The 72,089-nt window shown below is 46.2% G+C and overlaps 1 protein-coding gene and 1 long non-coding RNA gene across 13 annotated transcripts; one reads left to right on the forward strand and one right to left on the reverse strand.

The window, feature by feature from the left end:
• Nucleotides 1–39,074: 39,074 nt before the first annotated feature.
• On the forward strand, nt 39,075–39,698 carry LOC123399486. The gene is made up of 2 exons (XR_006610380.1): nt 39,075–39,155; nt 39,235–39,698. It is a non-coding gene; the product is annotated as an uncharacterized LOC123399486 (long non-coding RNA).
• Nucleotides 39,699–46,535: 6,837 nt separating this feature from the next.
• LOC123395028 lies at nt 46,536–50,119 on the reverse strand. 12 transcript variants are annotated; one of them, XR_006609647.1, is made up of 4 exons: nt 48,907–50,119; nt 48,080–48,444; nt 46,995–47,646; nt 46,536–46,904 (listed from the first exon to the last, which is right to left on the reverse strand). XR_006609647.1 is itself a non-coding variant. In XM_045089942.1 (3 exons), the coding sequence occupies exons 1-3, from the start codon at nt 50,077–50,079 to the stop codon at nt 48,217–48,219; spliced, it is 1,326 nt and encodes a 441-aa protein (XP_044945877.1). In that variant the 5' UTR covers nt 50,080–50,119; the 3' UTR covers nt 47,866–48,216. The 12 variants fall into 12 exon arrangements, 3 of the variants coding, with proteins under 3 accessions (XP_044945877.1, XP_044945875.1, XP_044945878.1); XR_006609654.1 differs by lacking the exons at nt 46,536–46,904; nt 46,995–47,646 and adding an exon at nt 48,533–48,644 and having other exon boundaries at nt 48,352–48,444; nt 48,907–49,040; nt 49,120–50,119; XR_006609653.1 differs by lacking the exons at nt 46,536–46,904; nt 46,995–47,646 and adding an exon at nt 48,533–48,677 and having other exon boundaries at nt 48,352–48,444; nt 48,907–49,040; nt 49,120–50,119.
• Nucleotides 50,120–72,089: the final 21,970 nt, after the last annotated feature.

A 72,089-nucleotide genomic window follows, 5' to 3' on the forward strand; every position in this document is an offset into this window, starting at 1 on the left:
CTGCATTTTGCCTAGTGTCGTTAGAGCATATACAACCATAACTTACAAATCCGTCCCCTCAAACAGTCATGCCCACGGGCGCGTCCTCAGACAGTGACGGTCATGCCTCAAATAATGCAATCTATAATCGGACACCTTAAATTAAAAATATCAAATTCATACTATTAGATCCAACGTAAACTTAATACTAAACGGAGCTCGTCCGGCTCCGTCGTGCTCATGTCCTGTAATGCCCCAAGTGTAGGACTTTCCCTTTTTGTAACCTTCCATGTGGGGCCACCTTGTCAGAGATTGTGATGATATCATTTGTGCCATGATTTCATGGGTGTTCCTTAGTACTTACTTCCCTTGCATGCATGCATAACATATCATACCTTGCCATACCTTATGATTGCATGTCATGATCATGTTGCATATGTTCTTACTAGGAGTAGTGTTGTGGTGTTGTGAGTGCATGTGATCTTGCTAGGGTTATGAGGTGGTATTGCACTATCTTGTGATGCATGTGATAATGGAGTGTGTAATGTAGGAGTGAGTGCTAGTCATTTTAAGCTCTTGCTTTTTAAACTCCTTTTCCCTCCTATTATTCCATGTCAAAATTCCTTCTTCCCAAAAATGATTCTAAATTGTCTGGTGGTTAGTTAAAAATGTGTTTATGAGGAGGTGCAATTTTTCTGGCTTGTTCTTTAATTTTGAGAGGTGCAAATAAACTCAAAACAGTAAATTAATTACTGTTTTGCATTTATTTCAAACAGCTCCAAATATTGCTTTCCTATTTTTCCGTATTGGGCCATAATACCTTATGTCCAGCAGGTATTTTCTTTTGAATTTTTGCCACAGTAGATTATATGTGGGTTATTTTTTCTGTGTGAGTGTTTAAAACTAAATAGGAATTCCCTCCCCAGCATTTTTTCTTTTTCCTGGAAAGCATGGGCCTCCTTCCTTTCTTCTGGCCCAACTGCTCCCTCCAGAGAGAGCCCACGCGAGAGCCCCCTCCTTTCCTTTCTTTCCTGACGGCGTCCTTCTCCTTCCCCCGCTTTCTTCTTTCCGTCAGCACGTGTGAGAGAGAGAGAACTGACGGCGCCGTGAGCAGCACGTCGAGGACCCCTATAAGATGCGTTGGCGTCCGTGCCAGAAGCCTAGGGTTCCTCTTCTCCCCTCAGCCGCCGCCGCCACCTCTCCCAACCCCATCTCCATCTCTCCCTTCCTCCCCAGGTAACTTTTGTAGGAGGATCCGTAGAGAGGACTGCAGCTTCTCGCCGGCGTCCGCTGCGTCTCCATCGCCGTTCGTCGCCGTCGTCATGCCCGGGAGCTCGGGGTGGATCCCCGCGATCCATTCCCGGCGCTAGGGGCCCCGGAGGCCGACCACGTCGTCGGAACCGAGCTCGTCTAGGGCGTGCCCGCGGTGTCTTCCAGCTCTCCGTCGGGTCTGCAGTCGGAGGAACTTCTTCGGCGTCTTCTTCCCCGGTCCGGCGCTCCTCCTCCCCGTTCGGCGCCCCATCTTCCCCCAAGGTGAGGCAGCGCTTCCCCCTTCCTTCCTCCACCGCGGATCGGCTCGGACACGTCAGGTGCGTGCTTTCTCTGTTCTTGAGCAGCAGCATGGTGGTGCAGTAGTATCGGTTGTTCTGCGTAGTGTAGCGTTCATGGGGGTGCCGCGCAGAGGAGGGCTTCCTCCCCCCTCGCGACAGCAGCGCCGTGGTTATGGGAACCCCCTCGTCGCCGGTAGCTGTGGCTTCCTGTCGCCTCGTTCGCGGTAGAAGCAGAGCAACAGCGTAGAGTTTGTGCGGTTCCTCCGTCTGTCTAGGGCGCCATGCGGGCGTGCACTAGCAGCAGCGGGGATTCCTTCCCGCGCAGGTAGCTGTTCATCGGGTGCAGTTCCGCCTCGTCGCCGGTTGTGCATCGCAGCAACGCCGGCAAGCGAGTAGCCCGTCAGTCTTCTCTGTCGCTGGCGCTCCCAGTAGACAGACAGAGGATGTTTTCTGTTAGCTTTACCTGTATGGGGTTCCCCCTTTGTCAGATACCTCTTCGTAGCCCAGTGGTCGATCTCATGCGTGCCTGATGAGAGGTTCAGGGTTCGATCCCCCTCTCGGCCTTTTTTTTGGTTTTGCTATTCGGTGGCCAGTGAAGCATGTTATTTTGCTTCCTGCCTCTTTCCTGTCGACAGTAGTGCAGGTGGTGCAGTGGCTAGATGGAGTCTTGGGTACCAGGGGTGCTGGGTTCGATTCCCAGGAGCCCCATTTCTTTTTGCTGCTTCTTTTCTTTTTCTTCTTATTAATTTCTGTTTCCTAACTCCTACACAATTGGCTTGTCAGTTTTGCTATTTCTGTTGTTGATATTAACTCCTTCACACAGTGGTGTTTGTTCCTGTTCCTGCTAGCATAGTGGAGTAGATATAATGTGTGTGTGTTTGCACACAAGTGTTGTTATGTGATGCTAACCTTGAAATGCCTATGAAGATTACAACTAGTGGTGTGAAGAACACTTGGTAGAGGTGTGTGCTTGTGATGTGTTTTTCTTGTGAAGTGATGTTCTTAAGGGGTGATAGAAGCACTAGCTATACATGTTTGGCCACATCTATTGAGCTTAAGAGGGTCTAAGTTGTTGTTGTAGTTTCTTTTGTTTGCATGGATTTAGTGGGGTGTGGATGCCTCCCCCTCACCACATGTTTTGATGTGAAGTGATGCACAAGTTGGCCAACTATGATAGCATGTGAAGGTGGAGCTTACTAGTTAAGCTAGAGTAGAATGTTGTGGGGGTTGCTCTTTGAGGAAGGCATGATTCCTAGGAAGATCCTAGTAATGCATGTGAGAGTGTGTACCATCACATGCCCATATGTGGGGGGTGCATACTCTCTTGATGGCCTAGGGTCCCATTGTGATGTGCTTGATCTAATAATATTGTGATATGGGTGTGGGTGTTGTTGATGTGCATGACACAAACATGGGGTTCAAACCCCCATGTCACTTTGTCATTGTGCACATAAGAATCACCTATGTAATTGTCATCTTAGAAGCATACCTTGTGGAATTGCATTTGCACTTTGTTGAAAGTTTGAGCTTTGTTTCCATGGTTTAGATGGAGCCCAAGGGCATGGATTTTGTGTGTTAGTAGTAGGGGTTTGTGCTCAACACCATATTGGTGCCAATCACCTCTTGGTGACATGTGTGTGCAAACTATGCCTAGACAAAGTGGGCATGTGGCTGGAAAATTCCAGATTTTTGAACTCTGAAAATTTCACCAAGTCTGGAATGCTGGAAACATTTGCTTCCCCTGTAGATGAGGATGTGCTGGTCATTCTGTTGAGAACTGGACTTAGTTCAGTGCTAGTGTTTTGAACCTGGTATGTTTGTGAAGCTTCCTGTCAATTTTCAAGTCATTTGGAGTCCAGTAGCCTGTGTTTTGATTGCTGTCAAAAAGCTTCAGAACAGAAACAGAAACTCAGGTGCAGGAATTTTCACTAAGTCCCTGAGAACTGATGGTTTTGGGAAAGTTTGTGGCCTTGTATCTTCTAGAGTTTAATTCCTTTTGCTGTGATTCTTGCTGGAGCTTGTAGTGTTCTTGGTTGGAAACAGCCACATATATTATTTGTCATATTTGAAGACCTGTAGCTATGTTGCATGTTGCTCACAACCAGCTAAGATGCAAAAACTGGCAGATTATGTAGTTTTGCCATTTTGGTCAAAGTTGGTGTTTAATTGTTGCTGGGGTGTTCTACCTTGCTCCATTTCATTCATGTTGGGTTAATATATGTCTTGGCAACCTGGGAACACCAGATTTGTGCCAAATGTGTGTGAGGTGTTGAATCTTTCATGTAGGGCTTCGTAACGTGTTTCGTCGATTCCCGTTGATCCGTAGCTCCGTTTGCAAAGTTCTTTATATGGTTTTGCACCGTCTTTACGAGATGCAGCTGTTCATATCATTCCCATGCATGTCCAGATAGATAGTGCAAAGTTCTGTCCAGAAACTTGCTGTAGTTATTTTGCTTGTGTTAGTGATGGAAATAGTGGTGCATGCTCAAATTTCATCCCATGCATCATGTGATTGTTGCATTTTGTGGTGCTGCTATTCATTGGCTGTTATTCTTGTGTTGGGTAGCACCGGGAGCGGAGAACGAATACGTGGAGTCAGGAGAGTACGTGCAGGACGATCCAGAACCATTCCAAGCTGAGGACATCACAGGCAAGATGACATGACCTTGATCCCATATCTAGACTTGTTATGTTAGTTTCGATTCCATGTCAAATTGCTCACTGCCTACCACGGAAAATATATTGCCTCTTCATATGCCATGAGCCAAAACACCTTACTCTTTCCTAGCAAACTTGCATGGCTAGGTAGGCTTGCTCAGCTACTAATGTTAGCATTGTTAGTTGCAGGTGTTTATAACTCATGTGATGACATGAGCTTGATATCATTATATTAATTTCTGTTATTTAATTAATGTATCTATATACTTGGTAAATGACGGGAGGCCTAGCCTTTTGCCGGGTGTCTTGTTCCGTTATTGCCGCCTTAGTTACCGGTTACCGGTGTTTGATTCCATAATGATCGCTCCTAACACGTTCGGGGTTGTTATGGGGACCCCCTTGATAAATCGCGTAGTGTTAAGGCTTGTCCGGCAGGACCCAACATTGGTACTATTTGCTAATCACTTAATAATAAACTGCATAGGGAATAGCTACCCCGAGGATTCTAATCAACAACCCGGGCCAGTGCTCCTCATGAGTGTTGGTCCAAACTGGTCTGCCTGCGGGGCCACCACAAGGAAACTTGAGGTTTGGCACCTGTAGCTAGTTCCATCCGGCGTGTCCTGAGACTGAGATACGCGGCTCTTATCGGGGTCGTCGACACGTCGGGAGGTCCTGCTAGTCTTGTCTTGCCTTAGCGGTATATCTTGCGTATAGGAATCCCGGTGAAGCTTTGGTTTTCCCAGAGTCGAGGTTGTCCTCTAAGGAATCCGACGAGATCACGAGATTCGTGATAGAGGATGCCTTTGCGGCCTGTGTTCGTTTGTGATGGACTAGTTGGAGCACCCCTGCAGGGTTTAAATCTTTCGGAAAGCCGTGCCCGCGGTTATGTGGAAACTTGGAATATTTTGTTAACATCCGGTATTAGAGAACTTAAACATAAACTAAAAAAAAATGCCAACTGTGTGCGTAACCGTGACTGTCCCTTCGAAGACCTCTCTTCGATCGGGAACACGGTGGGGTTATGATTGCTGTAGGTAGGTGTTCAGGATCACTTTCTGATCAAGTATCCCCGATCGTTAGCGTAGACCACTCGCACTTCCTTCTCGCGTAAGTTAGCCACTTATTCAATCATAGGTTGCAGCAGCCTGATACACTTCACCCCTTCCTTACCCAAATAACGTGACTAGTTTTGGCACCAAGGTCTTAGATTGCTGAGTCCCCGTGGCTCACGGATTCCTCCGAAACTCCCAGCAGGTACAGGTACCCCAGAGACTGACGATCCCGACGGCACCCAGCTGGCGTGGCAGTACGACGAGGAGACAGATCGCCTTTACGTGAACTATCCAGAGGACTGAGCCGTGGTCGTGATCGTGGGCCTGCAGCGGGTAGCATAGCATTTAGTCCGTACCGGAACTACCTTGTTTGTATCTGCGTTGTACTCTGTATTATTAATAATAAGACAGTTGAATCCCAGATTGTCTACGGTATTTATTATTATGTGCTATGTTTACTTGCTTGCGAAACGCTTAGATGCGCTTCTTTCCTATTCGGGGGCCTCGACCCCCAGATCGGAAAGGACCGCATCTTGGTCGTTACATGTCCGGTGGCCGGCTGCGTCCCTCGTAGAGTGGGACCGGTCGCCGGCGTGGTAGAGTAGGACATGGAACACTAGCCGGCTCACGACGGTCGAGCTCCCGTCGTCTCCCATGCCCTACTCTCCCTCGTCGGAGCCAGTGACACAGATGGTGTTGGTGGACGTGAGGACGATGACGGATCCTTCCTGGGAGGAGAAGATGAGGACGCACGACGCGGTTGCAGCATGCACACCCGTGCATTATATGGGGCGCCGTAGAGTGGGACTTCTCCTATCTAACGTCCACCGCTGTTAGGGCCTCTGTCACCTCCCGTGCCTGCTGCCACGCACGCCGCGCCAACGTAAGAGGAAGCCCAAGGTGCATCCTCGGCATGCAAACAGTGGGGTTGCGCGTCCATCACGACGTTCGGACGCTAGAGGGACCACACCGCCTCCAGTGTCCAGGCATCGGCTGAGCTAGCGGAATGGATTCCCGATGCTGTGAGTCCTCGCGCTGCCGAAGGGCGCCCGCTTCCCAAGAGCGGTGGAGCGCATGCCGGACAGCCATCTCCTTCTCAGGGCGGCATGAGATGAGCTCGTGGTCGACAAATCTTGAGGTGGAGGTCAAATCCTCTGCCCGTCATGCCAGAGAAGGCCGGAGTCACCGGAGGTGAGCCTGGGTGGCGGATGGGAGTAGAAGGGAGTGGAGTGAAGTTGCTATGGTTTGGTCAGGCGAGCGGATGAAAACGAATATATGTGTGGTCGATGCGGGCCAGCGCAGGCTAGTGCGGGCCAGGCGGGCATGCCCGGGCTCGCCCGGGCTCCCTCATGTCCGCCCCATATTTGGGCTAGATATGAGTGATGTGCCCGTCAGCCAGGGTGTTTGAGGTCCGTTTGAGGGGTCCGGTTGGGTTTATTTTTTGAGACCGGCTAATGATCGGGCGGCCTTCCGGTTGGGTTTATTTTTTGAGACCGGCTAATGATCGGGCGGCCTGTCCGACGTTTGAGGCGGGTTTGAGTGACGTCTGGTTGTTGATGCTCTTATCTCGGTTATAGTCTGCACGTTTGTTGAGTTCTTTTTTTTTGACGATTATTCCTCTCAGTGACCCCCCTATAGCTAGGAGCTCACAGCTCATGCCACATGTGACCTTTGCCGAGTTCTTGCACTGTGAACTCGGCATAGCTGCTAGATTGCTCCAGTTCAAGAGTCTTTGCCGAGAGGTGTTCCGGGCATAGCTTTCTTCGTCGAGTGGTGCTCTCGGTAAATTTGTTTCTAGTAAGCTTCTTCATTCATTTTTCAATCATCCCTGCAACAACATATAGCAATAAAAAATATAGTACATCCCACACATATTGAAATTATAGCATATCCCACATATTAATCACAGGAGGCCAACATCATTGCTAAATCACCATTTCGCAACATAAATTCCATATATGTTTGACTTGGGATCGTTTTTAATATATGACCATATGCATCCCTCGATGCAGAGGCCGGGGGCTTCGCCCCCTTTTCTAAAAAAAACACACACAAGGAAGAGTAGAAACTTGGGAATTCAAAAAAAAAAATTCATCAACATAACTTGGTGTTCACATGTTTTGGATATCAGATTGGGAACATTAGGAAGGGTCATTTGGATATCCAAGTGGAGCTGCCGGCACATTGTTCGACCTTTGTGGTGGATTGAGACACAAACATTTGAGCCAATAAGATGAATGTGTATGATAATGATGAAAATGGTGATAAAAATAGTTCAAACAGAACTCTCAAAGCTCCCCTGTTGCCTTGTGGGTGTCTCACACTTGTTTGCCCTACAGAGGATAAATATTGGCCACCATCAGCTATAACGACTTCACTAGCTTATTTCCGCCTCCAACATAGCCCAGTCTTCTTCTCTCCGAATATACCACCGCAAATTTCATCACTGTTAAAATGCAAACATACAGGGCCATCAATAAACAAGCACTGGCCTGAATTTCCTCAAACATGGCCACGAAATGTGGTAAGTGAGGCTTTATTGTAGGACTAGAGCTAGTACTCATTGTCCGGATCATGGAGATTCTGAAAATGGTGGAGGTTATGACCAAATCGACGTGAATCCCCCTCCGGCCAACAGGCCTGCCGCCGTGCATCTCCTTACGGTCCCCGTGCATCTCCTTGAATTTAATGGTGTATTTGCCCATCTTAACTGCATGGTCTGGTAGCAGCACGCGACCGAGCCACCCAATTGGTATTGCATGCCGAGTCTGCTCATGAAGCTCAACCGCAGCAGTTGGGAAGAAACATAGCCCTCGAAGGGGACCCTTTACCACGAACCAGGATCTTGCGATGCTGAGACCGGAGAACACGACACGTCTTTTGGGTCAAGAAAATGAGGGCGCCAATGTAGTTTGCAACCTGATGCAAAAGTGATCCTGGTCATATCAGCATGTGCGAGCATCTAGAACCGTAGCTTTCATATCCGTTTCAAATATCCGGACAAGCCGTCTGATCAGTGACCGATCACAAAACTACGATTCAACTAGACCTCTCAAACCCATCTCACAACATATTCAATCCAAATCTAGGGCGGATATGGGGCGGCCCGGTCATGCCCCGGCACGTCCGCCACGTCCTAGTTGACAGGCCCGGCCCATCATCGACCCCACCATTATCCCACAAAAAACTCACTCTGGGGGCCTCACTCCGAACCGTAACTCATTCCCTCTCACTCTGTCCTCTACTCTCCCTCTCCGATTTCGATCCCATCCACTCCAATATCGAGCTCCACAACCGCTCTGGCTCCGACATCGAGTACGGCGAGGAGTTGGCCCTCCGCATTGCCTTCGAGCGGTCGAAGGTGCACACCAGCAAAAACTCTGGATCTGGAGCGTCGCCGCAGCTCATGCGCCGGCGCGGCGGCGGACGCCAGAGCAGTAGACTTCCGGTCCGCGTTAGCCCCGGCAAGACAATGCAGTCCGTACCGGCCTCGCGCCATCTCCTTCCTCCACAGCCCGCTCCTCCACGTGGACAATGATGGGTGCTAGTGCCTGCACCGTCGGCCTGCACACGCACTATGGAATCGGGGGTGCAGCCCGCCCGCCGCAAAGAGGTAGTAGGCAAGGGAGAGGGATGCAGCAGAGCAGTCCACGCGCTGTCAGTGGAGTCTGACGAGAACGAACGCCTCCTCGTGTGGGTGTACCACCGGTCCCTCACGACGGTGAAGACGGACGCTTGCCACCTCTGATCGGAGAACGCCAAGACGCTCTGACTTGCTATTGAGCGGTCGGAGCGCGAGGTGAAGGAGCCATCGACGAAGGCGGCTCGAGTCGCTAAGCTGAAGCGGGAGCAGGGCAGGGCAGTTCGTCAGATGAAGGGTCTCATCGTCCTATCTTACTCCGACGACCAAGACGGCGACAATTGTACCTTTTTGTTCGACGACCAAGACCCTCCCCCAACTGCGGACGGCTACGGCTGCGCTGGCGACCGGAAGGGCAAAGGCCCCGCAAGGAATTTGTGATCTCTTCCCTCCCCTCCTCCACATTGTGTATATCCTTTTTAGTTGTAGAAATTTCAGAACTATCTTCGGTGAACCTAGGATGATCTTTTGGATGATGTTTGGTGTCCGTTTGCAGCTGATTGTGTGTTCGCTTGCATTCAATTTTGTTGTTCAATATTTGATCACGTAGATTAGCTCAAGTTGCATGTGTAGTATGAATATAGGACGTCCGATATGAGATACCCGGATGTGAATAGGCAAATATGACGCATGCCCGTTCAGTGTTCATGGACGCATCCACGGACATTTGAGAGACCGAATTAGCCCATCGCGGCTGTAGATGCCCTAATATAGCTTATATTCCTGACTTGAAAAACTTTAGGTATCATTCATGCATCGGGTAGGAAGAGTTGCGAGACAATAAGTATGTCTACCACGCCAATCCAATGCTCCATTCGTCCATATGCCGCAACTAAGCAGTATCGTCCGCCGAGAAACCCAATCCGATGCCGCACATTGACACCTGGGCACATCAGAATCCCCTATTTAAAGTCGTCAACACTCGTCTAACTCCACAGCACAACTCAAGCCGCTATCTATGCTCCTCCCTTGCAACGCATCCTCCATGATTATAGGAGGCGAAGCTCTATGGAAGAGCATCTCCGAGGATATGAAGCATGAAGTGGCCTCCCTTACTGCCGCCTGGCAGAGCCGCCATGCTAGGAGGATCCAGGCAAGTTTGCCGGCAAGCTCGTCTGAGGTCTCCAACGATGAGGACGATACCTTGAAGGAGACATGCCCCGGCGTTCACGGTTGTGCACGGCGGGTTCACCATGCAGCAGGCACAGTTGAACTACAACACCACCATGGCGGAGGTGCAGCATGCCTACGTCGGCGTTAGAACGGGCATTGGAGCAGCACCGACTGACGTTGGGCCAGATCTATGGGTGAGCACGAACGAGTAGGCCTCGACGGTCATGTCTGCGATGAACCCGAACTTCGTTGCGGAACAGCGTGCACTCTATACGCCCTCTGCCCTCAAGTCGTCGCTCGTCAAGCAGCGGTTGCCGCGGAGGCGCATATTTAGGCGATCGCAAGCGAAAACAATGCTAGCGACACCTTCTGTGCCCCGTCGATGACCTATCGGGCATATTAGTTCGACGACGACAGCGTCAGCGTCACCATCTCCAATATGGGCCATACGTCCACCGATGAGGGACAAGACGTGGACTCGTGCGAGAATGAGTAGGCACGGGAGGCGGTAGTGCCTGGTGTTCCATGTCGGACATTCTGTCTCCCGTATTTTTCTCTTCCTCGCGAGAGACTGCACCATCAGTTCATTGATCTTATTGTCGGTGCTTGTGGAGGTGGTGAATGGAGGACGACAAGAGTTTGGACGTCGGGCGCTGCCGTAGGATAGGTTTAGGATTGGGTAGGAACAAATTTTTTTTAATCTAAATATTCGAAACCTAATGAAAATCGGTCATGTTTGCATGAATGTCGTCCGTTTTGCATGAAATCCAGCCGTGTTTGCACGATTTTTGTCCTGTTGGTTCACGAGGTGTTCAAAGCGTATGCGGACAGCGTTGGATGGTGGCCTTCCATATGCATGTCTGCGGACTAGTCTTTCCTATCCACGAACGGATGCTGGTGATTTTTTTTTTTTGAATAAAAGGGGTCTCGCCCTTGCTCCACCTTTATTAATGAAGCAAAGATAGACAAGGTTCAACAAAACAGATCCACAACGACATGCTAACAAATTATCACTAAGGAACCAGGCTAAAAAGAAGTCTGACAACACAATTCCACTTTTTTATTATAGGACCCCAACTGAAAATGAAAACAACAATAGACTGAAAGCAAAGTCTACTCGGCGCTCATTCCAGTTCTAGTTGGAGGAAGCTTCATCTGGAGGCAATGCGAAGTAGTTCCCCCCAACGTCGGTCTATTAAAAGAATGAATTGTCGAAGAAGAGCCGCGTGTGTGTCGTCGCAGAGAACCATCCATTGTTGTAGAAAGCCACATAGTTTGACAAAAACGCAATTCAAACTTTTCCATGTTCGACCCTGAAAATTAAATTCATTCCTTATGTTTTTTCTTATGAAACTGCCACATGGGTGGGCAGAGATGTCATCATATTAAATACATGTTTTTTCTTATGAAACTGCCACAAAGCAGAAACATCATCCTAGCAAGTAATTTGATTGACTTGGAAACCCTCAGCAACTAGTCTCCACACAAATCTCGTAACCATGCAATCAAAGAAAAGGTGTTGAACAAATTCCAATTTCGTTACAAAAAAGTCAAGTAAGATCATCTACAGTTCTTCGTCTCCCACGTTATCTCCAGTTATGTTATAAGCACAAAGCCAGAGAAAAACATGTATATTACGAGGGCACATTACTTTCCAAAGTTTCTCGCCGGTGGTAGAAACCACCCCTCCAAAATTTATAGCCTTATAAAAAGATTTGACCGAATAGACCCCATTAGCCTCCAGCATCCATATTGGAATATAAGGGTATTCAGACAAATGGAATTGCTTGTTTGTCTCGATCAACTGGTATCACCTAGCCATACCAAATCTATCCACACATCTTCTAAATGATAGTTTCAAAGTCTCCCATCCCAAACCTGAGCCACATAAGAGTCTGTTTGATTGCAAATATCAAACATATCCCAGAACTGTGTTTCGAGGAAACAATCCCTTGCCCATGTATCATGCCAGAATTTGATATTCATCCCATTCCTAATTTTCCATTGATGAAAGTTTCTAGAGGCGTTCATAGCCGAGGTAACACCCTTCCAAAAGGGAGAGTGAGCATCAGGTCTCGCCCAAAGAATATTGGAGAGTTGGTATTATATTTGAAATAAACGAACTTCTTACAATCCTTATCACTTTGATCAAAGTATCTCTTTTACCCCAAGATGCCAATAAGGTTGGGAACACCCAAACCCCCCCCCCCCCAAAGCATTTTTTCTGGGAAATAAGCCCCCGGTTAGACAGGTGATACTTATGTTGTTCATCTATACCCCCCCCCCCCCCAAGAAGAAATGAATCATCTGGCATTTATAGCCCATTTAGGAATTTTAGTAACATCCATCAAGTAGGTAGGAATACTTACAATGCAGGCACACAACAGAATTAATTAACCTATATATGATAATGGTCTCCCCAGCCACCCACATATGCCTTTAATAATTCTATCTATAATAGGTTATAGGTCCCGTCATTTTAAGTTCTCATAATGAAGGGGAACCCCTAAATACTTAATTGTGAAAGATCCAATTTCACAGCAAAAAAGTTGAGCAAAGGAGTTAGCTACCTCCTCCTCAATATTGATGGTCAACATATCACTTTTATGAAAGTTAATTCTCATTCCAGATAGATTTTCAAAACAGGAAAGAATCCACTTGAAGTTTCTAGCTTTCTCATAAGAATTATCAAGGAACAGGAGGGTGTTGTCCACATATTGCAGACTAGTGACCCCTCCTGGTATTAATGAGCATTTTAGAAAAAAAACATCCTCAACAAAATTGAACATCACATGGGAGCTCGGATCTCCCAGTTTAAGACCTTTTCCTCCCAAAAAGTATGGACCAATGGTATCATCAATTTTCACACTAAACGTACTTTGTTCAAGAATTTTCCTAACCCAAGAGATCCACTTGGTACCAAACCTCCTAGAAGCAAGCATTTCAAACAGAAAATCCCAACTAACTCTATCATACCCTTTCTCGTAATCCAGCCGTTGGGTATTGGATCACTTAATCTCATCGACAATCTCATGAGCTAAAACCATACTCTCAAGGATGAATCTCCCTTTAATAAAAGATGTCTGATTTGGAGAAATCAACCTGCCGCCAATAGGGTATACACTGTTAGTCATGGCTTTAGAAAAGATCTTAACTGCACAATTACTCAGACTGATTGGTCTGGATTTTTTCGTATCCTTAGCATCCACCCCTTTATGGATCATGACAATCAAGGAAAAGTTATGTCTATGGATATCTAATTTTCCTTCTTCAAAATCCCTCATCATTGCCACAAAATATTTCTCAATTAAATCCCATAAAGTTTGGTAAAACAGGAAAGAAAGTCCATGTAGACCAGGCGCTCCATGTGCGCATGAGCCAAAAATGGCTTCCTTAATTTCTTCTTCAGAAAAGCTTTTCTGGAGAATCTCATTTTCCTCGGGTGTGACCATTTCATCCATGCTCCAAAAGAAGGGCCCTAAATGAATATTGTGTTTATGTTCATGCCTAAATAGGTCCTCATAAAAGGTTGTGGCTACCTCTAGCATCTCTTTAGTAGTACAGACACTAGTGGAGAAACAGGCTGTAGTACCGGTTGGGAAGGGCCTTTAGTCCGGATTAACCAACCAGGACTAACAAATAGAGACTAAAGCCTCCCCTTTAGTCCCGGTTGGCCATGAACCGGGACTAAAAGTCCCACCACGTGGTAGCTAGTGCGCGTCGGGGGCTGGGGACCTTTAGTCTCGGTTGGCGACACCAACAGGGACTAGGTGTTTAGGGTTTAGGCGTTTAGGCTTTTGGGGTTTATGGTTTATTTTTTTCTTTGCATTTTATGTTTTTCATTTAGTTCTCTTTCATTTCAGACATATTTTACGCTACTACATACTATACACGTTATGCATATATAACAGAATTTCTCGTACGACCAATTATGCATATATATATCATAGAATTTCTCCTATGACCAGGCGCACACACACACACACTCATATATATATATATATATATATATATATATATATATATATATATATATATATATATATATATATATATATATATATATATATATATATATATATATAGTTTGTAATATACAATTTCTCCTGTAAGTTGCAGATCATTACATGCAGACATTAGGTGTAATGATATTCTTAATCGGGAGATATGACCTGCTGAACCAAAAATCTCGTAATTTCCTCTTGAAATGTGTGTATGCGGTCCTTTGATAGGAGCCTATCCCACATCTCCGTCATCTTTAAAAGAGAAGACCAATATGAATATATTAGTTGTGTGTATATATATTAGATCATGATAAAAAAAAAAAAGTGTTTACGTACCCAAAGATGCCTATTATCTCTATGCCGTTCGGTTACAAAACGAATGTTCTAGCAAACGTAGAATGCACATAAATTATTACTCTAGATCAAAAGAATGCCACTGTACCCAAAGTTGATCCAAACCAGGGGCACTTTTGGCAGTTCATTACTGTAGATCCCGCGGCTGCTTCCGCTGGATAGTCCACGCCCAGAATGCCGCACACGAGACGAGGCCGCCGGTTCTGCCATTCGTGCCGCTGGCAGGGTGCCGTGGGACCGCAGCAGATTGGGGATGACGCGGTGGGTGGGCTGCCTTGGGTGCGGGCCTACATTGGAGGGTGATGACCAAGGGCTTTGCCCAGAATACTTCCTTGGTGAACACAAAGTCTACATTGTGGCTGTGCCCTCACGGCCTCATCTTTTCATTCACTCAATTACTTATATACACACATGAGATAGAGGCACCCACTAACCCGGCCACCACGTCTGGCCACTAATCCACCTATTTCCATGCACTAACCCACTAAGCCACATGCACGTCCATGTACAGCCCCGCTTACAACGTTTCCTCAACAGTCGCACACCTGGTCATCAGCTAGCATGCAGCTAACAAACTAACTACCTTGACTAAATCAACTAACTCAGCTGACCCACTACTAGCTTACATGCACCCACAGATCTCATCTTATGTGCGCACACATGCTGCAGGTTAGTAAATGGACAAATCTACATGCATGACTCAACACAAAACAAATCAAACATGATGTAATCATCTATACAACAAGGTTAACTCTAACAGACTGGAGGGATCGGGAGAACACGTCGCTCTCCTTCGTTCGCGCAGTCGCGCGGCCGAGCACGTCACCACTACAGAGCCAGACAACATGGTGCTAGACTGCTAGTTACCGGCGAGCAGCGGCCAAAAATTTGGTCTACCTTCGTTTCGTCTACCTTCGTTGGCGGCTCAACGGGATGAGCGGGCCTGCCTGGGCTTGTCGGCAGCACAACTTGGGACTGTCCCAAGGGAGATTGGCATACAATGGACAGTGTCGTCGCCCTTAACAGATCATGTGCCGGCGAGAGTCTAAGCAGAGACAAACATTAACAAATAACCAAGCTGTCGTGGGACCAATCTTTGTGTCAAACAATATCAGTCGTTGGATCAACTTAATACCACCCCTTAAATTTGGTAGTAAGATGCACCGTAAAAAATCTCAAAACAAATAGAGATGGGTTGATAGTTTTTTCTAAAGAAGGTGGCTAAGATACATGGCGCAAGAAAAAGAAATGGACTTCTCTTAGCCTAGAAAAGAACCACAAATACGGCCAAAAATATATGTGGCACTGCGATGATCTTTAGCTGGTTCACCAACACCGTCAGTGGAACGAGGGGCACTGCCGGGAAACCAAGCCCAAGGAGTTGGATTACCGAATTCAACGCACACTTTGTATTCATGTCTCTTGTGTTATTTATATATCAGAGGTACAAGGGGGTGAGAGAAATAGCGACATATGTTGTCTTTTTTTTTATTAGAGCAGCAGGTCAAACCCTCGGCCTCTGCATCAATCGATGCATGCAGTCATTTTATTAATTATTCCACAAAGGTTTAACAAGAGTATACATCAATCCATCCAAAGCCACCACTCACATCTACAAACTCGATAATGTGGAGTGCTCTCACTCCACATATCTAAGACCGGTGTTGTTTCCAATCCATCCACATAACGTATCGAGAACAACAGCCGGTGCAGCACACCTAAAACGCACACCTCACGCACACGTTTTACCAGCCGTCATCATCCTCGAACCACTGACCCATCTTCAGGAAAGAGATCCGCATCATCCTTGTCAGTCCAATCATCCGTCGACGCCACCACAGCGCCCAACGGCGCCACCGCCCTGCACTCATCCGTCCAGATGCGAAGACTCCGGAAGATCTGTCGTGCGTAGCACCTGCCAACCAGGCATGACTCAGCGTAGCACCTGTTGACCAGGCATGACTTGACAGCTCCACCGAAATTCCATGCAAGACGAAGCCGCTCCACCTCCTGCCTCAGTCTGCCAGCGCTACTCCACAAACGATGCTCCCAAGAGAGAAACGGCACTGCGGTACCGTCATCGTCCGATCTGGAAGACCAGATCCTAGGGTTTCCCCCGAAGCAGTGCCCACCACCAGCGACCGTTCAGGACCCACACAGTGCCCACCACCACTCACCCCTCAAGGCGACGCCTTCAGGAAGGTCACGACGTCAAGGACGTCGCCGCCGCCCACCGGAGATAGGGTTTTCACCCGAGAGGCAAGGAAGGGGAGCAGAGGACCAAATGTATACCGACGTCTCCAAAAAGAATAACGACCACTAGTAGAAAACAGGGCATTGAGCCAACAACATTTGACCCGGATTGGATATAAACCGGTTCTAAAGGGTCTGTCCGCTGGGCCCCCTCCCTGCAGCAAATGGCCGCAAGGCCTTTAGGACCGGTTTGTAACACAAACCGGTCCTAAAGGTTTTTGGACCGTTTGCTGCAGGGAGGGGGCCCAGTGGACAGACCCTTTAGAACCGGTTTGTATCACAAACCGGTTCTAAAGGTTTTCTCATTTTTGCAGCAACTGCAGGGCCCCGCTGTCAGACCCTTTAGCACCGGTTTTTGACACAAACCGGTCCTAAAGCCCTCCTCTCCTTCCTCCCTGAGCACCCTATATTCCACCCCATTTTTTCTAGCTCGAGCTCAACTCCATTTTTGCTCTCTCCTTCCTCTTGGGAGCTCTAATCCATCCCCATTTTTCTCCACCATTTGTCAAGATTGTTGGCACCCATCGGTCCTACGGTTAGCATCAACATTCCCTCTTCCGGCATTGCAAGTTTTGCTCGTTTTCTTGCTCATTTCATTTTTGTTGTGCTAGCTAGGTGTTTGATGAAATGCCTAAGCCAGAGAGAGTTCATCATTTGTTATGTATACATATGCAATTTGAGCTCAAATTTAATTATGATTTGTGGTTTTTTTTAGTGTCGCGCGCCTTGTCCCCTTCCTCACCGCCGTCAATCGCCCCGTCACCGACACAACCTTGGTGAGCCTATTGTTTTTATTTACCAAAACAAATTTTGATTTGTATGATTTACATATTTACTTGTATATAATTTTCTTATCGTGTAAGATTTTTTTTATATGTATAGCGCCATGGTTTTGATATCCGTCCCCGTTGGCCCTCGTCCAGTCTATGATTCGGATGTGGTATATTATCTTTTATAACTACATATTTTCATTTTCTGATTATATGACAATTAATTACGCCGACCAACTTGACATAGATATTTTTATCTAGGAGGTAGTGGAACCGGAAATGCCAATCGACCCTATTGGTGAGAAGTTACACTTAGTTGAACAAGAAAATGTTGGCCTAAAAGAAAGATTGAAAAAAACTGAGGAAAGGCTGGAAAAAACTGAAAGAGAGAAGATGACCTTGGAAAAGGTTCTTGCCAGTGTCCTCGATGGTCACAAGAGCGAGATGGACGCAATGCGTCTGAAGATTAGAAAGATTAGAAAATATGCAATTAGTAAAGAGGCTTGGTATCATTATGCCGTCGGGTCAATTGTTACCTTTGTTGCGATTTTGATCGCATTTGTTGTTGTTTTTAAATGCATTAATTAGAGAGAGTTTTTATGGTTGGTTTCAGTGTGTGTTTTTATGAGAACTATATATGTATGGTCACTACGCTACTTTGGTTTTAACGTGTGATGAACTTTTTGTATTAATTAATTAATTTAGTCATGATGATTTAGCATAATGGTTTTTGATAAATTTATATAATGCAGATGAACCGGCAATGGATGTACAGTGATCGACGTCGTCCCGAATTCCTTAATGGCATGCATAGTTTTCTCAATGTGGCTGAGAAAAACAGGCAGAATGGATTTATTTTTTGTCCATGTAAAAAATGCCAGAATAAGAGGAATTTCCCTAACTCAAGAACCATACACACCCACCTATTGCAAGAAGGCTTCATGCCCAGTTATTTTTGTTGGACCAAGCACGGAGAAAGAGGGGTTGTAATGGAAGACAATGAAGAAGAAGAGGATAATGATAACTATCCTATGTTCGGTGAACACGGTGATACTGAAATGGGGGAAGACGAGCCTGAACTTGAGGACATTGTTGATGAGTCTGATGATGATCTTCGTCAGGTCATTCGTGAAGAACAGATAAACTGCGGAAGTGAAAACGATAGGTTGAAGTTGGAGCGCATGTTAGAAGATCACAAAAAATTGTTGTACCCAAATTGCGAAGATGGCCAGAAAAAGCTGGGCACCACCCTGGAATTGCTGCAATGGAAGGCAGAGAATGGAATATCTGACAAGGGATTTGAAAAGCTGCTGAAAATAATAAAGAAGATGCTTCCAAGAGATAACGTGCTGCCCTGCAGTACGTACGAAGCAAATAAGGTTTTCTGCCCTCTAGGATTGGAAGTGCATAAGATACATGCATGCATCAATGACTGCATCCTCTACCGCGGTCAGCACGAGAATTTAAATGCCTGCCCGGTATGCGGTGCATTTCGGTATAAGATCAGGCGAGATGACCCTGGTGATGTTGAGGGCGACGACCGCCCCAGGAAGAGGGTTCCTGCCAAGGTGATGTGGCATGCTCCTATAATACCACGGTTGAAACGTTTGTTCCGAAACAAAGAGCATTCCAAGTTGCTGCGATGGCACAAAGAAGACCGTAAGGAAGACGATATGCTGAGACAACCCGCTGATGGGTCGCAGTGGAGAAACATCGACGATAAGTACGAGGACTTTGCACGTGACCCAAGAAGCTTAAGGTTTGGTCTAAGTACAGATGGCCTGAATCCGTTTGGGGAGCAGAGTAGCAGTCATAGCACCTGGCCCGTGACTCTATGTATCTATAACCTTCCTCCTTGGTTATGCATGAAGCGTAAGTTCATTATGATGCCAGTGCTTATCCCAGGCCCGTCGCAACCCGGCAACAACATTGATGTGTACCTGAGGCCACTGGTTGATGAACTTTTAGAGTTATGGGCTGACGAAGGTGTACGTCTGTGGGACGAGTACAAACAGGAGGAATTTGACCTACGAGGGTTGCTGTTTGTAACCATCAATGATTGGCCCGCTCTTAGTAACATCTCAGGACAGTCAAACAAGGGATACAGCGCATGCACACACTGTTTAGGCGAGACTGAAAGTATACATATAGGCAAGAATGTGTACCCGGGGCATCGTCGATTTCTTCCAGACAGGCATCCCGTAAGAAAGAAAGGAAAGCATTTCAAAGGCGAGGCAGATACACGGAGGAAGCCAACCCTCCCTAAAGGTACTGATATATATGACATGGTCAAAGATATAAAAGTAATCTTTGGTAAGGGTCCTGGCGCACAATCTGTTCCGAATGACGCCGACAACCACGTAGCCATGTGGAAGAAGAAATCTCTATTCTGGGAAATACCCTATTGGAAATTCCTAGAGGTTCGCTCTGCGATCGACGTGATGCACGTGACGAAAAATATTTGCGTGAACCTGCTAAACTTATTGGGCGTGCATGGGAAGAAGTCGAGAGATACACCAAAAGCACGGTTGCACCACCAACGTATGCACGAACGAGACGACCTGATGAATCGAGAGAATTTCAAAGGTCCTGCCAGCTACGCTCTTACCAAGGAAGAGAAGGAGATCTTTTTCCAAGTCCTGAGCAGTATCAAGGTCCCGTCTGGCTACTCGTCGAACATAAAAGGAATACTAAACCTGGAAGAGAAAAAGTTTCAAAACCTAAAGTCTCATGACTGCCACGTGATCATGACCCAGTTACTTCCGATTGCATTGAGGGGGCTTCTGCCAGAAAACGTGCGAGTACCCATTGTGAAGCTATGTGCATTCCTCAATGCAATTTCTCAGAAGGCAATCGATCCAGCAACTCTACCAAGTTTACAGAAGGACGTGGTCCAATGTCTTGTCAGCTTCGAGTTGGTGTTCCCACCAACCTTCTTCAATATTATGACGCACCTCATAGTTCACCTAGTCCAAGAGATTTCCGTTCTCGGTCCTGTATTCTTACACAATATGTTCCCCTTTGAGAGGTTCATGGGAGTCTTGAAGAATTATGTTAAAAACCGTGCTAGGCCAGAAGGAAGCATGGTCAAGGGCTATGGAACAGAGGAGGTCATTGAGTTTTGTGTTGACTTTATTCCTGACCTGAACCCGATCGGTGTTCCTCAGTCGCGCCATGAGGGGAGACTGCGTGGAAAAGGCACGCTAGGAAAGAAATCAACAACATGTATGGACGAGCAATCTTTCACTCAAGCACACTACACAGTTCTAGTTAATTCCAGCTTGGCGGCTCCATATATCCAGGAACACAAGGATATTTTACGCTCGGAATACCCGGAGCAACCTGAAGATTTCATTGCTAAAGAACACGCGAAGACTTTCGGCGGTTGGTTGCAAAGACGTCTCATTAATGACAACATTGTTGAAGATGAGCTATACTTGTTGGCCAAGCAACCATCTTCGACTGTATTGACCTTTAAAGGGTACGAGATAAAGGGTAACACATTTTACACGGCAGACCAAGATAAAAAGAGCACCAACCAAAACAGTGGCGTCCGGTTTGATGCAAAAGACGACAACGGGCAAAGGGTCACATACTATGGTTACATAGAGCAGATATGGGAACTTGACTACGGACCTTCCTTTAAGGTCCCTTTGTTCTGGTGCAAATGGTTCAACCTGTCAGGCGTGAAGGTAGACCCGAAGTACGGAATGACAACAGTGGATCAGAAGAATCTTGGGTACGGCAATGATCAATTCGTCCTAGCCAATGATGTGGCTCAGGTTTTCTATGTGAAGGACATGTCTAGCAGACCGAGAAAAAGAAAAGATAAGGAAGCGAATACATCAGACGATGAGCCAAGGCGCCACATAGTTCTTTCAGGGAAAAGAAACATCGTGGGAGTCGAGGACAAGACAGACATGTCAGAAGATTACAATAAATTTGATGAAATTCCTCCCTTCAAAGTCAAAGATGATCCAAGCATCCCGTTAAATGATGAAGATAGTCCATGGTTACGGCGCAATCAGAAGAAAGGCAAGAAGAAAAATAGATAGGGGGTGTTGTTGGTGATAAATATTAAAAATTTGACCAGTTTTCACTAAATTTGATCATTTTGATAAATATCATTTTTTATTTTTTAAGTGTAAAAATGACATTTTAACAATTTGTAAATAAATGTAAAAAAACAGAAAAGGAAAACAAAAAAATAAAATAAAAGAAGAAACAGAAAAAAGAAAAAGGAAACAAAAAGAAAAAGAAAACAGGAAACAGAAAAAAGGAAAAAAGAAAAATAAAAGAAGAAACAGGAAAAAGAAAACAGGAAACAAAAATAAAAAGAAAACAGGAAACAGAAAAAAGGAAAAAAGAAAAATAAAAGAAGAAACAGGAAAAAGAAAAAGGAAACAAAAAGAAAAAGAAAACAGGAAGCAGAAAAAAGGAAAAAAGAAAAAGGAAAAAAACCTTTAGGACCGGTCTGTAACAACAACCGGTCCTAAAGGTGACCTTTAGGACCGGTCTGTAACAACAATCGGTCCTAAAGGTGGGTTCGGTTCGCGCCCGAATTTGGACCCTTTAGCACCGGTCTGTGTTAACAACCGGTGCTAAAGGGTCTTTAGCACCGGTTGTTAACACGGACCGGTGCTAAAGGCCCTATACCTCTCCGGGGTCGCCAACTTCTCGCCTTCCCACGCGTGCCTTCTCTCCTTCTCTCGCCTCCTCGCCGCCTCGATCTCTCCTCGCCGCCTCGCCGCGCCGTCGCCTCCTCGCCGCGCCGCCGCCTCCTCGCGCCGCCGCCTCCTCGCGCGCCGCCGCCGCCTCCTCGCCGCGCCGGCCGCCTCCTCGCGCCGCCTCGCCGGCCGACGATCCTCGCCGCGCCGTCGCCTCCTCGCCGCGCCGGTCGCCGCCTCCTCGCCGATCCTCGCCGCCTCCTCGCGCGCGGCCTCCTCGCGCCACCTCCTCGCCGATCCTCGCGCCGCCTCCTCGCCGCAACGTCGCCTCCTCGCCGCCTCTTCGCCGCACCGTCGTCAAAGGTATATCCATATTTTCGTATATCCATATTTTCGTATATTCACGTAAGGACATCCTATAAAAAAAGTTACGTGAAGCCGCCTTCATCATATTCCGACGATTCCGTAAAACACTAAACCGACGATTCCTACGATTCCGACGATTCATAGTTTACCCTAAACCGACGATTCCGTAAAACCCTAAACCGACGATTCCGACGATTCCGACGATTCATAGTTTACCCTAAACCGACGATTCCGACGATTCCGTAAAACCCTAAACCGACGATTCCGACGATTCCGACGATTCATAGTTTACCCTAAACCGACGATTCCGACGATTCCGTAAAACCCTAAACCGACGATTCCGACGATTCATAGTTTACCCTAAACCGACGATTCCGTAAAACCCTAAATCGACGATTCCGACGATTTCGTAAAACTTTCCGACGATTACAATTCCGTAAAACTTTCCTACGATTCCGACGATTCCATAACTGCGGGGAAAGTTTCCGACGATTCCGACGATTCCGTAAAACTTTCCGACGATTACAATTCTGTAAAACTTTCCTACGATTCCGACGATTAATTCCATAACTGCGGGGAAAGTTTCCGACGATTCCGTAAAACTTTCCGACGATTCCGTAAAACTTTGCGATGATTACGACTCCGACGATTCCGTAAAAATTTCCGGTTCCGTAAAACTTTTCCGTAAATAATTTTGCTAAGTTAAATTCTTGTTACTAGCAGGTGTTGAGCTATGGATCCCCAAGAACCACATGATCAGCACGCCGATCAGCTCGCGGAAATGGGTGAGGCGGAGAAGGAAAGATACATGTGCCAGATGATTTTTGAAGATGCAACGGCCATATATCATGATGACGACGGTGGGCATGCGTTTAGCAATCAATTTTTGAACGACTCCGGTGACGGAGCTGAGAATATAGAAGATGTAGTAGATGAAGAAGTGCCCTCCGGAACAAACTCTGCCAATGTATATCTCAAGTCACTGTTGACGCAACAATTAATTTGTATTGCACTTACTAACGAATCATTATTTTCCCGTTTAGGTGCCCTCCGGAACACCTAGCGCAAGTACTGAGACAAAGTCGAAACGAGGCCCGGCCGCAAGGTTGAAAGATACTGCAAGGTACTCGATCGATAAAGTTGCTGCTGATGGCAAACCACTGGAACCCCCAGAAACTTATCGCAAATTTGTAAATCAGTGCGGAGTTGTTGTAAGAGACCTGGTCCCGATCAACTTAATAGAATGGGATAAGCCGAAGACCGGCGCCAACGTTGGAGCTACTTATGTCGATGACAGATTGAAAAGAGTGCTTTGCGACACGGTCTGGCTAAATTTCAGCGTAGCGGAAGATAAGAAGAAGAAAGTCGAGGAGTGGGCTTTGAAGAAGATGGCCACACAATTCCAGAGGTGGAAGAAAGACTTGTGGAAGAAATATAAGGACGAAGATCCAGTTTTCACTGGGCACCTAGTGAAGATAAGAGACGTTTGGCCTGATTTTAAGGCGTACAAGAAATCGGGTGTCTTTACATCCCGATCAGCCACAAATACGGAGAATGCGAAGAAGAAGAAATATCACCATATTTTGGGGTCAGGTGGCTACATGACTGCCCTGCCTAGGTGGCGACGCTATGAAGATGCGCTTCTGAAAAGAAATATCATTCCACAGACACATGACTGGCCCGATAGGTCCAAGTTCTGGTTGTTCGCGCATGGGGCAACGTTGGACGCTGAGACTGGGATGATTGTTGCGGAGGGACCATGGTCGGAAAAAATAAGACAAGTCGTATCAGATCTAGAGAAGGCAATAGAAGCTGTTCGAAAAGGAACTTTTGTTCCCGATAGAGAGAACGACGAGTTGACGAAGGCACTCGGGAACCCCGAAAAGTGGGGACGAACACGAGGCTTTGGAGCCACTACCCCGTGGAACCAAGGGTTTCCGGCGGACCTTGGCACTTACAGAAGCCGTGGTAGAAGCAAGAGGAAGGCGCTGGAACGGATAGCGACATTAGAAGAAAAGGTGTCGTTTCTCTTGAAGAAAGGGGGACACCCTGTACCTGACACTGAAGAGGAGGAAGAAGATCCTGCACCTGACGCTGATAGGCAGCAATTAGAAGACGATCCTGTAGCAGATGCCGTCCCATCTCAGCATAGAAGCAGCGTGGGTTCCACGCAGCTGTAGCTAGAAGACGGTCCTGCAGTCGAACCGTCGGCGCCTCACTACCCCGTGGATGATGTCACGGAGAAGACAAACTGTGAGATACATATGCCAATGGGGAACATATCCTTCATGGTGGCGTCAGGCTATGCTTTACCGAATCAACCTGGAGCAACCTACCATGGTGGTCAGATTCCAGCATCCCATGCTCGTGTCGGGTTGTCAACAATTACGCCGGGATGCCAGTCAATTGAGCTTGATATTCCTGGAGGTGAAGGTGAGAAGACACTGGGAGAAATGGAGCTTGGTATCATCTTGTGGAAGAAGAAACACATCGTGTTTCCTAACGCGGCGCCAAGGCCACCGACTCCTCCAGGTACAATTATGCACCACCTCCAACAATTACTGAATGTTGCACCACATGTAAGCCTATTTTTAATAGTTTTTTCACTTTCGTACAGAGAATGCACGACCTCCAAGTCCACCCCCCAACGCACCTCCAAGTCCACCCCCCAACGCACCTCCAAGTCCACCCCACAACGAAGATAGGGAGCCCGAGGCCGAGTGTCCATCGCCCGTGCACTCGAGTGAGCCGACGGATGCGCGCACTACGGGTACGGCAAAGCGGAAGCTGCAGTTCAGAAGAAACGGGAGTCCTCCCAAGAAGAGAGAAAGGAAACCCAATAAAGTCAAGACTCCCCCGAAGTTACCAGGCCTGATGACTCCGGAGGAACTAGACGAGGCCGTGAAAGCCAAAAACAAAGCATGGTTCGCACGGTTTCCCCTGAAGCCCCCTCCAGACATCTGGAAGGAAACTCTAAAGAACGTACCAAAGTGGAAAATTGAGTGCACCATCGACAACTTATATTATCCTGAACCGCCGCCACCGCCGCCCCTTTCAGACTATGAACGGTTCATTGAAAAGATGCACACCGCACAGATGAAGCAGGCGGAGCAGATGAAGCAGGCGGAGCAGACGAAATGCGGGAAACAAGTTCCCCAGCTCGGACAACAAGAAGCACAGTCAATTGCCCCGCTCAAGGTGTTATCTGACCAGGCTTCAGTGTCCGGTCCACGCATGGGCGACGTAGGTTACGCTATTGCTGATGTGGTATATAAATATAAGCCCGAGCAGCCTCTGGTCGAAAATCCTAGTGCTCTAACAACCCAACTATGGAATTTACATGGTTGGTACTTGGAGGCCGCAAGGCAAAAGAGAGACTGTATCATGGCGGCAGTTCAGGATCAACACTACTTCGGAGAGTACGGTGTGGAGGTTGGGTTCGATGATTTTTTCCAGATGTACAATCAACGTGCCCTCGACAAAGCTATCGTCAGCTGCTACTGTTTGTAAGTGATTTATTTGTGTAATTTAATTATTTAGTTAAGCTCGCGTTCATTGCCCGTATAATTATCACTCACGAGACATTCTTTTTGTACGCTACTATGCAGAATGAAGATTCGTGAATGCAGGCTGGCAGGAATCTGGGACTTTGGGTTCATTGACCCGTATTCGTTTCATCAAGAGACAATAGAAAAGTTCAACAAGGATACACCGGATGATTTGCTAAGGTTTTTGAAGCGACAAAGTACCAAAAAAGAAATACTTTGGCCCTACGCATTCAAGTGAGTGTTACTGTCTTGTACACATTCCATTTTGCTTACCTGATGTTAAGTGTAATTGATGAGTATGCATGACTGCGTGTGTACACGTGCGCAGGTCCCACTTCATATTGTTCATCATTAGAATCGATCAAGGAGTGGTTGAAGTCTGGGACCCGTTAACCTGGGACGCTGACAAATGGAAGAGCGCGCGTCAGATGCTTCAAAGGTATATATATATCGGCCTCTTTCGTTCATCGGCCTCTTTTTCGTTCATTTCCTGATATCAAGTAAGTAATAATTAACTCTTGTATTCATTTTTCTTTGTCGGCCAGGGTTTGGCAAATGTTCATCAAGGAAGAACCCGGTACATGGGCAGACAAGCTCCACTTTCAGATTAACAAAGTAAGTAGTACTACGTACCCTGGTTTCAATACCATTACCATTCTCTTGATTATTATTAATTTGACTGAATTATGTTCTCGTATATAGGGCGTCCCGCAACAACCACAGGGCACTGATTATTGTGGATACTACGTTTGCGAGTACATTCACAGGATTATCAATGAGAAATCCCGTACTTCCAGAAATCTAGAGGTACGTAACCGGATCTTCATAACTTTATTTATGTTGCCATCAATTATGTTAGTTTTGTTCATAACTTAATTGTTTTCATCTACTTCTTTTAAAGCTGCAACGAAAGCGGGCGATGCTAAGACCAATCCAACGTTGCAAGGCAGTTGCAGAGGAATTGGCAAGATTTCTCCTCACGCAAGTCATAGATGAAGGCGGAGAATTTTTCCATCCTATGAACCAATAGCCAGCTCCCTTCTCTATGCAAGTATAAAGCTATATATAGGAAACGAACTTCAAATTATGTAATGATAATCGGTCCAGTACTTCGTGTTACATGTATATATGTACTTTTATTTGGTGCATCAACATTTAACCGCAAACACGGAATCGGAGAAACACTTAACCGCAAACACGGAATCGGTGTTTCCGGATACGTGTTTCCGATTACGTGTTCGTAAAAAACGAAACACGGACACACGGAATCGGAAAGACGTAAACGGAAATACGAAACTGGAAACACGTAAACGAAAACCCTGAAAATACGGAACACGGAAACACCGAAATACGGAATCGGAAACCCTGAAAAGAAAAGGAAAAAAAAAGCATTAGGACCGGTTGGTGTTACCAACCGGTCCTAAAGGTCCTCCGCCTGCGCGCACTTTTCGGCGCCCACGTGGAGGCCTTTAGCACCGGTTTGTAAGAGACCGGTGCTAAAGTGGGGGGCCTTTAGTCCCGGATACGTAGCACCGGATGTGTATCCGGGTCCAAAGGCCCTTACCAACCGGTTCTAATACCCCTTTCTCCACTAGTGGACGCCCTTGAGCGTCGCCGTCGGCGCGGTCGGCCTGGGCCAACCGAGGGGTTTCCCCCAATCCGAATCTCCTCCACCGGCTTCACCTGCAGGAAGGGCCCCCGCAACCACGCCGATACCGTCAAGAATCTACATGAGAGAGGCCCATAGATCAGGACCTGGGGGCGCAGGTGGTGGCGTGGGCAGCGGTCGACGAAGGAAAACATCACACCTCCATAACGACGCTTCCAAGAAAGATAGCGGCACCCGCGGACGTCGTCGTCGCGGCTCCGATGAAGACCGGAGCAAGGATTTCTCCCGGAGCTGCGCTGGATATCCACCGCCACCAACCGCTGAGCATGGCCGCCACGCACCATCACGACCCCAGCCAAGGCCACTGCACCGCGCGCCCTGGACACTGCTCGTGCCCAGCCGACCAGCGCAGCCACGCCCGACTGCCGCTCCCTACCATCAGGGCCGAGTGCCCCGCCAGATCCGGCCATGGAGCCCCGGATCCGCCCTCCGCCGCCGCCGATTGGCGATATCACACCGGATCCCGCAACCGCCGATGCGGGGCGCCGCCGTCAAAGCCCGAGGGCCGACGCGAGGGGCCCTGCCGCCGCCATCCCCGAGGCGCACGCGGCTTCGCCGGGGTCCCCTCCGGCAGCGGCGAAGCGGGAGGGGGGCGAAGAGGTGGTCCGGTGGCGGCGCGGTCTGAACAAAGATCTCAGCAGAGGCAGGAGTTGCCGGAGCTCTTGATGATGGCGGCGGACTGGACGGGGCGGCCGCTCGCTCAGGTATTTGCCGACGGGACGGGGCGTAGGGGTGGCAGGGAAGGAGGCGGGGCGGCTAGCCATGCATTTCTCCGGGATGGCGGCGGACGGTCGGGGTCGCCGGCTGGTCGCGGATCAGACGCCGCCCCCGAGAGATGCGGATCGGCTGTTCTGTTCTCCCGTGACCCGGCCTTTTTGTGGGACCTTACATGACTAGGAGCAACGATATATGTTGTCTAGATGGTGACTTTAGTCTTACTGATGTATTACTTTGTAAAGTATTTATAAATAATTAATAAAATGACTGCATGCATGCACAGGTCGGGGGTCTTTCTCCTTTTCTAAAAAAACAAGGGGGTGAGAGAGAGCGATCGTGTACAACCGTCGTGGCCGAGAATGCCGTGCAGGCGAGGCGGGCGTGCGCACGAAGTGCATGTGCTGCTGATCGAGCCGAAGGAGTCGGCCAAGGCTGTTGTTCCTCAGGCGCTCCACGTGTATTGGACTTCCAACACAGAGTCCCATGATGCTCCTAATCTATGGTAATATCATACATCATTGGAAGGGATATTAGATCTGGAAGAATCGTCATTTCTTTCATTTCTTTGGCACACATCCTTGCATGTATCATTTTCCCCGATGCCTTTCATTCTCAGAGGTCTTCGTCAAGTTCTAGACCAGGAACCACTTTTAAGCATTAAATGTATATAGCACTGACACGCTCTTGCAACTAATCATCGATATTTTGTGATGTTTACTCCTTTTTCAAAAAAAAAAATTGTGATGTTTAAGCATATCCATGCTGAGGTCTAAGCGTGGAATGTAGACTATGAAATTCGCAGAGCTAAGAAGTGAAGGATTTATATAAGTGAGTGGATGTCGCTATGGATGGGAAAATGGGTGAAGAATAATGTAGCCATGGGAAGCAGACATGAGTCGGGCACTAATTGTTTAGGTCAGTGATATGAAATTGGTCTGTCCTCGCGCATCAATTGGAGCATAGTGCACTTACACATGAATGTAAATTGTAAGGGGAGGGTACTTTTTATGTACACTTCCTTAAAAGGATATGTTGTGTTCATAAAATGAGCATCGACGCTTGTCCAATTGCTATGGATGAAGAAAAATCATCAAGAGTTAAAGATACATAAGCATGCCTGAGTTAAACACTTGATGGCCACAAGACATCTCAAGAAGGTAAAATCATTGTTGCATTAACAGTTTCAGTGAACTATATGTGAGAAAAATCTTTCCTAGACGCATGAACAATCAGCTTATCCTAGCACACGCGTGTATTGTCTGAGCGGCAAAGAGTATACTCAGGTCGCAAGGGGTCAGACACCACCCGGTAGCTCGCGGCCGCACTGACTGGGCGCTGCATTGTATAGGTTGCCGGAGCTACAGCTCACCGGTGGGTGTTGCGAGATTCTATGTCTGAGTGCTACAAGTGATCACCGTGGTGATGTCGGTGTGTGCAGATTCTGTAACTAGCATCGCGGAATTGCGATGCTGCATAGGCAGGGCCGGCTCTGGCCCAAGGGCCCATGTTTTGCGGGGGCCCATCACTGCGTATATGTGTGTATACTTCTGTTGTTATATGGGTTGAAAAAATGTATCTGATCGGGAGAGGAAAAGGCATCGGATCGGGAAAGAAAAAGGCATCAATCGATCGTCCAGATTCCACAATGTGTGCCTGTTCGATCGTCGCCTTGCCTCGGCCGCGTGCCTGCATCGCTGCGCAGTTGCGCCTCCGACAGTCCGCCTTGACCCCGTGAGTGGTGCGTCTGCAGTGGAGATCGCCCATGCCATGAATCCGTGTCCCTGATCGTCCATTCACTCAAGGTAATCTGAACACTATGTGTTTGCCTACATATTTTCCTAGTGCCCTAGTCCTGTTAGATTAGTTGATCTGATTACTATTTACAATCTTAGGTGTTACAATGCCACCGAGACAAAAGTCCGATGCTGCGAAAAGAAAACAAAAAAAAGAGAATCAACTAGTTGAATCATAAAAAGGTGATTTAAATAGGTTTTTTCCGGTGGTAAATAGTGTTGGTAATCAAAGGCAAGAATCTGAAACCAGACAAGATGATGATCATAATTCAAATGACGACCCTGAAATATTTTTTGTGAAGAACTGAAATATTATTACCGATGAACTCATAAGAACTTAGTTCTTATTTGAGGTAATCAAAGTAACAAAGAATATTATTTGTTATATTTCGCTACTTCTTTATTTCTTTTGTCATGATATGACATAACTTAAGCTCTTATCAATTATTTATAGACGTCTTTAAATAAAAATATGTTGTTAGATGTAAACTTTAATATTTTACGCATGTATATTTATAGATGTGTACATATTTATTATCCGCAAGGGCCTATTTTTAAACTTCGCCCTAGGGCCCCGGAAAATATAGAGCCGGTCCTGTGCATAGGCCAACAGACAAGCTGCGAGGCCTGTTACAGGTGAGGAGCAGTGAGCAAGTGTGCTATGAGGTCTTGGTGGCGGTGACTGGGTGCTGCAACGGCAACCACATACGATGGGTGCCGACCAGTGCTGCGAGGACGATGATGTTGAAGCACAGAGGGCAGGCATGCACTTCGCTGCGAGGGCGTGCGTAAGAATGGGTGAACCAAAGGGATGCACCGAGTCAACAAGCTGGCAAGCTGATCATGGACCTACATGCATGCGTGATCGACTAACTTGGGAGGGGACCGATAGATGCCCTATTGCTTTCGTTTCAAACATGGCAACGTGATGTTCAACGCATTCCAAGGAGAGTTCCTGCTCGACGCCCGAGTGCGTCAAAATGACGAACTTTCGCTATAGGTCACACAAAATGGGCTGCCACCCCGGTTTGATCCACCAATCGGGACTAAAGGTTCATACAAACGGTTGCACGAACGCCCGCCATCACACCTTAGTCCCGGTTTGATCCACCAACCGGGACTAAAGGAGATACGAACGGTTGCCGGCCTATTAGTCTCGGTTCTTGACTGAAACCGAGACAAAAGGAGTGAGACGAACTGGGACCAATGTCCCACGATGCCCGACCGGCGCCCTGGCCTCACGAACCGGGACCAATGTCACCATAGGTCCCGGTTCGTATGTGAACCGGGACTAATAGGATTTCAAGACCTGGACCAAAGCCCTCTTCTCTACTAGTGGTACCAGCACACCAGAACAGAAATCGTCGCTGATGAAGAGACACGTAGATCAGAAGGATCCAACCTGAAGACACGCGAACGTAAACAAACAAAGAACTGATCTGAATAGATCCATTAATGAAAATTGTCGATCGAATCCCATGAGAACTGCCGAAGACACACATCCACACGTCCTCCGACGATGTTAGATGTATCCCCGGAATAAAGGCTAGGTGGGGATAAGCTTGCTTCATCTTCAAGGAGACATCACTGTCTCAGCTTCCTGAGCAACACATAAACCCTAACAAAACACAAAGATACATCTAAGAACAGAGCCCTTCTGCCAGTAATGGTCAGTATCCACCACCTCTCCATGGTCCTAGAGCCACAGGAGACTAGGCGGACCGGTGCCAGCAGGAGGTAGAGGAACCCTAGGTGTTTTTGTAAGAGACGACGGAGGCTGGGTGTGGAGGCCGGCTCTAGTCTGTATGTAGTTTGTAATTTTTGGTAACTGCTGGGAATCTGGCAGTGCTAGCTGCTAGTCTATCGCAATATCAAATGAGATAATACATTAAGTCTAAACAAGTCCTCATTTCTTTGGTTGGTTGTCTCGTCCTCCCTTGTAGTATTTCGCCCGATGTCTTCTATTATCAAAGCTCTTTGCCATGTTCTTGACCAGAAACCAATATTAAGCATTGAAATGTATGTCGTAGGGGGTCCTATACTAGTGGTGTCATGGTCGGCAGCAATGGCCAAGGTTGATCGGAATTGTAGGAGGGGCTAACCCATGTAGGGGGGGCCATCAATACAAAGATTGGGCAAAACTCCATAATTGTTGTTTCATCACGTGGCAATGATGTAACAGTAGTACATTAGCAGCGGGAGTGGGAGGGTAGGCATTTCCCAGGTTGGCCCTAGGGAAGCTCCGCCGCTGATCAGCGGCATATGAATTTCTTGAAGCCATAGACAGAGCGACAAATGTGAAGAAAGATAATTGCGACACTATGCTGAATTGAGGATTTTTGTCCAAAAGGACCCCCTTTCGAATGGAATTGTTAAAAAAGACCACCTTCCAGTGCAAATGGTCAAAAAGACCCCCACCCCGGGCGGCGGCAGGCGCGCCAGGCGGCACGTGGCACCTGCCGCCACCGCAGGAGGCGGCCGGGGGTCCTGCCGCCACGGCCCCTGGCGGCCGGGGCCTGCCGCCACCGCCCCTGGCGGCCGGCGCGGAAACCCGTTCCACCCACTCACGCCCGTAACGGACAAGGCCTGGTGGGGCCTGCCGCCTCGGTAGCAGGCGGCCAGGTGCAGCCTGCCGCCTCGGTAGCAGGCGGCCAGGTGCAGCCGGTTGGGCCCCGCCGCCTCGGGAGCAGGCGTCCAGGTGCAACTGTTGCTGATTGATTGCGCTGATTCCGATGCTCTTTCCCGCTCGAATTTTTCTCCGCGGCCGGCCTGAACTGTGTGATTTTTTCCCGCTCTCCACCGACGAAACAGTGCGAAATTTACTCCTTTATAAGCGAACCGCGTCGCTGCCTCCTCTCTCACTCTCTTCTCCTGTCATTGCCTCCCGTGTCACTCTTCTTTCCCACTCTCTTCTCTTTCTCACTCTCTTCTCTTTCTCACTCCGTATGAATGTTTATGTGGCGATTTAGGACGGATTAAAGTGAGATTTTGAAGACGTTGTAGTTGAAGAAAAGATAGATCAAGGTAAGAGCTTTCCATATCTGTTGGTTGTGTTTGCATGCATGATGTATTTATTTTGTTTGATTAGTTACTAAGTATGTGTTTTCTTTTGTCTTAGAGAGCGTATTATCACTTTTGTGGAACTATTTTGAAGACGTTGTAGTTGAAGAAAAGATAGATCAAGGTAAGAGCTTTGCATTTCTGTTGGTCGTGTTTGCATGCATGATGTTTTTATTTTGTTTGATTAGTTGCTAAGTATGTGTTTTCTTTTGTCTTAGGGAGCGTATTATCACTTTTGTGGAACTATTTTGTCATGCGATATGAACTACTAAGTTGAAGATCAAGGTATGAGACTTTGTTCATATTTCTGTTCATGTGATAATAGGTCGACTATGTTCATATATTACCGATGATTTGTTCGTGTTTGCATGCAACTCGTATTTAGAAAGGAGCCGGAAAAATGCCAATGTAACTAGCATTTCTGTAAAAAACATGTAATAATATGTTAGCTCCATTAGTATTATTACATGCAAGACGCGTGTGTAGTATATTTGTTTATTTGATAATTTGTCAACCCCGTCGAAATATGACTCGTGATATATATATATATATATATATATATATATATATATATATATATATATATATATATATATATATATATATATGCATGCAGTATGTATTTTTAGACTTTTGCTAGCACGGAAATAATTATGTGTGTAATATTTTTGTTCATATGAAAATAGGTGGAATTCGCTGATATTATTCTGGTGATATACTATATTCGGAAGGATATCCATATTTAAACCAGAGGTATGAATGACATATTGTAATTCATCTTCTATTTATTTTATAGATGTATTGTCACGATAAATGATACAATATAAATTATTATGCGTAGATGTAATGGATGTTGTTAAATTGTTATATGTAAAAAAGATAAGTAATGGATGTTGTTATTACAATGTAAATATAAAAATATGATTTTTAATGGACTAACGATGTAAATATGGCTGCTCGTTAGGTACTATGGAAAATTTGTTAGTGTTTTATGGGCACATCGTACGTGAGGGTCCTTCTGGTGTGGATGTGTCTAGGTGCGGGATGACTACGGTTGTAGTGAAAGACATGGTTAATGTAGAGTATGCGGCAGTTAGAAGGTGCATCCGATCGGTGTTTGGTTCAGCGATGAATGGAAAAAAAATGACCCTGGAGGCTTTCGTGGTTGAGGGAGGAAATCGTTGGGTTTTGCGACGGGTTACCGGTGAAAGAGCATGGGCGTCGTACATGGGTTTTGCAAGCAATCCCAATAACTCCATGTATGGACAACCCATGGTTTATGTGGAGTTCATTTCTGCCAGTGATGTCGCCGAGTGCAGTAGCGGTGCCGGTGAGGCCGAGTTGGCCGCAACTGTAGCCCCCGACGCCGGCCCATCGGAACCAAGCGGTGGCGAACATATGGCCATAACTGTAGCCCCCGACGCCGGCCCAACGGAACCAACAGGTGGCCATCAAGTGTATGACACGGGATATTGGTCTGCGGTCGTTGACATGAGCGAACATGTCGAGGGATTGCCGGAGGCGCTAGATGATGACGATGATGGTCATTCTTCTGCGTCTTCGGAATCAGATGATGATGAAGTTGTTCCTCCTGAGAATGTGGTCGCTGCAGCAATCAACCCAGAGTTTTTACAGGTTATGAGCATCACCAATGAATTTCACTCTGTTGCTGGCCTAGACGCGGGGAGTCTGGCCGTTGGACAGATTTTCCCAGATAAGAAATCTGCTAAACAAGCAATACATAGCTATGCAATTGCTATACACAGGCAACATAGAGTGAAGCAGTCTGATAAAAAGGAGTTGAAGCTCATATGCATCCATCGCGAAGCGGGTTGCCGCGGAAGAGTTATTGCTCGCCAGAAGCCTGGGGTATGTCAGCCATGGCATGTCACAAAAATAGAGCAACATGGTTGTGAGCAAACCGGCACTCTTTCAGAGCACCGCAACGTGACTGCAGAATATGTGTCACAGGTGATGCAAACCATTGTGCAGCAAAGTCTTAATATTAGTATTAGGGCTTTGCGTGCAACTGCATCTGATCTGATTGGTTTCCCTGTCAGCTATAGCAAGGCTCGTCATGCAAAGGAAAAGATATTTCAGAGGTTGTATGGAACCTATGAGGAGGCGTACTCTTTTGCCCCTAGAATGCTGCATCAGATTTCAGTTGCTAATAGGGGGACTCAAGTTTTCCGGAAAGAACGTCCAAATCCATTGAACCCGGACGAGCAAATCCTGGATCGCTTATTCTGGGCATTCGCCCAGACTATACAAGCATTCAAGCATTGTCGTCCGGTTGTATCAATTGATGGTACATTTCTCACAGGAAAGTACAAGGGCACACTCTTAGTGGCGATGGCAGCTGATGCAAACAATCAACTTCTTCCTATTGCCTATGCACTAGTGGAGAGCGAAAACAAACATAGTTGGCTATGGTTCCTATGTTGCCTGAAGATGGGTGTCATCAAAGACCGGGAAGGGGTTTGCATCATCTCTGATCGCAACACCGGACTATTAAGCGCGCTTGAGATAATTAAGGCTTCACAAGATCCAAATTGGGGGTGGCCCGATCTGGAGACAAGGTGGTGCATGAGGCATTTGGCAGCTAATTTTTATTCGAAATTCAAAAACAAAGATTGGTTCAAGCTATTCAAGAGGATGTGCATGCAGAAAACTACAGCAAAAATGAGTGCTATCTGGGCAGGTATCAATGGTCAGATCGAGCGCGCATCCCTCCAGGCGAGAGAAGACCGGAGGAGTCGTCGAAGAGCAATAAATTTGAGCCAGTGGATTAATGAGAACTGTCCCAATTTGTACAAGTGGGCGCAGTCTCATGACACTGGCGCTAGATACGGTATAATGACAAGCAACATGTCCAAGGTGTACAATGGTGTTCTTAAAGGGGTGAGGGCACTACCTATCACAGCACTAATTGATGAAACTTGGAACCGGACTGTGTCATACTTTGCAGATAGAGTCACCGTTGCCAAGGCGCTAGTTGATTTGAACAAGACCTGGTCTGAGAAGATGCAAAGACATCTTGATGACAAAGCAAAGAAGTCGCAAAGACATGGGTGCAGGCAGGTAGATGCACTTAGGAATAAATGGGAAGTTAGTGTGCGAGCAAAGTTTGTGAATGGTCACCACAGGGGAGCAAAAAAACAAGCTGTGACGCTTGGCGCAACCTCGTGTGAGTGCACTTGCAACAAGCCCAAGCTTCTGGGATATCCTTGTAGTCACGTATTGCGGGCAGCTGCAGATCAACAAATTAGTGTCGAGTCGTACGTATCACCATACTTCAACATGCACAATTTGTACAACACTTGGAACGGTGAGTTTTGGGCATGGGGCATTGATACGAACTACAAGCAATTATGGCCAGAAGGCACCACATGGGTTCCAGATCCCGAATTGATGCGAACCAGCAAGGGACGACGTCAGTCTAGGCGTCATCGCAATGACATGGACCACAGCCAGTTGGGAGAACCAAGGCGATGCCGCGTATGTAGGTGTGCTGGTCACCCGCGTAGGGACTGTCCGTATCGTAACAACAACACTGCGTGATGTAATATTCGGAACATGTATTTTAATTTAATCGTGATGTAATATTCGGAACATGTATTTTAATTTAATCGTGATGTAATATTCGGAACATGTATTTTAATTTAATCGTGATGTAATATTCGGAACATGTATTTTAATTTAATCGTGATGTAATATTCGGAACATGTATTTTAATTTAATCGTGATGTAATATTCGGAATATTTAATTTTTTTCATCGTGATTGCAGGTTATGGCTGAAATGCCCCAGCTTTTGAATGGTTATCATGACAACCACCACCGTTGCCAGCTTTTCATAAATCCAAATCATGAAAATCCTCCTCAGACCTTCCGGCTTCGAACTGTAAAGACGCCCTGGTCAATAGAGAATCGGTTCCTTGAACACCTTGAGGCTTATGGACTCCTACATTTTGCGAACATCGCAGCTCGTCGAGGTAGTTTTACTGCCGACCCATCCCTTTTGACATCCCTCGTTGATAGATGGAGACCGGAGACCCACACATTTCACTTTCGATGTGGAGAGCTTGCACCTACTCTAAAAGATGTGTCAATGATCACAGCTTTACCAATTAGAGGTGTGCCAGTGGTACATCCACGAGTTTCTCCTAATTGGCCAGCAGATGTCTCTGCCCGTCTGAGGCTCGAAATGCCCATATCAGATCGTTCTGGTCCGCCTCGAGGTGTCCCACACAGCTGGCTTCGTATTAACTTCGAAATTTTATCTACCCATGCTGATCCTGAGACAACGAAGAGACACTTGTTTGCGTATTTGTTGTGGCTCTTCGGTGTGATGTTTCCTAATTCTCACGGGGATGTAGTTTTGCCTGGTCTCATCTATTTTGCCGCAAAGATAGTTGACGAACCTTTACCCCAAAATCCACCATATAGCTTTGGTTCTGCTTTGCTTTCTCACACATACCGAGGGTTGTGTGATGCCACTCAAAAAACGGCATTCACATCTAAAGCTCCATTACTTTGTGTCTCTTACGAGTTTCTACAGTTGTGGTCCTGGGAATACTTACCTGTAGGACGACCGCAGATAGTAGAACCCGCAACCCCGTACAACTATGGTGAGGGTGTTGTAACTATGTCCACTCGGTGGATGCTGGGTCGAAAAAAATGGTCTACTAAAATTGCAAAAAATTGTTACCCCATATACCATGATCAGTTTGAGCTTCTTAACGACTCACTAATAACATGGAACCCGTGGACTGAGGCGCACATTGATATGGTATTTGGTTCGCAACACATGCCAGTGGAATGCGTGAGAGATAGTGCCTTTTGGATGACTCGCTGCAATTTACTCTATCTATGGTTTGTGGAACCGTATAATCCTGACCGTGTCATGAGACAGTTCGGTCTATATCAAGATATTCCACCACCGGTTCCAAGATGTATCGACGAAGAAACTCATAAGTAAGTAAGATGTGACCTAGCTAAATAGATATTCCATCAACTATTCTTGATTTTTTTTTGTTATCTATAATTACAGGATGAGCAATATGGGCAGATCTGGTGTGGACTGGAATGCAGAAAACATTGAATGGATAAATCAGTGGAATAATGAAGCTCTACAAAATATAGTGCCTCAGCAACGGTAATTTTACTAATGTTAATTTAATTATGTGCTTATAAAATACAGAATGTGATGTCAAATTAGTAATGTTAATTTATTTATGCAGAACGTACGATGCAACTACGACAGAAGCGTACTATAATTGGTATCGCATGAGCACGCGTACTAGACTGACGAGCGAACCACGTACGATGCCAACACATCCAACGCATATGGAACAGTTGCAGACACGGATGGACACATCATCAGCTTACTATCGTGACTCCGCGGTAATAATCAACATCTTGCTATTCAGGTCCATCATTTCATAAACAATTTAACCAACGAAGAACGATTATTTTCAGATTGATATTTGCACCCAAGTACAAGCGATGGCGAGTGAAGGAATGCGAGCCGAGGGAAGTGATCCTAAACGCAGGTCGTGGTTTAAAAAAATTAGCGAATTCGTGAGCACAAGGATTACAAGATGCGGTACAGAGAACGACGTTGTCACTGCAGCGTACAACATTCCGGAACCGAGGTCAGCTAGACCGAGTGGGGCGCCGTCGTCGTCCATGCGGTGGGCAGAGGGTCGTAATACTATGCCGACACTTCCACGACATGACTCTTCTCTACCAATACATGGGCAGACATCAGAGGTAAATGCTCCAGATGTAGGATCGACACCCGAACAGACTCATTTCGTGGAGCAGGATGCATATACAGCATATGACGCACACATTCAAGGATCTCAGCCATATGTGCCCACACGAGGGATTAGGATGCCCGAGGAGAATCGTTGGGCTGAGACAAGCGAGGGAGCACAAAGCTACAACAGCGGACAGGTATGTACAATTATAATAAGCAATTACACATCTTTTTGCTACACACAATTTATTTTAAAAACATTTTTTCGTGGACCAGGAAATTAATGATCCATCATGGGGAGATGAACATACCCAGCGTGGCGTACAGAAAGAAATACTCACAGAAACCCATGATACTCAATGCACGCTCCCAGGAATGATAAATGATTTTTTCGGGCAGGACGTTATTGGTCCATCTTACATCAATTCTGAGTCACAACCATTCACCTACAATTTAGAATCATCGTCTCAATATGGATTTCAGACTCCGCCACCTATGCATCAGTCGCAGACACAGGAACACGAGGGACAGTACGGTCGTGGTCTTCGTGAACACAGACCCCCTGATCGATTGTCACCCTCCGGTCGTCGGGCAAGGCCAGCTGGTCGTCGTCGCATAGGGTGATTCGTCTATGTATGTGTGCGAACAATTGCATCTCTCTATGTCAGTTTCAAACTTTCAGATGTACGTACAAGACATCTATGTAGTTTCATGAAATAAAAGTTCGCGATATATTTGAAGTTGCTTCCATGAAATAAGATACATAAAATAACATACATAAAATAACATACATAAAATAACATACATAAAATAAGATACATTAAGATGTAGAGTTCATAAAAAAAACTACATAAAGTCGTCGTCATCCTTCGACGATGCAGAGCTCTCTCCCTTTGACGAAGCGCTACTCTTGGCCTTCGATGATGATGCGCTCTTGGCCTTCGTCGATGACGCGCTCTTGGTACTCGGCATGAAGATATCGTCTTCGTCCTCACTATCGTCAATCCACAAGAAGGGATGTTTTACTCCACCTCCACCGCGTATGTGTTGGCCTTTCTTCTTCCATCTTTCATTCAACCGCAGAAGTTCTTTCCGAATCTCCTCATATGTCCTTGCAGGCCACCCCTTCCTAGCTAATGCGTGGGCAACCTCATTCAGTAGCGTGTCACTACTGATGAGTTCGTCCCATGAAACTATTCTATTATCTATCTTGAAATTGCTAGCTAAGCGCAGAAGACACTCGGACATACCACTATGAAAACTACGATCGAAAGGATAATGAGACATTTTCAGCACACTCCTTACCGACCTTGGTCTGTAGGGGGTTTTATAGGTGCAGCAGAGCGAGACGAATAACTAATGGCGGGAAAACGAGGCGGGAAAGCGAGGGCGGGAAAGCAAGGGCGGGAAAACAAGGGCGGGAACAAACTGGCGGCAAAGCTATACGCGGGATAAAATGGCGGGAAAGCGAGGCGGGAAATAAATGGCGGGATAAAATGAACATACACGTAGCTGAAATTAAGATACCCATTGCGGAAACTAAGATACAATTTGCCGAAATTAAGATACATCTTGCAGAAATAAGATACAACTAAGACAACTTAACATACAATAAAATAAATCTACTGAGTCCAACGTGGATATTTTCCTTTTCCATCACCAGCTTCTTCTGCTGCCTTGGCGGCACGAGCCCTTTCTCTCTTTCTCTCCCTCTCAGCTTCACGGGCCTGTTCCCGCTGTCTGTAAACCTCCTCCAGCCGAAGTTTCTCTTCTTGATTTTTCCTTTTCATCTCATCAAGAAAAGCCCTCTGCTCCACACAGTAATCTTCCCACTCTTTCTTCTGCTCTGCTTTCTCCTCTGCTTCAGCCTTCTCACGACGCTCTTCCAAGTCCAAGCTAGCCCATGCACGGCGACCTCTTTCACGAATCTCGGTCACCGCCCAGTCCGGCATTTCCGTGTCAATCCAACGATAGTACATGCAGAGAGGAGGAGGAGACTAAAGGATGGATCAGATTCAAGTAAACAATAAAATCAAATAACAATAATCTGGATGACTAGAGCATACCGGAGGCCTGACGTACGCAGAAATAGATTCGGGTGGATCAGATTCATAATTGGCGCACATGAAAAACTTCATGCCCAACCAATCTGAAAAATCCGTCACCTCCTTCACCTTGCAGACATCTCCGCACCAACACCGAACTGCTTCCACCCCCCGAGGCAAGCTTGCACTCTGCATTTTCCTAGGCCTAATGCTCTGATCCGAACAAGGCAAACTCATACTGACTATGGAGGTGCAGGTGCTTTGAAGTCTGTCTGATGGTGAAGAGAGTTTCACTCCCTGCCTCCTTTTATAGGCTCTGTCGGATGTCTACGCGGGAAAAAAGGGCGCGAAAACGAGAAACTGCAGCGGGAAACTTAGGCGGGAAAATTAGGCGGGAAACTATTGCACTGCTCGTCCGTCGTTATCGCGTGTACATTCTAAAATAAGTCCATATACATCCATATGTAGTCTTGTAGTACGAACTCTTAAAAGACTTATATTTAGGAAATCTCCCTCCGTAAAAAATAAACTCCCTCCGTTCCTAAATATAAGGCATTTTAGAGATTGTACAATAAACTACATACGGATGTACATAGACATCTTTAGAGTATAGATTCACTCATTTTGCTCCGTATGTAGTATCCCAGTGAAATACCTAAAAGGTCTTATATTTTGGAACAGAGGGACTACATCTAATACTGCAGGCAAGTTAGAGCGGAAAATTTTGGGCACTGTTTTGTCGGTGGAGAGCGGGAAAAATTTCGACGGTGCACACTGCGTGGGAATCAGCCGGTGGAGAGCGGGAAAAATGTGACTGTCTCAGCGTAGGAATCAGTGCGGGCAGCGGAATTCCGCGCAGTCCCAGCACGGCAACAGTGCCCGCCGCCTCCTCCCGAGGCGGCCTGTCCCACCTGGCCGCCATATGCCGAGGCGGCAGGGCCCGCCCCTGATTCCCGTTACGTCGCCGAGCATAGGAACGGAATCTCCCGCCAGCCGCCTTGCCTAGTGGCGGCAGCTCTGTCGGCCGCCTGCGCGCGTGGCGGCAGGCCCCGGCCGCCTCGGGCCGTGGCGGCAGGTGCCACGTGCCGCCTGGCGCGCCTGCCGCCACCGGTGGAGCTGGTCCTTTCCCCCTTTAGCACTCGCGGGTGGTCTTTTTTGGCATTCACGTTCGCGAGGGGGTCTTTTTGGACAAAAATCCCTGAATTGATGGCAGCTGCACGAATATGGTGATAGTAGGTCCAATGGGCACTGCCGGGAAGCCAAGGCTGGCAACAGTCTATGCTCCTGGTTAACAGGTTCATGCTAGATGAGTCGTCATTTCTTCGGCTAATTGTTTTGTTCTCCCTTTTAGCATTTCTCCCGATGTCTTCCAATCTCAAAGCTCTTTGCCCTGTTCTCGATCATAAATCAATATAAGCGTTGAATGTATGTAGTGTTGGCACGCTCTTCTAACTAAATATCTTGCTTTTGGTGATGTATAAGTGAACCTATTAATCTATTATACTGATGCTAAGACACAAGTGTAGACTACGAAACTGTCCAACTAACAAGTGAAGAGATTATATAGGATGTTGCTACAGATAGACTGAGAGTGGGTGAAGAACTAATGCACACCATGTTTCGTGAGCAGATCCAACCTGGCTTTAATTATTATATATCTGAGTGAATGTTTTAAAAATTTATCTGCCTCTTGAATCAATTGTAACGTCGACAGTTAGGCTTAGGTAGGGGGTCGAGGGTTCCTTTTCTTCTATGACATGAAGATATATAGTTCATACCAAAACTCTCTTGAGAAGATATGTTTTCTTCATGAAGTGTGTATAAAAGTTCTTCCAATTGCAACGGATGAAAAAAAATGTATAATTTGCATTTCAATCCTAGATGAAACCATCAAAAGTTAAATATAAAGAATGTCTGAGTTAAACACTTTTTCGCAAAAATATCAGATATATTTTTAAAGTTTACTGGATGTACAAAGCATCTCAAACATAATAAAAATTACATCGCGATTCCGTGACCACCTGACGGCCACCACTGTTGCCAGAACGAGATGCCAAAGCGCTGCTGTCGCCTCTCCCCTACCGGAGCCGACTAGACATTGTCGATGACAGAAGTGAATTCCTCCTGCCCATAACGACCAGTACCCTGAATCCTTTGTTCTCGCTATTGAACCATTACATAGATCTCAAGCACCTGATATCAAATCGTGTCACATGTCGAGAAACTCTAACCACCGCCCCAACGAAACAATAGGAATTCACGCCGGACCTCTGTCGAACGAATCCTGAAATATAAACTCGAAGAAGAAGCTTCACCATCCACCTAAACGCCGCATCTGAAAGGACTAAAAAACACTAACATACACTACTAACCTGAGCATATGCCTCGGGATTCCCCTACCCGCCATAGGCCACCAGAGCTGCTGGTGAAGGGGATGCAAATCTACGGGCTCTTCGATGAAGCTTGAAGGGCAGAGTTTGCCCTAGCTGCCTAGGGTTAGGGGAGAAAAATGAGAGGAAGAGATAGACTGGTTGTTAATTTCTCAAGAAGAAAAGTGATTATTCCTTAAAAATGTGATAAATTACACGTGATAAAATGCTTTATTGAAAGAAATGAACCAGTACACATATGGTTTGATGGGCAAAGAGCTGGTTTGAGTGGTCAGGCGATATCGTACATCATTGGAATTTCCTTGTATTAGGACAATGCCCGCGCGTTGCTACCGGCACGAGGCGAAAAAGGCCTTAAGCATGTTACAACAAGCATTAAAGTTTCTCTTCCCTCATCCCACCTTTTCCTCTACCGATGCTATTCCAAAGCATTTCCAAGATCAAATTTAAGCACCTAACAAAAAGAAGCAAATAATTTATTGCAACAGTACCTAAATATTCTCATGGTTCCGAATCAATTATGTGAAATATCTGTACTATTAATGATACACAAACATTTGAGCTGTTTCTAACTTGCACGCCACACAAATATTGTGGAAGCAAGGTTCAAAGCTGGATTACTGAGCCAACCAGTGCATGGAACCCAAGAGCCATGGTCGGCAGGTCTATGAATTTCTCAAAGCCATAGAGAGAGCCACAAATCTGTAGAAAGATAACTGCGACACAATGCACTGTGACACAATGCTGGGTTGATGGCAGCTGCACGAACATGGTTATAGGTCGAAGGAGCACCCCCGCGAAGTCTAGGCTGGAATCCGTCGATGCTCCTAAATAATAAGTTCACAATAGATGAGTCGTCGTTTCTTTGGCTGATTGTTTCGTGCTCCCTTGCAGCATTTCTCCCGATGTCTTCCATTCTCAAAGGTCTTTGTCATCTAGCTTTTTGTGATGTATAAGTGAACCAATTATATTGATACTAAGCCACAAGTGTGGAGCGTAGACTATGAAACACTCCAGCTAATAAGCGAAAAGATTATATAGGTGTGGGGATTGTTGCTAAAGATGGACTGAGAGTGGGTGAATAAATAATACACACCACGTTTCGTGAGCACATTCAAGCTGGTTGTTAGCTACTCCCTCCGTCTCAAAATAACTGTCTCAACTTTATACTAGCTCTGTTACTAAATTTTACTAAGCTTGGGAGACTTATTTTGGGACGGAGGGAGTATTATATATCTCCGCAAGTTATCTGCCTCATGAATCAATTGTAACATCGCCACTTATGCTTAGGTAGGCAGTAGGGGTTAGGGTGCCTTTTCATTTAAGACGTTAATAGTTCATACCAAAACACTCTTAAGGATATAAAGTGTGTATAAAATCTCCTCCAATTGTGACTGATGAAGAAAAGCACATGCCGTGCATCTCAATCCAAGATGCAACCATCAAAAGTTAAAAATACATACAAATATCTGAGTTACACAACTGAATGGCTGCTAAACATTTCTCAAGAAGATAAGTCATTATTTCATCAAAAATTGCGGTAAACTACACATGAGAAAATACTTTCCTAAAGGCCTGAATCAGTGCACGTACGGTTAGAACGGCAAAGAGCTTGTTTGGATGGTCAGGCGACACATACACTACCGATACTAGATAATACCCCGCGCGTTGCTGCGGCATTCATAGTGCGACAATTTGGATTAAGTATTCATGCTAATAATTCAAACATAATATCAATAATAGATGTACATGTGGCTAATCATATAAGGTCTCAATTAGAGGAAAATGGTTTAGAGGTAGAAGTTTTCTTATTCAAGAGAAAACATAAGTTCATAACTCTTAGTTGGGCCCGGCTCCCATCTTCATCGACCCCACTGGCGGCGATGTCGACGTCAAGGACAAGGGCAGTGTGCGGGCACAGACTTTTTTTATGTTTTAATTAATGTTTAATAGATTTAAGTGCACTTTGGTCGGCGGTTGACCGACCACTAATGTTTAATTATGTTTATTTCTCCTACGTGTTGTTTTTTCTATGCGGGTAAATTTGGGTCCGTCTCTCGTTGGGCGCTCAAATCGACCCATATGAAAATGCGGACGCGCACGTCCGTCCGGCCAACCCAAACGAATGAAAAACTAACAAAATGTGCTTCTGCTTTTATCGACGCGTTGAAGTTGCTCTTAGGCTAGTAACATACCTATATGTGTGGTGTCATGCAAGCTTTCATACTCCCTCCGTTCCTAAATATAAGTCTTTTAAGAGGTTTCATTAGAAGGACTACATACGGATGTATATAGACATACTTTAGAGTATATATTCATTTATTTTGCTTTGTATGTAGCTCTCTAGTAAAATCTCTAAAAAGACTTATATTTAGAAACGAAGGGAGTAATGGATAGTAAGATATGTGTTGTATTTGACTTTTGATGGTTTGCTTCCGGGGCCTCAGCTCGAGCATATTTGACTTTTGGCCGGCCCCTCGCCCATGAAATTGTACGAGACAATCAGGTGACTCGTTGACTTGCAATCTTGCACTATGACTGCAAGGCTATTTGGCTAAATGACGACTCATTTAGACTCATTTTGCATTGGACGCATTATGTTACGGTAACATATTATGTCACCACAAACACATTCCTCTTTCTTAATTATTTCTCACATAAAAAAATTTGTCTTGGAAAGGGTTATGTTACTAGCTAAGTTAATCGTAGTGGAAAGCTTTAGACATGCTGTTACAGCTTATTGAGGCCCAAACCCCAAGGGAACGAATCAACCTTGATTATCACGGTCTACTTGAAACATTGTCAGGCTTCTCATCTTCAAGAGTGAGACGGGTTCGTTTCAAGGAACCCAAAATAGGATCATGTATGCGGTCATAATCATCTAGCCAAAATTTACGTTTTGTGTATTCAATGTTCAAAAATTATTTTGAGAACAAGGAAAGTAAAACACATTCAAAGCTCCAAAATGGGTCCGATGGTTTGCTTATCGTAGCACTCGCCCGCTGTCAACGCTAACTGAACTGAACTGTCTCCATGACATCTAGTCACTCACTAGACGTAGCCGCTATGCATTAGTTTGTCTGTTTCCTCCGGTGTCAACTGTCGGTGTTTCATCAGACAGTGCAACTGATCAAGTCTCTAATCACTAGAGAATTAATTATTGTTGTGCACTTGAGGTGCCATCGCAATTAGAGAGGCTGCATGCTGTTCAACAGTGTTTCGTTTCTTTGTCATCAGTTATAACCAGCCTGATGCTATTATCTCGGCACACATAGATCAGGTCTGTACCTGTTGCTGCCCATGGACAACTGAGGTATAATTTCTCTTCCTTTTCTTCCGGGAAAAGAAATATATACATCTACAGTTATATCAACTAATCATCGCGAACACAGTCACGACAGATACGACTGAGTGTGTCTTGTTACTTGTTAGTTGTGCACACATTTACTGAAATTCCAGCATATGAATTCGGCACACTTTGCTTAACTCGGACCAGTTCTTGAATTCTCCCCTGGCGACAAATAAGATACGTCATAAGGACAAAGCATCAACAGATTGACATGAGGATAACATGAGATTAAAGAAATCTGCTTTGCTTAACTGATTTTTATTCTTATTTTTTGCTTCGAACATGAAACAATGATACTTCTCAGTCCAAGAAGCATTGTTGTCATTGCAATTGTAGAAGTAGGGTACACTTGTCATCCAAACTGGTCGAAGAAAATCTTTGGTATTCAATTTGAGCAATGCGGAAAGCTCTCTTTTTCCACTGTAGCCACATGGAATTACTAGCCCTCCAATTGTCATCACAGCTGCCAATGAATCCAAAATCCACCTTATCTAACACATTGGCATTCAAAGCAGAGGAAGCCCACTTCTATACCCACTTCAACGCCACTTTCTTTAGATGGAGCGAAGGCATTCAAGTGGATAGCATTGTTTCACAACCCTGCAGTAATACAATGCTCTCAGCTCGAGCACACAACATGATCAATTGGAAGGTTACTCGAACTGGCAACAAGTTGTTAACAGCTTCCCCTTGTACACTTGCTCTCAGAGTCATTCACAGACACCAATTGTGCATCCAAAGTAGTTATGTTTCTTATAAGATAGCCCTTGTCATCTTCAATAGAACACAGTTTCTTTACCATCATTCATCTGAACTTGGCGGAATGAATGCAGTGCACTCACAAAGACAGAGGGAATCTTGACCATCTGCAACAGTCTCGGGTAACTTCAGTTTCTGTTCCCTGCTGTGACAAAGAGATGTTTCAGTGCACGTAAGAATTTCAGTGTTTATACATAGACAAAGTGTGTAAGGCTACAGATTCTTCTGTTACATCATTAATTTACTTATATTTTCATACAAGCAGTGAAGGACTGAAGGTGAGATATGATACTGTTTCATGAACACCATCTAATAGTGGTAAGCTTTAGAAAGCATGCAAAGATGCCTTTTTAGTGCACAAAAATTTCAAACCACAAATATGGGCATTGCAGCACTATATAATGCCCTTGTTATAATGTAACCGGCACAAAAGCCCCTGGTAGAAGTGAAAATATTACAACATCATACTAACATGTCAATCTGCCATTGAATTCTTGTCCTGTGATTTATGCAAATTAGACATGTTACCAACACATTTCAAGAAAAGCTCAAATCAATGAGAATAAACACGCACATACATACACACTATGATCACGACAACAAGCTCCCGTCAGCTTCTCCTTGCACGCTTGCCATCATCAGGTTACTATTCCAGTAAAAACAAATGAAGACTTGAATGGTCAGGTGCTCCAGCGGTTCATATAGAAGAAAAGAGTCATGCACTTATCCTCAAGATACGATCCCTTGCACTATTCCATTGCGCATCCAAAGTAGTGATTTTGCTCATAAGAGGGACCTTGTAATCCTCCATGATGTCCTCACCGTCATTTACCATAGATTGTTTAAATGACTGTAATGCAGTGACAAGAGAGGAAGTTTCTTCTGTGCTCACGGGACAATCATCCACAACATTGTCTTGAGTAACTTTAGTTTTTGATGCCTCCTGTGGAAGAGAGGGGTTCCAGCGTCAGTAAGAAATTGAAGTTCTTGTACAGACAAACGATATGGCATCAATTTATTTATGTTCTTACGCAAGCAGTGAAGGTGAATGAAATATGATGCTGTTCCACCAATGTCATCTCATAGCGCAAACATTAGAAAGTATGACTAGAGATCTTCTTAGTGGACAAAAAAAATGTAAATCTGAAAGCATCATATAATATCCCTGTCATGGAGCTGTCACAAAAACGGATGGTGAAAATTCAAAATATGACATCCAGGTGCTAATATGCAATCTGTAACTGAATTCATATGCAATGATGATACAGACAAGACATATTAATGTGTCCATAAGAGATTTCTAGCAGATTTTCATACCAAGAAAATAATCTAATCTCTCATCAAGTAACCTAATTATGTACAATCTACAGACAGAAGAAAATTTCACACATAAGCCTGGGATCACCTTGCTTTGCACCAGAGAGGGATGCCATGTCATGACGTAGGGCTGGGTCTCGTCATTATAACAGAATGCACCCTTAAAGAGCTTCTTCGTCTCTGCTGTTTCCAGGCATAAGGATAGGAACACCTCAGAAGGATCTGAAGGCTTGCCATAGTAAATAGTCATATACACAAAGCCGTCGATGGCGGCCACAAGAAGCCCATAAACATACTCTACCTCTACTGAGTAGTCCTCAGCGAGCTCCTTCAAAATCGGGCGCAATGGAAACTCCTTGGACATCATCCACCTCCCATCTAGAGAGCCATCATCAGTTTCAGTTATCCAAAGCCAAGCAGCAAGTTTGGTCTCCTTCATATGTACGACACAGAGCTTCTCATCTGTTGTCTGGCAAACCTTGATTGATGCGTATAATGGCGTTGGCGGATTCATAACAGAGAACTGAAAGGTGGCCGTGTTGAGCTTGAGGATGCAGTCTCCTCTCCAGTGTGCCCAGCAGACGAACCCGCGCATCACCGAGCCCATCATGTTCCTATCTCTCTCAGGCAGCAGCAGTGCCTCGGCCTCTGGAAAAACCTGCCACTCCATTGTGCGCGGCGAGAAGACGGCCACTCTCATGCGCGTCCATTTCTTGTCGTGGCCGACGCAGAGCACACGCGACGACTTTGGATCGTCGTCACAGGCGAGCGTCAAGAACTCAATTCCTTGTGTGGCGACTCTGTCCTGTGGCGTTGGCGCCGGGACGAAGATTTTGAGGGCTTGAGTTACAGGGTTGTAGGGGGCGAGCCCGCCACTCGGGTTGATGAGGCAAAGGTAGCCCTTGTAGTCTGGATCCGAGGTTTTGATCTCCCAACAGCCGTTGCTGGGGCGGTCCAACTGCAAGAAATCGGCGGCGAGGAGATCCGGGTCGGAGCGGCGCCATGGGGAGTGGGAGGGGGAGGTCAGGATTACCTTCATGTGTTTCGCACTGAAGAAGGCGAGGACGTCCGGCGGGTGGAGCTCGCTGAAGCTGCGGCGGAACGCGCGGGACGAGCGGGCGGCGTTGCGGAAGGCGGGGTGGCTGTAGGCGGCGTGGATGAGGCTCGGGAGGGACGGGAGGCGGAGGAAGATCGCGCGGAGGAGGTCTTCGCTGAGATCTGTTATAGTGGTGGGGGCGGGCGGCGGCGGCGGGGAAGCCATGGCCGACGGCAGCGGCGAGTCTGGCGGCGGCCGCCGAGCGTGTGGGGAATGGCGTCCTCCGCAGTGGTGCTCGTGCTACTACGATAAGCTCCGCGCGGGCCAGGGGCGGGCCCAAAGCCCATTATCGTCAGGCTGAAACCCAGGAAGCTAATCCATTGAGTATGTGTTTTTCTTTCCATTTTGTTCTTAGAAAAAAAAAATAGAACTTCAAATACGTGAAGGTCATCTTTGGCTATATGATTGTCAAGGCAGACGTTGCCCTCTAGTGACTTGTCTTGAAACCAAAGCATCCACATCTATTTATTTATTTCAAAATGTTAATTATCCTACATTCATTAAGAAAAAAAGAGATGCCCGGTTAATTTGGAAAAATCGAATGAAAACCAAATTACCTAGTTAATTATAAAAAACCGGGCAAAAATCATCACAACCGTTGAACGGCACACATAAGGAACTCCACGCACATCATTCCAAAGAAGGCCTCCGCGAGACAGTACACAGGCATCATCGTCATCACTTCTCCCCTAGAGGCGTCATCCATCACTTCTCCCCTAGAGGCGTCATCGTCATCCCTATACTCTGAGCAAACGACTTTGACTTTGCCGCCGGCGATCATGGACTCAACCCACACCATAGCTGACGTGAGTTTGCTAGTGTTTTCTGTCGCGCGAACTCAAATGGACATAAGGGCATCTCCAACACTAATCCTTAAACTGCCCAAAACCGTGTGGACCGAGTTGTTCATGCGTGTTGTGCCATACATTGCGGGCCTTCAGCCTGGACACGGTCCGGTCCGGCGTTTGGACCGGCCGCCGACGGTCCGGACCAGACCGGACCGAGCTCTCCATCGGGCTAGTTTCCAGGGACCGGACCGGACTAGAGCTAGCTCGGTCAAGCTTTTTTGGACCGACTAGACCGATTTCAAAACCAGTTCCAGCTGCCGTTTAGTGCTATTTAGCTGCAGTTTAAGGTCTACTTAGCTGCTGTTTAGGCATGTGTTGATTGTGGAGAGCAAAAAAATACAAATACATCATTTTCTTTGTCAATTACAGGTAGCAACGCCATATTTGGCCGCTGAAACAATTACAGCAGCAGCGTTTTCTTCAAAAAAAAGAAAGCAATGATAGTCCAGCACCAGCAGTCCATCCACCATCACCAGATTCTACACAAACATGTTCATGCAGCGCGCTTGTCTCCGTGGTCAGCCGCATGAGGCTGCTGGCGAGCTCGGCACAAAAATGGAATCGCGAGTGAACGGTGATCGCCGGAGACACGACCGGAGGGGAGGGAGACAAACACATAAGTTTTTCCGGTCCTCGAACACCTTGTCGCGCGAATGGCTTTTCTGTTTTTCACCTGGTATATAACTCCAAAGCCGATGCGGTGCACACACTACAGCGACAGCGAGCAGCGGCAAGCTTGGAGACACGGTGGTTCATCCAAGGGCTGCCGATGGCCGTGAAGGCGAGGACCAGCGGCGGGCACAGCTTCTGCATCACTGCATGTGCTGGTGCATACGTGCGGCGACGAGCAGAGAAGACGGTCGCGAACAGAGGAGACGACGACGAGCAAAAGAGGTGGCGGAGAGCAAAGGAGACGACGACGCAAGAAGAGGAGACGGCGGCGAGCAGAGAAGACGACGGCGCGAGCAGAGGAGACGGCGACGAGCAGAGGAGACCTCGGTCCTGCGAGCGGTCTCGGTTAAAGACCGGACCGGACCGGACCGACGAAGTGGCGGGCCGAAATCTGCAGCCCGGACTGGCTGGATTTTCTACCGGGCCAGGACCGAGCCGGCTCGGACCGAGACGGCCACGAAGCCCGTTCGCCACGTCCAGGCTGAGCGGGCCGGCATTGGTCCGCGACCTATCCGTACACACTTTTTTCTTGCAAAGTGAAAGCAAAGGGGGGAGGGTGGTGATGGAGTGTGGACAGCCGCCATGTAAGACTTTGACCGTCATGTCGTTTTTTAGAGTAAGCAGGATGAAAGGGTACTTGACCATGAAGAATGAGTTGTTGTGCGGTACTGGGGCGGTCCAACTGCAAGAAATCGGCGGCGAGGAGATCCGGGTCTGAGCGGCGCCATGGGGAGGGGGAGGTCGGGATTACCTTCATGTGTTTTGCACTGAAGAAGGCGAGGACGTCCGACGGGTGGAGATCGGTGGCCGCCGAGGGTGTGGGGAATGGCCTCCGCAGTGGTGCTCGCGCTACTACGATAAGCTCCGCGCGGCCAGGGGCGGGCCCAAAGCCCATTATCGTTAGGCTAAAACCCAGGAAACTAATCCATTGAGTATGTGCTTTTTTTCCCATTTTGTTCCTGAAAAAAAAATTAGAAGTTCAAATACGCGAAGGTCATCTTTGCCTATATGATCGTCAAGGATGAGAAGCTCTGCATCGTAGATATAAAGGATAACGCCATTGTCTCTTGGTTACTGGACGATGGCAGTGTTGTCGAGAGATGGATTGCGTACAAGAATTTCCCATTGCGCCCGATTGTCAAGGAGCTCACCAGGAGCTCAGTAGAGGAAGAGGATAGTATTGTCAAGGTGAGCCTTGTGGCCGTCATCGATGGCTTTGTCTACCTGTCTATTTTCTACCTCCAGGACACAAAAGAATATTGTGAGTTGTACCTGTCAATATGCCTGGAAACATCAGATATGTGCGAGTTCTATAAAGATGCATATCGGCATAATGAGGCGTCCCATCCCTATGTCATGGCATGGCCTCCCTCTTTGCTACAAAGCAAGGTGAGCATGTGCTTATGTGTAAGAGTTTCTTCCAGCGCCTTGTTCATAGATTGTATGATGTTAAGTATGGCATTGCTGGTAAGCTATATCAAAAACAATGAACAAAAAAAAGTAACTTAAAGGCATTACCCCGCAAAAAAAAGTAACTTAAAGGCACTGGATTATTATGTTGTGAAAGGCCACTGTCTGACTCTTATCTCAAGTTTAAACAGTAGCATGTCTGATTTGCCTAAACCATATTACAAGAATTTGATTGCAGGTTTTATATTAGTGCACAGAAGGAATTCTTTAAATTTTAGCATGCATAGCAGATTATGTGATATCTGAAGCTCTTAACAGGCCTCTCAAGTGAGGATGCAATACTTAAATTTAAACGTTAACATTGGTTTATTGTGTTGTGAAAGGCTGGTATCGACTCTTATCTTAAGTTAAAACATGTTTGATTTGTATGAATCATGTTACCAAAATTCGTTTGCAGATTGTTTGTTAGTAGTACGATGATATTATATAGTCCTGCATTGCCCATATATGAGGTTTGGAATTTTTGTACCTCTACACATTCTTTCTGATGGTTACCACTGTGAGAACTGAGATGGTATTGTGGAACAGTATGATGTTTAACCTTCACTACCTGTGTAAGAGCTTAAGTAAATTGATGTTGTATCATTAGAATCTGTAGCCTCGCAGAGTTTTCTGTCTATGCATACAGTTCAATTTCTTGCTTACACTGAAATCCCTCTTTGTAGCAGGAGGAATCAGAAACTGAAGATGATGACCCCAAGGACACAGAAGAAACTTCCTCTGTCCTTATCGCTGCACTGCAGTCTTTCAGCCAAGCTTTGATGAATGCCGATATAGAAAAAGAAATCGTGGCAGAGTTACATGCCTTCTTGCGTCCCACCAAAGATGACAAGGGCTCTCTTATCAGCAGAATCACTACTTCGGATGCACAGATGACAACCGCGAGAAACCGTATCCTGAGGATAAGTGAATGACTCCAAGGTCTACATGCCAAGTATAGAAAAGAGAAGCCTGATGATGATAAGTGTGCTGTGGGGAGCTTGCTGCTACTTATTTGCCAGCCGGAGTAGCCTGTTTCAAGTCGTGCACATGCGTATGTATGCTGCGTTCTTATGATACAGGTTGCAGATGATACTGTTCTTAACACCATCCAGCATAAGAAAGAATGTGTATGCTAATACTAGTCTCACATACTGGGTTTGATGGTTAATGTAACCATCACTCCACCAGTATGACAATTTCCTAGATGTTTCTGTGTATCAACCATGGCTGAGTCTTGATCAAGCCAGGGCTAAGTCTGAACTCCACTCTGTTCCCAAGGTCTTGAACTTGAGGCAGCCTTAACCTTGTTGGGTCCACCTGCAAGGAATTATTACTAAAGTACATCCGTTTTTTCTTTAATAATTATCAAGTGCAGGCAAGCATACGGTACGACACAAGTGATAAATTTTGTGTTTGATTCGCAGGTTCCGAGTGTAGGACCGAAAGAACGTTAGATTGACATGGTATTTGTGTCCTTTTTTATTGCGAGAGACATGTTTTTTTGTCAATCCTACATAATTTAATTATGCTGTCAGCATGACAACTTTTACATGGTGTGTATATCAATGGGAGCTGTCTTCTTTGTCTTTGAAATAGAGTACACGAGACCCTATTGCAAAGCGTCACTTGCAATACAATACTATATTTGGACAGTTACTTCAAATAACACATGGATTTGGAACAAAGATAGAAATTGCATCAAATAAAACTTCGCAAAAAACTCACGAAAACTATGCCAAGTGTGTTCTAAATTTCTAATCCCATTTGTTCGCCCTACTAAGCAAAATTTTCATCCTGAGCAGTATTTTTCAAAATGTAGAGTGCTCTAATTAACGCCATAGCATGCAATCTCTACAGGGTTCCTACTTCTAACTTAAGGCCTAGCTGCTTGCGGGTCGACAAGACTGCATATATGGTCTAGACTAGACACTTGGATGGTCCTTGTAGCCAATAAGATGGATACTGTTAAACTTGGTGCTGTATCACTTCACACTCTTCATACAGGAGCAAACAAGCATCGATTGCTGGCACAAAGCTGCGAATAGTGATATTAGGCCATGCACATGAGTTGTTTGCAACCATATACCGATAAACAGAAGTTCCAATATCACTAGTGGGGACAGGGCCTATAGCCCCGGCCCGTAAGGGGCTTTAGTCCCAGTTCACCAATCGGGACTAAAGGGGCGGGACTAAAGGTCTAACCTTTAGTCCCGGCCCTGTTTCAAGCCGGGACTAAAGGTGCTCCACGTGGGCGCCTCGAAGCGCCCTTAGTGACAGGCCTTTTAGTCCCGGTTCTTTACACGGACCGGGACTAAAGAGTTTCAGATTTTGTTTTTTTTTTGGTTTTAGGGTTTTAGAGTTTAGGTGTTCGGGAGATTAACGTGATGCCTCGTTTGATGTTCGGGAATTAGTTTTCATAAAATTCTAAATAGAAATAATTATGCATATATATATAAGATTAACTTGTCTTACAAGCGAGCATATATATACAATTATATGGAGATCTGAATTATCGGGACTAGAGCCCGTCTATTCGATTACATGGACCAACATCAGTAATGGCCCCTAGCTACACTAAATCGTCCTTTGTCATCTATAGCTTCCGTCCTCAAAAAGGTCGCAAGCTCCTCTGCAACAGCAATCACGCGTTGCTCTGGTAGGACCTTCTCCCTCATGGCCGTGTACTATATAAGAATAGGAGATGAATATGAATATCAATCATGATAACAAAGAATGACGGGTAAAAATAGAGGTGTGAATGTTCATTGCTTACGTCGAATCTGTGATCCTTGTGCTCAGAGATAAACATGTGAATGGTCTCGCAAACATAGTATCCGCATAGATGCGTCCCCCGTGGCTGCTGGTCGCACTTTACGAGAATAGAATATATATAATCAAAATAATAATCTAGCATCATAAATGTGTTGAAAATAGAAGTATATCATACTACTACTTACCTGAGCTGCTCTAAAGGTCAGCTTCTCAGGCTCGATACCGGGAGTCACGCACTTGAACCACTTCCAAACCCTGCCCGACAAGGATAATGATTTGCTAAGTTTTTCATTAATTGATATATCAGAAAATCATCGGAAGAGATCGATAGAGCGCAAGAATGATTGAAATTACCCTTGGAGCATGTCCTGCAGGCTTTGGAACTGTTCCAAGGGTCTCGATAATGGGTCGAAGGCATCAACTCTTCCCTTATCAATTTGAATGTCCAACAGAATCCAATGGAAGCTGCACATGTGTGTGTGTGTGTGTATATATATATATGTGTGTGTGTGTGTGTGTGTGTGTGTGTGTGTAACTTATCAATTACACTTATAAGTGAATGGATACAACAGAGTAAAGACCCTCACCTGAAGTTGTATGAAAACAGTATGTGGTCATAGAAATTTTGATCTGTTAGAAACCTTAGAAGGTTTTCCTCCGTTTCCTTGGGTTTATTAGTTAGCGTCGCTATATGTATATTATCTGGGTCAATAAACCCAATATTTAGGATGTTTCTATTTTTACAATCCAGAATCTTCATTCTGCATAATAGAGTACAAGTTATATATAGACAATGAATTGAAATAACTAAACAAGTTATATGTAGACAACGAATTGAAAAACTTACAGACAATAGCAACTCATAAGCGATTTGTCGAGGGCGTCGGCAGTGTACATCTGGAAGAGTTCATCAAAGTCGATATGGATTTCTTCGGGGCGGCCGTAGTACTCCCGTGGGACACTCACCACGATCATCGTTCTCCCATTCTTTGATTCACTTAAGTACCATGTATGCAAGTAACGCATATTTGTTGGGAGATCATCTTTGCTGACCAAAGGCGCTCCCATGACAAACTGTGGCTTAGGGGCTACCACAGCCTTGGGTAACCTGTCGTCTTGGGAAGCCAGAATGTCTTCAACTGGGATACCCCATTCATTCGCCCACTTCTTTGCTAATTCCAAATCTTGCCCCTGCACCAGAGGGGGGACATTCTCGGGTAACACCCTGAGGGGTGGGATCGACTGTTTGGCTTGTTGTCCAAGCTGAGGTACGTCTGATCTTTTTTTGCTTGTAGTTGAACTTGATTTGCTCCCACTTGCACTTGCACGTGATCTGCTCTTTTTCACTTCCTTCTGCAATGTGCGTGTATAGTCATCAGGCTTATGGTGTAAGTCATCCTGTGATGGAAGGGTCGTGAAGTATTTTGCATATGCTATTTGCTTCTCGGTGTATTCCAGCGGGGCTCGGGTTTCTTCTTTTTCATCTGCACATCATGATGTTCCTTTGCTATCCTGGCGTTTTCCTCGGGGATACGATCATAAGGTCTGATAGGAAGATTAGCATGAGGTACCTTTGGGAGGGGCGACAGTTTGCGCTTTGGGGGGCTCCGTCGCTTAGAAATCATCGGCGGAGCATTCTTGCTGGCACGCTTCCGCTTAGTATCTGGAGCGGGCGGCGGCGGAGACGGACGACCCAAGTCTGGCGGCGGTGATCGAGATGGACTCGTGTTGTGCTAGCCGACGTCATGTGGAGGGCTTGGAGGTGATGGAGGTGTAGGTGACCTCCGACGACTCGGAGGCGGTGTTGTCCTTGGGGCCGAGCCTGGAAGCTTGATGTAGTTCTTGTCCCATAGGATGACTCCACCTAGTACTTCTCCGAGTGTCCTCTCATCTTTGGGTCTAGCTATGTCGAGCTCCATATCATGAAACCCCGCCATGATTTCATCCACCCCGACTTTAGCAAAGCCAGCTGGAATCTCACGGCCATGCCAGCCTGCATCAGGGACAGAAGGTAAAGCTTGTCCGACGGCCACCTTCATGGATATGTTCTTGAATTTTTGATGGAGTTCACATGATGTTGAATCCTTGATTCCATCCACGGGGTAGCCGGGACCGCCCTCTATCATTCTTCGTGCATCGTCGGGCGGGGCCTCAGATTCAGCCACGCTGCTTTTCCGCTTAGATGGGGCGCCAGTAATATCAAATGCGGGATCTTCCTAGCGCGCTACTCCTCTAAGCTCATCAATCTGCTTCTGTTGCTTGTTAATCCTAGCAAGCAACTGGTTGAACTTGTCATTCTCCTCATCCTGCTGCCGCTTCTTTGCTCTCGCTCGGCTTCTGTAAGTGTCTTGGTCTCTGGCAAACCCAAGCCACCACGGGTAAAAAGGACCGAAGCCTCGCATTCGTCCTTCATGTTCGTCATTGCCGAGGACCAGTGTGAGCAAATCTTTCTCTCTATCTGCAGTGAACTTTCTTTTTCCCTCCTTAATTTCTTTCACTATATTTTTCCAATTCTCCCTCGGTATCCTAAGACCGTCACTGCAGATGAGGTCCCCTGTTTCTTCGTCGTACGAACCACCATGCGCAAGGAACCAATTTCTTGCTCTCAATTCCCACTCATCACGGAGTGGTTCAGGTACGATGCCTTTAGCTAGCAGATCTTGCTCTTTCTTATCCCACTTTGGGATGGCAGTCTCATAGCCCCCTGGCCCCAGCTTGTGGTGATATTTCTTCTTGTCGGCATTTATCTTGTTCTTTTCTGATAATGCCTGGGCATCTTCTGACTCCTTGTACTCTTGAAATGCCTTCCAGTGATTCGCCTGCTTGGCTAGATACCCCTCGAATACTCGCACTTTCTTTGTCTTCAGATAGTTTTTCCATAGCTTCTTCTTCCAGCTACGGAACAGTTCGGCCATCTTCTTTAGAGTCCATTGCTTGACTTTGGCCCTCAGTTTGTCTGCGGCGTCTTCATTCTCACATTCTGGCAGGTTGAAATGTGACATGAGATCATTCCAAAGATTATCTTTGTACCTTTCGGCGACATAGTCACTATCGGCTTGTTGGGGAATGTCGCATGGGAAACAAAAATTTTCCTACGCGCACGAAGACCTATCATGGTGATGTCCATCTACGAGAGGGGATGAGTGACCTATGTACCCTTGTAGACCGTACAACAGAAGCGTTAGTGAACGCGGTTGATGTAGTGGAACGTCCTCACGTCCCTCGATTCGCCCCGCGAACTATCCCGCGATCAGTCCCACGATCTAGTGCCGAACGGACGGCACCTCCGCGTTCAGCACACGTACAGCTCGACGATGATCTCGGCCTTCTTGATCCAGCAAGAGAGACGGAGAGGTAGAAGGGTTCTCCGGCAGCGTGACGGTGCTCCGGAGGTTGGTGATGATCTCGTCTCAGCAGGGCTCCGCCCGAGCTCTGCAGAAACGCGATCTAGAGGAAAAACCGTGGAGATATGTGGTCGGGCTGCCGTGGCAAAAGTTGTCTCAAATCAGCCCTAAAACCCCACTATATATAGGACGGAGAGGGGGGAGCCTTGCCTTGGGGTCCAAGAACCCCCAAGGGGTCCGCCAAGCCAAGGGGGGAAGGATTCCCCTCCCAAACCGAGTCCTACTTGGTTTGGAAGGTGGAGTCCTTCTTCCCTTTCCCACCTCCTCCTTTTTTTCTCTTTGATTTTCTTCCCAATGCGCATAGGCCCCTTTTGGGCTGTCCCACCAGCCCACTAAGGGCTGGTGCGGCACCCCCAACACCTATGGGCTTCCCCGGGGTGGATGCCCCCCCGGTGAACTCCCGGAACCCATTCGTCATTCCCGGTACATTCCCGGTAAGTCCGAAAACCTTCCGGTAATCAAATGAGGTCATCCTATATATCAATCTTTGTTTCCGGACCACTCCGGAAACCCTCGTGATGTCCGTGATCTCATCCGGGACTCCGAACAACATTCGGTAACCAACCATATAACTCAAATACGCATAAAACAACGTCGAACCTTAAGTGTGCAGACCCTGCGGGTTCAAGAACTATGTAGACATGATCCGAGAGACTCCTCGGTCAATATCCAACAACAGGACCTGGATGCCCATATTGGATCCTACATATTCTACGAAGATCTTATCGTTTGAACCTCAGTGCCAAGAATTCATATAATCCCGTATGTCATTCCCTTTGTCCTTGGGTATGTTACTTGCCCGAGATTCGATCGTCAGTATCCGCATACCTATTTCAATCTCGTTTACCGGCAAGTCTCTTTACTCGTTCCGTAATACAATATCCTGCAACTTACACTAAGTCACATTGCTTGCAAGGCTTGTGTGTGATGTTGTATTACCGAGTGGGCCCCGAGATACCTCTCCGTCACACGGAGTGACAAATCCCAGTCTCGATCCATACTAACTCAACGAACACCTTCGGAGATACCTGTAGAGCATCTTTATAGTCACCCAGTTACGTTGCGACGTTTGATACACACAAAGTATTCCTCCGGTGTTAGTGAGTTATATGATCTCATGGTCATAGGAACAAATACTTGACACGCAGAAAACAGTAGCAATAAAATGACACGATCAACATGCTACGTCTATTAGTTTGGGTCTAGTCCATCACGTGATTCTCCTAATGACGTGATCCAGTTATCAAGCAACAACACCTTGTTCATAATCAGAAGACACTGACTATCGTTGATCAATTGGCTAGCCAACTAGAGGCTTGCTAGGGACAGTGTTTTGTCTATGTATTCACACATGTATATAAGTCTTCATTCAATACAATTATAGCATGGATAATAAACGATTATCTTGATACAGGAATTATAATAATAACTTTATTTATTATTGCCTCTAGGGCATAATTCCAACAGTCTCTCACTTGCACTAGAGTCAATAATCTAGCCCTCACATCATCATGTGAATTATATTGTAATAAATCTAACACCCATACAGTTCTGGTGTGGATCATGTTTTGCCCGTGGAAGAGGTTTAGTCAGCGGGTCTGCTACATTCAGATCCGTGTGCACTTTGCATATATTTACGTCCTCCCCTTCGACGTAGTCGCGGATGAGGTTGAAGCGACGTTTAATGTGTCTGGTCTTCTTGTGAAACCGTGGTTCCTTTACTAGGGCAATGGCACCCGTGTTGTCACAGAACAAGGTTATTGGATTCAGTGTGCTTGGCACCACTCCAAGATTCGTCATGAACTGCTTCATCCAGACACCCTCCTTAGCCGCCTCCGAGGCAGCCATGTACTCCGCTTCACATGTAGAATCTGCTACGACGCTCTGCTTGGAACTACACCAGCTTACCGCACCCCCATTAAGAATAAATACGTATCCGGTTTGCGACTTAGAGTCGTCCGGATATGTGTCAAAGCTTGCATCGACGTAACCTTTTACGGCGAGCTCTTCGTCACCTCCATACACGAGAAACATCTCCTTAGTCCTTTTCAGGTACTTCAAGATATTCTTGACCGCCGTCCAGTGATCCACTCCTGGATTACTCTGGAACCTACCTGCCATACTTATGGCCAGGCTAACGTCCGTTCTAGTGCACAACATTGCATACATGATAGAACCTATGGCTGAAGCACAGGGGACGGAGCGCATATGCTCTCTATCTTCATCAGTTGCTAGGCACTGAGTCTTACTCAATCTCGTACCTTGTAAAATTGGCAAGAACCCTTTCTTGGACTGTTCCATTTTGAACCTCTTCAAAACTTTATCAAGGTATGTGCTTTTTGAAAGTCCTATCAGGCGTTTTGATCTATCCATGTAGATCTTAATGCCTAGAATGTAAGCAGCTTCTCCTAGGTCCTTCATAGAGAAACTTTTATTCAAGTAATCCTTTACGCTCTCCAAGAACTCTACGTTGTTTCCAATCAGCAATATGTCATCCACATATAATATTAGAAACGCTTGTTCCAACTTTCTTGTATAAACAAGATTCTCCAACCACTTGTATAAACCCAAATGATTTGATCACCTCATCAAAGCGCTTGTTCCAACTCCGAGATGCTTGCACCAGTCCATAAATGGATCGCTGGAGCTTGCACACCTTGTTAGCATTCTTAGGATCGACAAAACCTTCGGGTTGCATCATATACAACTCTTCCTTAAGGAAACCGTTAAGGAACGCCATTTTGACATCCATCTGCCAGATTTCATAATCGAAAAATGCAGCTATTGCTAACATGATTCTGACGGACTTAAGCATCGCTACGGGTGAGAATGTCTCATCGTAGTCAACTCCTTGAACTTGTGAAAAACCCTTTGCCACAAGTCGAGCTTTATAAACGGTCACATTGTCGTCAGCGTCGTCTTCCTCTTAAAGATCCATTTGTTCTGAATAGCCTTGCGGCCCTCAGGTAACACTTCCAAAGTCCACACCTTGTTCTCATACATGGATCCTATCTCGGACTTCATGGCTTCTAGCCATTTGTTGGAATCTAGGCCCACCATTGCTTCTTCATAATTTGCAGGTTCATTGTTGTCTAACAACATGATTGACAAGACGGGATTACCGTACCACTCTGGAGCAGCACGTGGTCTCGTCGACCTGCGTGGTTCGACAGAAACTTGAACCGGAGTTTCATGATCATCATCATTAACTTCCTCCTTAATCGGCGTTCGAACGACAGAGGTTTCCCCTTGCCCTGCGCCACCATCCAGAGGGATGAGAGGTTCGACAACCTCATCAAGTTCTATCTTCCTCCCACTCAATTCTCTCGAGAGAAACTCCTTCTCGAGAAAAGCTCCATTTTTAGCAACAAACACTTTGCCCTCGGATTTGAGATAGAAGGTGTACCCAACTGTCTCTTTTGGGCAACCTATGAAGATGCACTTTTCCGCTTTGGGTTCCAGCTTTTCAGGCTGAAGATTTTTGACATAAGCATCACATCCCCAAACTTTGAGAAACGACAACTTTGGCCTTTTGCCATACCACAGTTCGTATGGTGTCGTCTCAACGGATTTTGATGGTGCCCTATTTAAAGTGAATGCAACTGTTTCTAATGCATAACCCCAAAATGATAATGGCAAATCGGTAAGAGACATCATAGATCGCACCATCTCTAATAAAGTACGATTACGACGTTCGGACACACCATTACGTTGTGGTGTTCCACGCGGTGTAAACTGTGAAACAATTCCACATTGTCTTAAGTGAGCACCAAACTCGAAACTCAGATATTCACCCCCACGATCAGACCGTAGGAACTTGATCTTCTTGTTACGATGATTTTCAACTTCACTCTGAAATTGCTTGAACTTTTCAAATGTTTCAAACTTGTGCTTCATTAAGTAGACATAGCCATATCTACTCAAATCGTCAGTGAAGGTGAGAAAATAATGATATCCGCCGCGTGCCTCTACGCTCATCGGACCACACACATCGGTATGTATGATTTCCAACAAGTCACTTGCACGCTCCATTGTTCCGGAGAACGGAGTTTTAGTCATCTTGCCCATGAGGCATGGTTCGCACGTGTCAAGTGAATCAAAGTCAAGTGACTCCAAAAGTCCATCGGCATGGAGTTTCTTCATGCGCTTTACACCAATATGACCTAAGCGGCAGTGCCACAAAAATATGGCGCTATCATTGTTAACTCTAACTCTTTTGGTCTCAATGTTATGTATGTGTGTATCACTATCAAGATTCAATATGAACAATCCTCTCACATTGGGTGCATGACCATAAAAGATGTTACTCATAGAAATAGAACAACCATTATTCTCTGACTTAAAAGAGTAACCGTCTCGCAATAAACAAGATCCAGATATAATGTTCATGCTCAACGCAGGCACTAAATAACAATGATTTAAGTTCATAACTAATCCTGATGGTAACTGAAGTGAAACTGTGCCGACGACGATTGCATCAACCTTGGAACCATTTCCTACGCGCATCGTCACTTCATCTTTCGCCAGCCTTCGTCTATTCCGCAGTTCCTGTTTCGAGTTGCAAATATGAGCAACAGAACCGGTATCAAATACCAGGCACTACTACGAGAGCCGGTTAAGTACACATCAATAACATGTATATCAAATATACCTGATTTTTCTTTGGCCGCCTTCTTATCAGCCAGATACTTGGGGCAATTGCGCTTCCAGTGACCCATACCCTTGCAATAGTAACACTCTGTTTCAGGCTTAGGTCCAGCTTTGGGTTTCTTCGTTGGATTGGCACCAGGCTTGCCGCTCTTCTTTGAATTACCCTTCTTGCCTTTGCCGTTTCTCTTGAAACTAGTGGTCTTATTCACCATCAACACTTGATGCTCTTTACGGAGTTCGGACTCTGCGACTTTCAGCATCGCAAACAACTCGCCGGGAGACTTGTTCATCCCTTACATGTTGTAGTTCAACACAAAGCCTTTATAGCTTGGCGGCAGTGATTGAAGGATTCTGTCAGTGATAGCTTCTTGCGGGAGTTCAATCCCCAGCTCAGCTAGACGGTTTGAGTACCCAGACATTTTGAGCACATTTTCACTGACAGACGAGTTCTCCTCCATCTTGCAAGCATATAATTTATCGGAGGTCTCATACCTCTTGATCCGGGCGTTCTTCTGAAAGATAAACTTCAACTCCTGGAACATCTCAAATGCTCCATGACGCTCAAAGCGACGTTGAAGTCCCGGTTCTAAGCCATACAAGACTGCACATTGAACTACCGAGTAGTCCTCCTTACGTGCTAACCAAGCGTTCTTAACATCCTGATCAGCCATAGCGGGTGGTTCATCTCCTAGCGCAGCATTAAGGACATAATCCTTCTTCCCAGCTTGTAAGATTAGCTTAAGATTACGAGCCCAGTCTACAAAGTTGCTTCCATCATCTTTCAACTTAGCTTTCTCTAGGAACGTATTAAAATTCAGGGTGACTGTCGCGTGAGACATGATCTACAACACAAATATATTCAAAGTGGTCTTAGACTATGTTCAAGATAATTAGAGTTTAACTTAATCAAATTACTCGCTAAACTCCCACTCAAAAAGTACATCTCTCTAGTCATTTGAGTGGTTCATGATCCACTTACACTATCTCAAGTCCGATCATCACGTGAGTTGAGTATAGTTTCAGTGGTAAGCATCCCTATGCTAATCATATCAACTATATGATTCATGATCGACCTTTCGGTCTCATATGTTCCGAGGCCATGTCTGCACATGCTAGGCTCGTCAAGCTTAACCCGAGTGTTCCGCATGCGCAGCTGTTTTGCACCCGTTGTATGTGAACGTTGAGTCTATCACACCCGATCATCATGTGGTGTCTCGAAACGACGAACTGTAGCAACGGTGCGTAGTCGGGGAGAACACAATTTCGTCTTGAAATTTTAGTGAGACATCACCTCATAATGCTACCGTCGTTCTAAGCAAAACAAGGTGCATAAAAGGATTAACATCACATGCAATTCATAAGTGACATGATATGGCCATCATCACGTGCTTCTTGATCTCCATCATCAAAGCACCGGCAAGATCTTCTTGTCACCGGCGCCACACCATGATCTCCATCAACGTGTCGCCATCGGGGTTGTCGTGCTACTCATGCTATTACTACTAAAGCTACATCCTAGCAAAATAGTAAACGCATCTGCAAGCACAAACGTTAGTTATAAAGACGACCCTATGGCTCCTGCCGGTTGTCGTACCATCGACGTGCAAGTCGATATTTTCTATTACAACATGATCATCTCATACATCCAATATATCACATCACATCGTTGGCCATATCACATCACAAGCATACCCTGCAAAAACAAGTTAGACGTCCTCTAATTTTGTTGTTGCATGTTTTACGTGGTGACCATGGGTATCTAGTAGGATCGCATCTTACTTACGCAAACACCACAACGGAGATATATGAGTTGCTATTTAACCTCATCCAAGGACCTCCTCGGTCAAATCCGATTCAACTAAAGTTGGAGAAACTGACACCCGCCAGTCATCTTTGAGCAACGGAGTTACTCGAAGCGATGAAACCAGTCTCTCGTAAGCGTGCGAGTAATGTCGGTCCGAGCCGCTTCGATCCAACAATACCATGGAATCAAGAAAAGACTAAGGAGGGCAGCAAAACGCACATCTCCGCCCACAAAAACTTTTGTGTTCTACTCGAGAAGACATCTACGCATGAACCTAGCTCATGATGCCACTGTTGGGGAACGTCGCATGGGAAACAAAAAATTTCCTACGCACACGAAGACCTATCATGGTGATGTCCATCTACGAGAGAGGATGAGTGATCTACGTACCCTTGTAGACCGTACAGTAGAAGCGTTAGTGAACGCGGTTGATGTAGTGGAACGTCCTCACGTCCCTCGATCCGCCCCGCGAACTATCCCGCGATCAGTCCCATGATCTAGTGCCGAACGGACGGCACCTCCGCGTTCAGCACACGTACAGCTCGATGATGATCTCGGCCTTCTTGATCCAGCAAGAGAGACGGACAGGTAGAAGAGTTCTCCGGCAGCGTGACGGCGCTCTGGAGGTTGGTGATGATCTCGTCTCAGCAGGGCTCCGCCCGAGCTCCGCAGAAACGCGACCTAGAGGAAAAACCGTGGAGATATGTGGTCGGGCTGCCGTGGCAAAAGTTGTCTCAGATCAGCCCTAAAACCCCACTATATATAGGAGGGAGAGGGGGGAGCCTTGCCTTGAGGTCCAAGAACCCCCAAGGGGTCGTCCGAGCCAAGGGGGGAAGGATTCCCCTCCCAAACCGAGTCCTACTTGGTTTGGAAGGTGGAGTCCTTCTTCCCTTTCCCACCTCCTCCTTTTTTTTCTTTTTCTCTTTGATTTTCTTCCCAATGCGCATAGGCCCCTTTTGGGCTGTCCCACCAGCCCACTAAGGGCTGGTGCAGCACCCCCAACACCTATGGGCTTCCCCGGGGTGGTTGCCCCCCCCGGTGAACTCCCGGAACCCATTCGTCATTCCCGGTAACTCCGAAAACCTTCTGGTAATCAAATGAGGTCATCCTATATATCAATCTTCGTTTCCGGACCACTCCGGAAACCCTCGTGACGTCCGTGATCTCATCCGGGACTCCGAACAACATTCGGTAACCAACCATATAACTCAAATACGCATAAAACAACGTCGAACCTTAAGTGTGCAGACCCTGCGGGTTCGAGAACTATGTAGACATGACCCGAGAGACTCCTCGGTTAATATCCTACAGCGGGACCTGGATGCCCATATTGGATCCTACATATTCTACGAAGATCTTATCGTTTGAACCTCAGTGCCAAGGATTCATATAATCCCGTATGTCATTCCCTTTGTCCTTCGGTATGTTACTTGCCCGAGATTCGATCGTCAGTATCCGCATACCTATTTCAATCTCGTTTACCAGCAAGTCTCTTTACTCGTTCCGTAATACAATATCCCACAACTTACACTAAGTCACATTGCTTGCAAGGCTTGTGTGTGATGTTGTGTTACCGAGTGGGCCCCGAGATACCTCTCCGTCACACGGAGTGACAAATCCCAGTCTCGATCCATACTAACTCAATGAACACCTTCGGAGATACCTGTAGAGCATCTTTATAATCACCCAGTTACGTTGCGACGTTTGATACACACAAAGTATTCCTCCGGTGTTAGTGAGTTACATGATCTCATGGTCATAGGAACAAATACTTGACACGCAGAAAACAGTAGCAATAAAATGACACGATCAACATGCTACATCTATTAGTTTGGGTCTACTCCATCACGTGATTCTCCTAATGACGTGATCCAGTTATCAAGCAACAACACCTTGTTCATAATTAGAAGACACTGACTATCGTTGATCAACTGGCTAGCCAACTAGAGGCTTGCTAGGGACAGTGTTTTGTCTATGTATCCACACATGTATATAAGTCTTCATTCAATACAATTATAGCATGGGTAATAAACGATTATCTTGATACAGGAATTATAATAATAACTTTATTTATTATTGCCTCTAGGGCATAATTCCAACACGGCTGCCCCTTTGCGCTTGTTCCACTCCCGAACGCTGATCGGGACGTGATCCCTAACGAGAACTCCGCATTGCTGCTTGAATGTGTTAGCACCATTCTTAGGAAGCTTGGGTTCGCCCGTAGGCAATATCACCTCAGAGGTGTAATGCGTCCGTGCATCCAACTTTCTAGTCGGGCCTCGTTTCGTAGCTTTGCTCGATGTGGAGGCCTAAGAGGGAGAAACATTCGTCAAATGAATGTATATGTATACAATATAGAGCTATCTCCAATATTTTTCACATATTACAAGTGATTGTCGAACTTCATATGTATACCTCGCCGGACTTTATTATTTCTCCACCGGCTTCTCCATCAGTGGAGCTATCACCTTCTCCGTCATTGGACCTATCTCCTGCCCATCGGCTTCATCTTTGTGTCGGTCGACCTCCATTCCATATCCGGAGGGGTTTAGATATGACGACGGAGATTCAGCTGGTTCAACGTCTGGGCCGTCTTTGATTATATCTTCGAGAAGTTCTTCCTCTTCGAGGTTCTTGATATGTGGATCCATAGTTCTGCAAAAAACGGACATTTGATTAACTAATAAACTAACAAACTATATAAGAGGGGTTGGAAACTTCGAAGTGTCGTTTTATATAGGAGGACCTTTAGTCCCGGGTCTTGGATAGAACCTAAACTCTAAAATATGTCTAACGGATTCTCTTAACCTTTAAGGATTTAACAAAATGGCGACATTCTAGATGTGTAGAAAATGATCCTATTTTTCCTGATCTCATCTACCCTTCTATATGTCACATTGTCTAGTGTCAAAGGACTTTGGTGAACTTTGTACCAAAAAAGAATTATTCTATCAGGAACTCCGTTCCAAAAGAACTTTAGTCCCGGGTCGTGGCTCCACCCGGGACTCCTAGATTTCTGCATAGTATTCAAAGTAGGAGTACTTTTCCAATTTGAGCATTCAATAAGCGAAACCAAATCGTCAAATAAAGTAGTATTCAAATTAGCACGCATTCAATTATAAGCAAAACTACATCATCTCTTTTGTCCGTACATCGTCGAATATTATCACTAATACTCCTCGAATACTATCATACATATAGCATCACTGATACAGCTAGAACCGTAGCGCCCGACGGGTATCGTCGCGGGCGGTGGACACCCAAAGAGAAGGAACCATCACATGATCATAGCTCCAGTGAGATCCCCAAAGAACCTGCCAGGTATGCTCGAACCTGCCCTCCAACGCAACCATGTAGCGACGGACGTGCTCATCCTCCTCGCTGACACGGTGACGTACCACCTCCGCGGTGTCCGGAAGCCTCGACACTGTCACTGTCCCACGCGACCGCCACCAAACAAGGAGCGGGTCAACAACGGGCTGGCTCCTCACCAACCTACGCCCCCCGGAAGGTAGCACCTCCCAATACCAGCCGGGCGGAGCCTAGTCCCGGACAGGGCCCCTCTGATCAAGCAGGTGTTCTCCGCCGAGTCGACGACGAGGATGCGGGATTTGCATCGTAAAATGAACTAAAAAATAAACTAGTTCTATTAATTTTCTTGCTAAAAATAAACAGTTAACACTTAAGCATATACAATAGCGAAATTAAACTATTAACACTTAAGCATATACAATAGCAAAATTAAGCAATAATCTAAGGAACACTAATTAAGCATCTATATACGTAGAAATGTCTTGTTCTTCTTCTTCTTCTTCTTCTTCTTTCTTATTTTCTTCTCCGCTTCTTCTTCAACTTCTATTCTTCTACTTCTCATTCCTCTTCTTCTTCTCTCCTCCTCTTCTTATTCTCCTTTTTCTTCTTTTCTTCTCCTGCTCTTCTTATTTTCCTTTTTCCTAATCTTATTTTCTTATTTTTGTTCATATTTCTTCTTCTTGTAACCCTAACCTAATTCTAAATATTACTAACCCTAATAATCTAGCACAAACCTAATAACAATAGGAATTAAATGACAAAAAAAATCTTTTTCTTTTTCTTCTTTTCTTCCTTTTTTCTTCTTTTCTTCTCCTTTTTCTTCCTTTCTTCTCCTTTTTCTTCCTTTCTTCTCCTTTTTCTTCCTTTCTTCTCTTATTTCTTCCTTTCTTCCCTTTTTCTTGTTTTCTTCCCTTTTTCTTCTTTTCTTTTCCTTTTTCTTCTTTTCTTCTCATTTTTCTTCTTTTCTTCCCTTTTTCTTCTTTTCTTCTCCTTTTTCTTCTTTTCTTCTCCTTTTTCTTCTTTTCTTCTCCTTTTTCTTCTTTTCTTCTCCTTTTTCTTCTTTCCTTCTACCGGCCGGAGTGTTGGGAGGAGGGGGCGGGGGGCTTACCGGCCGGAGGCGTCGATGACGGCGGCGGTGAGGAGGACGGAGGCGACGGCGAGGAGGACGGCAGGCGGCGGCGAGCAGGACGGCGGGCAGCCTAATGTCGAGTTCGTCACTGTGCCGCGCCGGGCAGGAGAACGAGGAAGAAGGAGAGAAGGAAATGCGATTTGGGTTGGAAATTTTTTAACTCCCGCTTATATAGGTGGATCTTTAGTCCCGGTTCGGGGGTCGATCCGGGACTAAAGACCCCCTTTAGTCCCGGGTGGAGCCACGACCCGGGACTAAAGGCCCTTTTTCGGCAGACCAAAAGGCGGGAAGCAGGGGCCTTTAGTCCCGGTGCGGGGCTCCAACCGGGACTAAAGGGGGTCTTTAGTCCCGGTTCGAGCCCCGAACCTGGACTAAAGTGCTCGGCAGACGGCAGGCGAGGGGCTTTAGTCCCGGGTCGTGGCTCCACCCGGGACTAAAGCCCCTCCTCGGCTGCACGATAAGTTTAGTCCCACCTCGCCCAGCGAGGGGGACTAACACTTGTTTATAAGCCCCGTTGCAGCATCTCCATCGAGCTCCTCTCTAAAGCAGGCTTACGGGCCTAAACTGACTGTAAATTAAAAAATTGAAGGGTACCCATCGATTCGGTATCAAGGGCAAGTTGGCTCCTCGTTACATTGGTCCTTTTCGCATTCTTGCCAAACGAGGAGAAGTTTCCTACCAGTTGGAACTTCCTCCGCATCTTTCCAATGTCTTCCACGTCTCGCAACTCAGGCGTTGCTTTTCGGATCCTATCCATGAAGTGGACCACGAAACGCTTGATCTCCAAGATAACCTTTCATACCGAGAATACCCCGTGCGTATTCTTGATCAAGCTGAGCGTACCACTCGACGTCGAAACCTTAAGTTTCTTAAAGTTCAATGGTCAAATCATTCTGAAAAGGAGGCAACTTCGGAAAGAGAGGATCGTCTCCGACTTGAGTATCCTACGTTATTCCCGACGACTTCTAAATCTCGGGACGAGATTCTTTTGAGTGGGGGTGAGTTGTCACATCCCTGACACTTTAAGCAAGTTAGCTTTGTGCTCATGTTTTCTTTGAATTGCATCTAGGAAATGTTCAACAAGAATAAAGTAAGTGGTGAAGGAAAACTCAAAACCCTAGCCACTTCTTTAAATAAAGGAAATCTCAAACTAGTTAAAATCAATGAACCCAAAATGGCCTCAAGAAAAGTTCAAACTTTCTGATAAATCATGAAAGTATATAAGCAATGAAGAAAACCTTTTTCTTGACACTTTAAGCATTTTAAATTAATGTAAAAGGCTACTATTCTCAAGTTTTAAATTTGAAATCAGAAACTTTAAGTTTTCAAAAATGTTGAAAACTTTAGGAATGATTGGATACTTTCCAACAAATATTCTGGGGTGTTCAGATTAGTTTTTACAAACTATTTTGGAGCTGAAATACATAGCAAAACAATAGTTAGCAAAACAGAAACAAAATAGAAAAGAAATAAGAGAAAGGAATGGATTACCTCTATTTGTCGCCGGCCCAGCCCACCAGGGGCTCCCCGGTCATCTTCCTCCTCCTGCCAGTAGGCAGGGAGAAGATGAGCACGGCGGCCGAGTCGGCCACCTCCTGCCTGCCTGCTCGCTGCTGGAGGCCTCCAGGAGCGCCAGCGCGACGCATGTGCCTTCTTATCCTCCTCCCCGCGGCTCTATCCTCTCCCCTAGGCCTCTCGATCCCCTTCCCCTCTCGGATCTCTCTCTCCCCGAAGCTCCGGCCGCCGTCGATCCGTCGTCTCCCGGTCCTCTCCGACCCTGCCGGAAGCCTCACAAGATCCGCCGTGAGCTCCTCTTCCTGTTCCCCCTCTTCCCGAGGCCTTCCCCCTCCTTTAACCACGTTAGTCACCGGAGCCCGAAGGACCTCGTCGCCGGCCATGTCATTGCCGTCGTTGTGGTACTCAGCTCGCGAGGCCGAGCTCAGGAATGAGCTCCTCGAGCTTTGTAGATGGCGTAGGGCCTCGCTCCCAGCTTGCTAGCCCCCTGCATCGGCACTTCCGTCGATGCCCGAGCCGCAGCCGCCGCTGACCTCATCGCCGGCAAGGATTCCGGTGACCACCGGGTCCAGCTCCACCCCCTTTAGATGCGGCGTTTCACTAGCTGCCTGTAGCTC

Source organism: Hordeum vulgare, chromosome 5H (assembly GCF_904849725.1).
Source record: "Hordeum vulgare subsp. vulgare chromosome 5H, MorexV3_pseudomolecules_assembly, whole genome shotgun sequence".
In the NCBI taxonomy this organism is placed as follows: Eukaryota; Viridiplantae; Streptophyta; class Magnoliopsida; order Poales; family Poaceae; genus Hordeum; species Hordeum vulgare.

Coding starts and splice junctions, on each gene's coding strand:
- LOC123395028 (XM_045089940.1), bottom strand. CDS start 50,079: ATGGCTTCCCCGCCGCCGCCGCCCGCCCCCACCACTATAACAGATCTC. Junction 48,445..48,906: donor CCTCTCTGGTGCAAAGCAAG/GTGATCCCAGGC, acceptor TCTCTTCCACAG/GAGGCATCAAAAACTAAAGT.